Consider the following 72,089-nt stretch of genomic DNA (forward strand, 5'->3'; position numbering starts at 1 on the left):
TGGTCAACTAGGAGTCGATACGTTCTGGCTCGACTAAAATTCTGATTGTTCAATTTTTTGCTGTGTTAATTTCATACAATCTATGGTTAATTTCATCAGGAAGAAAGTACCAAGTGCTAATGGGGTTTTCAGAGCATCCCTATGTCGCAGGTAACAGCATGTCTTCAGAGAACACCCCCATTGTTTTCACTATTTCGGATTAGCCCAACCCACTAGAGACAGATCCAACATCCATGTCAAAGACATCATGGTGTGGCAGCATTTTACAAAAATAGATGGCGGGAAAAAAGTTGAATGCAAAGTTTGCAAGCAACAGTTTGTATATCACAGCTTGACTACAAACATGGCATATATAAAAACGGTAAGCTAACTTGTCTGCGTTAGGTTGCTCCGTCCGTTTTGAGTATATGAACATATCAGAATTGGCATATTTCAATGTTAATTAGTCTAATAATCGTTGATTGGTTTTTATAACTGCAGCCGCACCCGCCCGCAACAACGCCAGCAGTCTATTTGTGTTCAGTGTCGCTCTGTGCGAGGACATGCACAGAGCCAAATAATCTAAATATTCCTCAGCAGTTCTTGTGCCCATATCACTAGTTGACATAGTATAGCGCAGTTGCACATTATCCAAAATGCTTTCAGAGCCGTCAGCTGATTATGTCTGATTTCAAACCTCAATATTGGTGTCCTTGCTTGTGTGTGGGCATGTGTTGTAACTTTGCTTTGAGTGTAAATGTGGTCTGAGTGCTACATGGTATTTGGAGTCATTGTTGGTCTATGTTTTATACCTAAGCCATGAGGAGTATTTCCTCTCTGACAGCTCCGACAGGTCAAAGAGACATTTGCAGTAGAACACACCAGGATGTCCCTGTAACAGTTCTGTTCAGAGATGCAACCTCTGCAGAGCTGCAGGTGCTCTGGCTTGGGATAACCTGGTGCAGGTTTCGTGACAGCAGCTTTTATTGTGTGCACTGTAGGGACCACATTCACTGCATCAACATAAGAGAGAGAGAGGGTGTGGAGGTGAGCAAAAGTGTGAGAGTGGAGTAGTGGAAAGGGGATGAGAGAAAGGACACAAACACTGGACTAGAATAAAACAATAAAACACCCCAGATGAATGCCAGCAAAAACACTGAACCTGTTCATACTAACAACTGTGTAAACGTTTTTGTGCACTGTGGTATTCGTTATGGCTGTATCAAGGTAGTTTTGCAAGTACAAGGACCATTATATACCAAATATTGGAACAATACCCGATACTTGTGCATACAAATGCCAATCTGCTGGCTTCCTGTCAATTGTTGCAATTTATTATCAAGTCACTCAACAACAACATAGAGTCAAAGTCAATAAGTACCTATTAAACCACAAGTTGAAGATGTATGTAGGAAAGTGTTACTATTATTGTGTGTTTTTTCAGTTTTGTCAGGTGAGCATGTTTTTTGGTGAGGCAGCTCAGGATGTGGACGATTGTCCACTGCTCCGGTGCTCGGTTTGTATGTTCAATGCTGGTCTGTAATAAGGAGGCAAAAATTCCAATTCTAACGTGTCTAGTTTTCTTTGTTATCGTGTGACAAAAGTATACAACAAAATCCCTCGAAGTAATTCCAAGTGTAAATTATTTGTCAATATCTAAGTGATATTTAGTCTAGTAGGTATGTAAATATAAAATATGATGCAGTTCAGCATTGTTAATGAAAAACTCTGCTGTGAATATGTAGCATACAAAGTTCATCGCATAGATGCAAGGTTAGGAAGAAGCCACACTGACATGTCAGTTGCTTTGCCTGTCTCTTAAGTGGAGGTGACAGCATTTACACATGGTGACCTTGCAAAAGGGACCAGTGACAGACTTCCCTGTGACTGAAAGAACATTTCTGCAGGCACCCTGCAAGGCTTTTTGGTTTGCAAAGGGATCACCGAGGGAACCTACATGATGGGAGTAAGAGTAGCTTCTTTTTTTTTTGTTTCTTTTGAGTTTTTATGTGTTGTCAACAACACCACATCAACAGACTTCTTTATGCAATCCTACAACTAGCTCTGACTGGTCAAGCTTCGATGGGCATTGGTGAATTCTGACTTATGAAGGAAGTGTGTATTGATATGATAAAATATATTTAATCCTGAAACTGTAGAGTTTATTGATTTTGTACTACATAAAAGTAACATAAGGTGTGTTTAAAAAAATATGAAAGCTTGCAGATGAGGTGGTACTAACAAGTCTGAATGCTTTTATTCATCCTTGGATCAGTGATTATTCACAAGATTATACACAGTCGATACTTCAAAAATGACCTAAAATTCATAAAATTCTAAATTTATACAGGATGGGAAAAGCATGTAGAGGTCTGTCAAGGTTTTTAAAGGTTTACTTAGCAAGAGTAATGGATGAGATATGTCAATTTCACAGTTTATAAGCCCTCTGTCTCCCTGGTGGGCTGCCGTAGCCTCTGGCCATTCTCCCCTTACCTTAGGCATCATGTGGAAAAAAAAACTGATGCTTCTAGTCATTCTGCATCCCTGCATCTGTCCAAAAATAATTGGTCAGAAACCATCTCACCTAAAGGGGGGCCATGAAAGAGTAATGGCTTGCAGCAAAAAACAGGTATGCCTGACAGATCACATTTGAAACTCAAAATGTATAGACCTACACTGTGTGCACCACAAACCTCATATCTATTTTAAACAAAGTTTCCTTTGCTTTATCAACACCACTTAGGAGAAAAACATTTGGGCTCAAAATAGTCTTTTGGTCATAAAATTTCTCACTAATTACACAAATGGACTTTATCCCATCGTAGAAGAAATACAAATATAAACAAAACATTGATTAAAACTGTACTCAGAGATTAAAAGTGGAATATTTCTGTAAATTTTTTTGTCAGGGCAGATAATCGCACTCTCTCTGTTAACCTCTGATATCTCATGAACATATTGTGCATTTGATGTACAAAACTTTTGGCTATGAAGGAATTAAGGAGCAAGAAAAGAGTTTATAGAAATGGGAAAACAATATACAGTATAGAATTGTTTAAAACTGACAGTATTAATTTAAAATGTTCTTTGGTATCTTCCTCTGACGAAAGGTTTTTGGAGGACACATTGTGAAAGCCATGGTCCCAATAACTTAACTTCTCAAATGAGGCATTTCTTTCAACTCAAGTTCCTGAATTAAACCAGTAGAGTAGAGCCTTTAACATCTGCAAGTGCTACAAGCTAGTTAGCCACAAACTCAGGTTTATTTTCATTGATGGGCAATATTGTAAATAGTATTGTACTCATAGGATTTGTTTGCATTTTCAAGACTTGTAATGTCTTTCAAAAACATCTGCACAGACATGAAAAACGTAATTAGTAAAATCAAAACATCCTAAAACTAACTGACAAGGGTGAGATAAAACTGCTCCAGGCTCCACTAAAAATCATGACAAATAAATAAGAAGACCATTTCACTACTATATTGTTCTGCTATTTGTGTTAGCAGCAACAATATTTGATATTTAGTCACATACGCATAGAGATAGGGAGATGTACATAGAAGAAAGACCGTTTTCTTTCCCCTTTCCACATAAGAAGTAAAAAACGAAAAAGAAAGAACACATTTATTTATTTATTTATTTACTTGCAATCCAGTGTTAGAACGGGACATGAAATGCATTCGGTGGGTTGGGCCTGAATCTTTACTCTGCAGTCAACTGCTAATAATGCGGCATATCTACATTTGCCATTCTTTTTGGCCATGTCTAATCCAGCAGAAGAAAGGCTCCTCTGCTCAAGTACTGGGGGGAAAACAATACCATTGGGCTTTGCTCTACCTGTAAGCTCACAGATGAGAAAGAAACAGAGAAAAATTAAGGGTAAAAAAATCATTATTTTCTGAATAAGATGCCTTGGGTTTGATCAGCATGTGAATCAAAGCCCAACTCTTAGACTACTTAAACATTCACTTTTAAAATTCCAACCTGATTGTACTTTTATGGTAATTTCCTGCCATCAGTGGCTGCATTCTCTCCTATCTCCAGGTCTTCTTGTATCCCAGTAGATATCTGACTCTGCCCTTCATTAGAATTCTCTTGGTAAGAAAGCAGGAGAAATGAGCAGAAGATGTAAATTCAGTCGAAAAGAAAAGGTTTAGATCTTTTCCTTTTTTGTCCAGGGAATAGACAAAAAAAGAAAAGAATTCATGGGTACACCACATCATCGAGTCAAACCTGACACCAGGGCAGAAGACTGGAGAATTTCATTATGAATATGTTACGATGCATCACAATCACAGTCATCATCATAAGAGAAATCTTACTGTATCTGTATCTCTATTTTTATATCATGCTTCTGTTCAAAAATAGAAATAATGAACTCGGCCTAATACGGCCAAAATATATTTTAAACAATCATTTAATTTGTATTTTTTTAAAAAAAGCATATATATATCCACAAAAATCCTGCTGTTATTCACATTCAGTTCAGTAACTGTGTCTTACTCTTACACTTATAAAAAGGCCACAAGAAATGCATACCAATACTGCACATACTACACATACAATTTTTAAGTATACGTATGTATATTTTAAATGATTTATCCACGTATCATGTTCTAAATTCTAAATGTTTAAGACCACTTTTCAGTTATTGTAAAGAATTCAAGAATCTAACTTCCAAATTTCTAATATTTTCAAGTGTGAAGCAGAGAGCCGTTTTCTTAATCTATGGATATATCCAGTGGAGTTATACTGGAGCTACAGTATATATGTGACCACACTGGAGCATCCCTGAATCTTAAGGGAGATACAGTCACATTGCAACTTTGGTGAAGAGATTGTTGGAAATTAACAAAGCTTTCAAGTGAAAAGTTCTTTGAATGGCTGCCTGCCTCGATGGACACAGAGAAAAAAAAAAGTAGGCTGTAATAATGCCTCTCCGACCAGGGAAATGCAAGGGATGCAAGTCACATGGCTGCCAACCAGCACTTCTTATTATCTAGAAACCATGCACTGGCTCCCAGATGCTAATCAGTCTCCCAGAGACCTCAGCACTGTGTGGTTAGTAGAGATTTACAACTCTTCTTAGCCCTCTGCTTTTATTAAAGATGATCTTTCACACAGACAGAAAAGGATGTTCTCCAGACAATGTTAAAATGCAATGCAAAGTTTCAAGCATGAAAGGCAAAAACTGTAGGATTATTCCACTGCAATTCCAGCGAGGATGAAAAAGGAGGAAAAAATGTGGAACAAAAACATCAAAGGGCCAGAGAAGAAGGGGTAAAAAGGGAGAAAGGCTGTGAAATATTTAGTACGAGGTCCCAACAGGTGGTCAAGAGTGCAGTGCAAGGCTATGGTTTCATTACCATGAATATTGGATGATGCTTGTTCTTATGAAATCCAGACATTTGTTTTCTCCTAATTGAGGAGGCAACACTATTTCTTTTAGATGCAGAAAATTCGATCCTATGTAACTAAACACTTTTCAATTCCACAACTTTTAAGAACAATGTGTACAGTGGCTTTAAGGTGGCCAGGGCCCGGGTTTAGTGAGCATTTTAAAAGCCAAAGCATTGAAACGCATAGAAGTGAAAGTAAGAAAATCATTTTAGAAAAACACTTCACTGACCTTTATGTTGACAGAATGAGAAATCACTTCTGCGCGGACTGCAGGCGTCAAGATTCTTTTCCCCCACATCAGTTTTTACATTGCACTTCAGTAGCAATCACTGTACACGTTAGCCAGACTCAATTTCTGAAAAGCAACCAATTCAAATAGTGTCTGAAAATGATGCGTGTCTGACTTTGGGGACATAGTGGATACATTTGCAAACTTTTGGGACTAAGATCGCTCACTGCAGTGATAATACACTTGACTATGATTATGCTTCCTCTCCTCTGCTCACTACTTATTAATGACCATTCTACCCAAACACCACATCAATATGACCTATTAAAATATATATTATTATTTTTTGGATTCAGAGCCTTTATTAATCTGCAATCATGACGTTATTTGAACATTCATTGCCACATTTTTTATGGCATGCTGAGGTAAACTACCAGAGTAGAAAGCTTATGATTAGCTTCACTGTAAGTTGTTATTGTAGATGAATATTTGTGTTTCTAGTGTATTCTCTGTACTGTGACAGAGATGACAGAAAATCCTCAGCCTGTAATACGTAACAACCATTTCAACCTTTCACTTGATAAATTCATCGCAGCGGGTTAATTCATTATTATTCAAACTGTCGGCAGCATTAATTTTGTTTTCAGTTTCTTATCAACTCATCAATTAATCAACAAATGACTTGGACACCATTAGTCACCCAGAAATAAAAATTACTCTTCCGTCTATTAAATTGTATCCCTGCCTACCAGAGACCAGTCATTATTCATTTAATTATAATTTTGAAGCGTCTGTTATGCGTTTTGCAAGAATTTGGAGGCTTTTCATTAAAACGTGGACAGATTTGGGTTTGAGGGTGAGTTTTTTTTAGCGTTCTTTCTGTTCTTACAAATCTTGGTGTGATGCACAGGGTTTTTTTTTTACTAAATGATTTATTTATTAATTTTTATCCATTGAATAAACTTTGCTATACTTGATACTTTGTAATAGGTTAAAAACACTGGTCTGCAGTTGCGGTGCTTTGTGTCAGGCAAACTTTTCCACACTGTGTTGAGCTTTATTGTAAAATCAGTATGACTTGTGGTGAGACCCGCAGTGTATCTCACTATTTGAAGCTGTCTTTTTCTTGCCTCCTCTTATCCTTCCTCACATACCCCACCATGCGATGCACCTTAATATAGAACTAGATTGCCTTAACATCACTTCCTCGCTGGTCTCTCATCTACAGGCCATTTTGTTCGCAGTTTAGTCTTCCAGACAGACGGTACAGTATTTTATACTGTAAAGACAGACTCTCTGTTAACATTTAATCTGCATGAATCTAAAAGTAAATTATAGACGACAAGTAACAGCAGCACATCACTGATCTTTTAAGACAAGCCTTTTAAGTTTTGTCGGTCTTTCACAAGGGCAGATCTCCACAGATGAACCTTGTATCTCTAAGATTATTAATACAACCCTTAGGGAGAACAAACTGCAAGTCGAGCAACTACTTTATTAATCTCTCCTTAAATTAAGGAGCAGTGGTGGGCATCCTTTTCCTGTGGTTTTCCTTTTGCACGTTTTACACACAGTAGAAGCCTGAATAGGTTCATAAACCCAAATGTCCCCTGGCGATTATTAGATACACTAATGACAATGCAATTAAGGCCCTTGCCTAACTAAAAACAACTGAGTATGCAAAAAAGTCAACTGTGCAGGAGTGTTTTTATTTGCCTTAATTCGTAGACAGGTCCTTAGTCTGCCTTACAGGTAAGTTTGAATTTCATTTGGCTCTGCTCTCGCTCAGCAAACGAGATGAAGGAAAGGACTTAATTAACATATATTTACAAATTATACTATTCAAACTAATTTAGCTTCTGCAAAATGAATCTCAATTACAAAGGAAATTGAAATGGAGCATTAAAATGGATGAGTATTGTTTTATGAGAGTCTTTTGCACCACTGATCTTTTATTAAAGTTATTCCGTAGTCTTTTGCAGTATTTGAATCTATCACACGACAGTGTGATCTTCTTTAAGTGTTAGAATTTTTCCAAATTATGTATGAATTCATACTCCACATGCAGCATTCATGATAAAAAAAAAAGAAAAAAAAATCCATTGGGAAATTACGGAAAAGGGTCATTTTATGATTATGATGCTTTTTGACCATTTTCACGTGATATTGAATTAAATCATCTACACTTGTTATTTACGGAACGGTATTTCCCGTGGAAGAGAGAGACATGAAAATCATGATCTAAATAATAAGTGTTTTTTTATTATTTTTAAATCATGCACAGATAAAATTCTTGCTCCATACACATCGGCTTATTTTTTCAGCATTTATATTCACACAAATTTGATTAAATCAGTTACTATTCAACAATAAATACCTTTGCACAAGTTATTTTGTTTACACACTCTTCCTCACTAACTTAACATTAAATAGTATGATGAAAAACAAAGAGAAGATCCACTGAGTTCCATAATGACACATCGTCAGCTGCGCTCAGTGATGGTGAGGAGGACTCAAATTAAAAGCTTAATCGTGTCATAAAATATTGGTAATATTTCTGATGAATATTTTCCTGCATATTGACATTCATTTCTTCATAGCTCACACATTTATTTTGCACGCAGTGTCTACAGAGTGCGACTGTGATGTAGTTTTTATTCGCACAGTTTTCAACAATATACAACATTTCTTCGCAGTGAGCAGCCTCAGAGCGGCACAATTATGAAGCCGTCAGAGCAGATAGCAGGCTCACAGTTATTTTTGTTCTACATATTTCCCCCACATTCTGCTTATTATTATTCATTTCATCAATGAATATACATATCATGATTTGATAATGCGGCCGTAAAGAAAGATTTTCTTTCCCCGACCATAAAGCAAACCATTTGTTCACAAGTTCCATTTTTTTTTTGGTTCCTGTGACTCTGTCATACACAATTTATTATTTATTCCAGTCTTCTGTATTACAAATGGTCTCAGGATTAGGACAAATCAGAGCTCTCCAAACTATCAGGAGGGAAATGGATTCCTGAACAATATGTGTCAACGGAGAAATTGGCAAAGGAGTGACAGTGGCCCTGGAGATGGGCCAAACAATGCGTCGGTGTCGCAGGAGGAAATCACACTGTTCCACTTGAGACAAACACAATTTCATATTAATGAATAATTGAGAAAGTTTAGAACTAGGTTGGGATAAATGTGCGCGAGTGTTACATGTATCTGTGTCACGGTAATGCTTGGATTGTTTCCAGAAGTGCAGCAGTATGGAGCAGGGTGTCTTTTGTGGGATGAAGTGGATTGAGTACACAAGTTCATGAAAAGAAAGGAACAAGTCATAATTTCTTAAATGTTTTAAAAAGAATTTATTACGTGGCAATTGTAAAGTTAAAATATGACAAATTAAGTGTAAAATGTATTTAATTGTAAATAATTTTAAAACACAGGGCATGTGAATTAATTTGTATACAACCTACATTTGATTTGTGACCTTTCTTATTAGCTGATATCATCATATATGTGTTTAGGACTCATCAGCATGAACTCACGCTGATGCTTGTTAACCTGTGCTTCAGTAACAAGGCCGGGGCTCGTTTGTTACATGAGAGGAGAAGGAGGAGAAAGGAGGGGGTGGTCGACTTAGAGCACAGTGCCTTGACTGGAGAGGAGGATGCTCCTCACTGCACCCCCATCCATGCTAATGATCCGAGCTCTGCACATAATTAAAGCCCCGGTACCCCTCTCCTGTGAAACGTAAGGGGGGATTCATGTATGTCTCCCAATGTAGCTAGAGGAGGTTTGGAAAACTTCTGAACATCTATGGTCCATTATGTATAATTTCAAAACACATTTCAAGTATGAGGAAAAGAAAGTTTTCATTTTTAATGACAAAATCATGAATTATTCTATTTATTGTATACACTCGCTCTTTCAAAGGTAGCTGGTCCATGAAAGGTGAAAGTGAAACAGGAGGAAAGTCTTTTTGCTGTTAGTAGGACTTAAAGTAGCTAACCACACCTGTTGAGGGCTGTGGAAATGAGAGGAGACTAAGTAAGTGCAGCTTTTAAAGGATATGTTTTTTAATTTCACTTGTGTTTATTTCACTTCATTCTCTTTAAAGTGCTGATACCACAAGAACAAGAAGGAGAAATGTATAAACACTTCTCACTAATTTAAGCCACTTAATTTTTGGTGTCTTTCAATAAAATGTGCATTTGTCATCAATAAAATAAAAACAATATTTCTGTTTGTATTTACAAGTTTACATTTCATCCATGTCTTCTTGGCCATTTTCGAACACTTCAGTCGAGAGATTGTGTTTTCTTATTTTCTCATTTGATGTCTGATCATTTCAGCCAGGTTTCTAGTTTTAATTACAATATTGCATGTTGCATATTATTGCATATCCTGGGAGTGAATTGTGTGCTTGTGGCTTGTGAGACGCTTGCGATTATAAACCAATAATGATTATCTTTTATACATGATTCATTAGTATGTCCTAAGGAAGCAGTGCTTTTTTTTTATTCCTAACAGGCTCACACTACACCGTGCAGTAAAAGTCAAAAAAACTACAGCCCCCGTTTTCCCTATTTTTAAGGAAAGGAGTTAAGAGTATGCCTTGCACTTTGATTGTTACTCATTATGCATGACACATCTTGCCTCTTAATCAGTCTTAATGAACTACACAAATTGAAAGCAATTCACTCTTTGGTGGGACCTCGTGTGCATCCTCGACACACAGTGTAGTACTCCCATTTAGCCAACAGGGGTCCCTACAAACCATATAAACAGTGCACTGCGCTGGTCCTGCCTGCAGCATCGCACTGTCGGAACTGCAAACACAACAGCCATCACCATCTCTTACACTATTGCAGAACCAGAGGCCACACAGTGGCAAAAATGTTTCATCTTGACCTCTTCTTACCTCGACATATAGTTTTATGACACAATCTAAGGCCCCTTTTCTTTGGATTGAAATAGTAAATGATCTAATATAGAAATGAGTAAATGAGTGGACACTATCATGATCTTAAAACAAAAATATTTGTTTATAATTTACAATATATGATAGTTACTCAGAGTAGGATGTTCTCAATAGTTTACATTTTTTTGTGTTGGTACAAAAGCAAATCTTTCTTAGTCTTGGGTTCCTTCACTACAGGTTTTACTTTGACTCACTGAAACAGTCATTAGCCAACTTCACATACTGCTCTTTTGAGTGTAAATGTTTGAGCAACTGCATTATGAGTACACAAAGTGATTTTCCTATACATTGGTGATAAAACAGCCCCTTATAGTGTCATTTGATGACAGCAGAGATTAGATTACAAACCTAAGCTTGCTACAAATCTCATCTGTCAGTTATAATACCCGCTTTGCCCCGTCAGTTAACAGTCCCCAGAGCTAACGCCTCCATCAGGCTCTCCTCATTACAATTTACTGTTCCCAGCAACTGGAATGAGCTGCAAAGAAATACCGAAGTGGACATTTTTATGTCAACAGCTCCATGCTTTTACTGATGTGCTCCCTGATAATTGCTTTCTGCCTCCAAAGCCAGCAATAACCCAGCAATAACTGAAACCTGATGTTTCCTCTATGTGCTGTCTCCTTTGTTCTGTGATAGCTTTTAACTGTCTTGAGTCTGTTTTTGTGTCTGCACGGGTACATTTGGCCTGTAATTGTATTCATGATGTCTTATTGTCTGATATGCCTGCGCTGTGGCTCTGCTTGGTTGGATTATTAGTTGGCTTCCAGTCGCTGCCCCGTGATTTGTCGCTGGTGTCGTTTAGTGTTATGCAGCAGGTGTGTTGTTATCATGTAGTTATTTCACACAAGGAGGATAAAGCCCAGTTTAAAGTTGTATGTACAGTATGTGTTGCTATGATACTTTTTGTTACATGATTCTCTTCATGGGACATTTTGTCAATCAGCTGGGAAACAAAACACAGTATTATACGTAGCATGTATGTATTAATATTTTGTGTAATGTGATATTTGCATTAACATTAACATCGTTTTTATGCAACACTTTTTTACGTGTTCAAATGTACACAGGCCTACGCTTTCCATGTAGCACTGGTGTACTCAAACATGTAAATGGCACCTTCATATATTCCCACAGGCAACCAGTGCACATGGCACGCAAATACACAAATTAGATAACAAGGCTGCCACAACAAGGCCTTTGTAGGTCTTTGATAGCAAAGCACTATACTACAGAGGATTCTAATACGTTGGTCTTTTTTGCCTGTTGTTGATACACCATCTGGCCCATGCAACAAATACATCCCTTTAGGCCTGTAAATAATGACTTTCCATATTCTTGCATCTAACCTGTGCATGGCTCATTGTGCTTTAGGCAAAAATGTGACACTTCACGTCCCTCCCCTACGCTGTCTTCCTTTTTTTTACTACACCTCTACAGTTGATGTTTTTGACTATGGAGAGAGGCAAACCTTCGCTTGCAGGATAAAAGGCAGGGGTAGCGCCCCCTCAATCATTCTGCCCTCCAGGAGGCGAGAGGAACGAGGGATGAGAAGAATGGGGGGCCCTGGCAGGGTGCTGAGATGTAAGACATATTTAGAAACAGCTCTTGCTGGTGTAAAAACTGACGACTTTTTTTTTCCTTCTATCTCTTCTCTCTCCCCTTTTGTGGCCCCCTGTGACAAAATGCATGCAAATATTGGAGCAGGACCATTAAAAACACAGGTGAAAGCATATTTAAAATGTCAGGGCTCTGCTTGGAAAAGTGGAACAGCTGGAGAAGTGCATCTCCCACAGAGCGATTTTTTATTTGTATTGTGGCCAGGTCTGCCACAGGTTGAGCATTCTCTCCATTTGTCAATCATTGCATGTATAGTTGCTGGAAAAGAAAACCTCATGGACTGATATCTATCAATCTTTCTGTATTTACTACAGATAATAATAATAATAATAATAATAATTATTATTATTATTATGATTACTACAGGTACTTTTTTAAATCTTCTAAATCCTTCTATAGTTCATGTTTCCAGCACTTTGTTGAAACAACATCTGTGTAGTCATGCTGGGGTAGTGGGGTAACGTGGTGAGCTGTATACGTGTTACTGTGATCCAGCCATAGTTCTCCCCTGAGGAGGCTGCAGGGCCTGGGTCAGCCATATGGTGGCAGAAGCCCCCGGTGGAGCCAGCCCGATAAGCTGGATCAGCTTCAGCACTTCCTGACCGAGGCTCGGGCCGCACCACCAAGCAGGTAAATGAGGGGGGTGGTGGCAGCTACCCTATAGCAGCAGGAACCACACCAGCGCCATTCGGAGCCTGAGGGCAGAAAAATGGAAATGGTTCCATCCATGGCATCTGCAAAGCTAAGGGAAATTATAGTCATTGCAGCTAAAACTTACACTGAATAATCTGAGCTACCCCAGATTCTTGGCTATAAGTGGTCACTTGTTGCATGCTGTGACTGTTTTTATTTACAAAATACAATCACTTATGGTTAATATTCTGTAGTTAGCTCACAGAGACCAATTGAACAAACATTTCTGGAGAAACACCGTATCACACTTAATATTTACTGTTACATCTTTCACATAGCAAAAAAGCACACAAAAGCACATAGTTAGGGCCTCTGTACAATATGCAAAGAGAAATAAGATGTGAAAGGGATCATATTGTGTGTGTTAATGTAAAACATTCAATGTAAAACACAACATTTTCTCCCCTGACTTTTCTGTCTCTTTCCTGTAGCTATATAGATAAAGGCAGCACATTGTCAAAGCAGGAACTAATTAAAAAACATGAGGAATTGTGTTTCTCTTATAGCATCAGAATTTCAAATGCCATCAGTATGTTACGGCATCACTGGCCCAAGAAATGTATTGTCACAAAAATACCCAGCAGTTATATATGCAGACTGGTTTATGTGTCCAGTGTAACATAACTGTAAGCCCTTGGGACGTGTGCATGGAGAGAAATGTAGTCCATTCTCTGTCAGAGTGGACCATTACATTCTGTGGACTGAATTACAAAGTTTGACTTGGTGGATGTATTGTAACGCGTCACATACTCAAGAAATGTGTATGACATAGAACATTCAGAATTAGGAGCAAACGGTGCTGTTTTCCCCTTAGTTAGTTCTTAATATATATTTCAATAATTGTCCATGTTCAGCATCGGTCTCAGCAGTGGAGCTTGTATCATCTTGAGAAAATATAATTTTCCCAAGGGTTCTATAGAAACTAAACATGAATTGTTTTGCACAGTAGTCTATAGGATGAAGCATTTTTCATTGTGGTTATTTTATCTCAGAATATGATGCTGAGTAGCCATATCTCCTTCCAAATATGCTTTCCCTTCAACATTCCTGACTGCAAGGCCTTCCTCCTTTTTGCTGCTCAGCTACACTTGTGTGCATCTGAATTTTAAGCAGTGGTGTCAGCAAAGAAAAAACACCACAAATGCGTGAAGCATTTGAACAGAGACGAAGAGAGTGAAGCTCCTCAGTGCAGTGGTGAGATTAAATAGTTTGTGTTTAGCTGTAAGAGGAAATGAAGATGCAATAGTTTTTTCTGCTCCGTACACATCATTGTGATGTAAATACAGGTGATTAAACACAAATATTAAGTAAAGTCATTCTTTAACACCCCACTTCTAACCGTTCCTCCAAATAAGATGATAGAATATGAGTTTTTTCCAGGTCATCTAGTTAATGTCTCTTTAAACCATAAAACCAAAACTAACCTTTGTTTAAATGTAAGAAAATAAGCAAGGGTGAGGGTTGATTGTTGTGAACGTGCACACATTAGGTCTATTCCTGAGGTCTGCTGAAACTGCATGTCCATTGTGGAAATATGCATAGTGAACTGGAAACTACTACCAGTAGTGATGTGGCAGAATTTCTCCTGGTGCAAAGAGACCATGCAGCACGAAACACTATGCAGGTTAGAGGTCTTTGCTTGTGAAGTGTAACACGATTCAAGAGTCTTTATTGTCATTTCACATGGTATTAGTAAAAGTATTGTTGAAGCAGAAAGATGTTCCTCACCAGGTTTATTACAATTCACAATGTAATGAATAGCAGAAAAAAGGACAGCTAATACTTACAAAGTATAAATGCACAACACAGTAATGGATAAGCACACAGCGATCTTTTAAGCAGTTGAGCCGCAGTCCTCTCATGGAGAGGGGTTAAATATGTGTGTGTGTGTGTGTGTGAGAGAGAGAGAGAGAGAGTAGTGCATGAAACAAAGCGGTTTCATAATGATGGGCAATTAATAATAAACAGCTTTAGCCTTCTGTCTAGACCTGACTTTAATGCACTTGGTAAACCTGCCATTCATGATCCGTGAGCACAGGTTCACTCTTGTGAGGCTTGGGACAGTATGTCTGGAGACTCATGGACAGTAAGGTATTTCATTAATTCTGATCAAGCCTATCAGCTCCACACAAATCTCTGTGTTTCTCAGTTTCAACACCAACATTGCAGTAATAAAGATGACCGAAAACACAAAGTAGTGCCCAAAAAAATAATAATACCGCAGTTTGACAGGAAGACCAAACAAATACAGAATAATAACAACATCAGTAACAGCAGAATTAAAATAAAAATCAGAAGTTATACGCTTTAATATGCAACCTGCATTCACAAAGTGAATCTTTGGTCAAATACAGCAAATTTGGAGCTGTAACTTCTAACATAGGAACTGCTTGATTATGGAAATTTTAAGTGCCATATAGGTATGTTGTTTATTGTGCATCTCTGCCTTAATTTATCATTTTTCAAATTGAATTGAATGATAGCACTGACCCACCCTTTGGCTAAATACACCACCTCAGCAATCACCATTTGCATTCACTAATTACAATATAATGGATTGATGTAACATTATCATATATGATAGGGTACAAGTCTGACACCATAAAAGCCCATTTCTCCTCCCTGTGAACGGTAAAGATAGATGAGATGTAATTTTCTGTCAGAGTCTAAAGAGAGACTACTCAGTCCTCTGAGAGCAGCATTGTTCAAAGTTTTCACTCAGTGCCAAGTTTCTGAGCTGTGGCATGTCATTTTCATTTTGTTTGGCATGTTTGAGATGTCTGAGGGAGTTGGTGTGCACTTTAAGAGATGCTGACATGTTATTGTCTGACTGCCTTTTGGTCTTCATCTCTAATAGAGAATGGCTTGGCTTTTGTATTTATAATGCATGCTCTCTTTGAGGTTGTTACAGGTGCCACTGAGCGACTCCTTATCAGTCTCTCCTTGTTGATATTCACACCAACGTAATTGCTTTGCCTTCTTAACAATATATTCTGCGTCGTGTACGTAACAGGTTCAATAATAATGGATTCTCTCAACAGTGTGGCCTTACCCAGCCTCACCTGGTTTCTAATTAATAAGCTATGTTTATGCTAGCCATTATAACCTTGACAGCTCGTTACCTTCATCCCAGGAAAGCGTTCTTTCATGACAAATTACTAGGCTGGATGTCTGACACCGCTCTGACTTGCCTGTGGTGTCCCGTGCTGGGGACAAAAGCCCAGATGACTCTAACTGAGCTGTGTCTTGAAGATATGAGATATTCAAATGAGATGCTAACAGAGAGGGACTTTGTGATGCCGGATGTCTAATGGTAATGTTCTCATTTGAATATAAAAGAATCTTTGCCATTTTTTGCGCATCAAAAAGTGAGAATAAGAGATGTGAATGTGACTTCTTCTGGCATGACTGACAAGACAATGGGAAAGTTTTACAGTGCTGCTGCCTTTGCCAAACTGGAGTTCAGCCAGCACTCAACGGGAGAGATTATGGTTTAAATGCAGGGCACTTGTTTCACTTTTAAAGTCCCAATAAATTGATTGATAAAAGAAGTAACAGAATGTGAAAATACTCACATATTCAGTGTACTTTATCACAGTAAAATAGGGCTGGGTGATATTGCTAAAATGTTAGTTTCAAAAGTTTCAAATCAGTTGATATTGATAATGTCAAGTAATAAAAGAAATGTTCTCCCGATGGACAGAAAATGGCAAACCCTTGAAACAGAAACATTTCACACATCTAAAGCAGAATATTCATAGTAATCATGTGTTCTGTCTCAAAGTATGATGTGCACAATGCATATACTGTATATATTATATCAATATCAAAATATTTCAATTTAATTTAGAGCCCAACTGATGAAGATTTTGGCCCAATTTATGTATTGATATTAGTCTATTTTAGATTTGTTTATTCCATACATGAACAAGAACTTGCAGTATATTACAGAAATGCAAAAAACAATATCACAATTACATAGTTTGTCCACTAAACATCACTGGCAAGTTCATTTTTCAGCTTCACATATAAGGCACAATTTTAGACAACCTAAAAATCGTGTCACACACAGGAGTATTTAACTAAACTTGACTAGAATATTTAAAATATCTCAATTTGTTATGATATGGTTAAATTTCTACCACTTTGAATATTCATTTAAAACATGGTTTGACTTTTATCATGGTCACATTTTGTCATTTGATTGTAAATGTGTGGTGTTGAACATGTGTGGCTGACTTTTATTTCATGGTAACTTCCTCTCTGGGAGTCAGTTAATTTCCTGACACCTCAGTGTACTCGGATTGACAACACCGCTTTTAATACTAAAATGTTCCTGCATGTCCTAAGAAAGCAATTACAGCTTACTTAGACAAATAGACCTATCCAGGAGGGGATCACGATATCCCTGAACCCAACAGAGTGTCCTTCAGTGAAACACAGATAATAATTCATGCTCAGGGGCCCTATATACGCCAACAGGTCTTATCAGCTACTCTTAATTCACCGCCATTGCTCAGCATACTGTATTGTCGAAGGCAAATTGGGGATGTATAATTCAATAAGCAATGTACTAAAGAATTCATATATTCAAGTTAATTATGCCACCGTGTGAGGGAACTGTTGTACATTAGATTACCAAAAATGATTTTTACTTTTGACCTTGATCTCTGCGGATCAGCGTCATTACGAGGATTTTAATTATAGCTTACCATTTAAAACTATTGGTACGGAGCGGCCCTTTTTATTTCGGCTTCAAGGATTGATGTCCTTTGTTTAAATAAAATATGTCTGAAAGGTGCAAGTGTGAATGAATCTTTTGAACCGAGTGATACGATGGGAAATTTATTTATTCATGTTTATGTTAGGTCGTGCTATTCTCCTAGACACCTGCTCCACCATGGAAACGCTGTGGATGAGAGGAGAAGGAAGAAGCGTGGTTTGAAGTGTTGATAAAAGAACTAATGATAACTGAGGCTTTTAATGAGAGGCTCTGTTACTTTCAACCTTCACTGTGCCATTAAGCAAACCCTGCTGCCGGTCCTGTACCTGCTCTGAGCTCAACAACTTGTTCATTCTCCTGAGTTGAATGAGTGGCCTCATTGTGTGTCCTCCCAACTTTGACAGCTGGGAGTCGCCTAAGGCTCATCCTCAAGCTACTACTTCAGTTTTTCAGAAAATAGCTGCTGCACAATGTCTTAGTCTTTTTTTTGCAGTCGTCTTTAAATTTCCGTGTAATGTCAGTGACACTGTTTGTCCTGAAACAGCATGCCGTTTTATTGTCCTGTATGAATGTTGACATGGATAGCACACTGCAACACAAGCTAATGATGATGATTTAAGAAAGAGGAAAAGGTTCTTGTTCGGATGAGGTCTTAGTGTCAGCCTCAGACGATCACTGCAACTTCTGTAAATTGCATTAACTTTTTACTATGTGGGTTCTTTGTGTCTGCTTGCCTTGTCTCATTAGTTTTTCCAATTATTATTCCTTTTCGCTGCGTTACTACCGGGCATAAATGTACACCCCTGACACAGTAAAAATAATTAGCTATTCCCAATAATGCAGCGGCGTGTTTGGAGCCGAGTGGGGTCTAAGGATGTGTTTTTTCTGGGGATCATGACACTGTGAATTACCTGAAGAATACCCGGAGCAATCGATGAACCTAATTAACTTCACACCAAGATCAAATCTCCCCATCATTTTCAACTATATGTGAAATCAAAACGAGCATTCGCCAAGGTTATCCTTTCCTTTTTTTTTTGCTTCTCTCCGTCTGGTAAATGCTGCTTTCTCTGGAATCTATTGCATGTAAGCAGAGTTGAAGAATGTGTAGGGATGCGGTGGGAAGGACACATTTATTCCATCATGTGATCAATGTGCAGTTTGAATTCATTTGAATGCACTCAATCATGCCCCTAATGCTGATAGCTCATGGGTGTGAGCATCAGTTATGCAGGAGTGTTATATAGCTTTGGTTTGGGCCCATCCCATTAAATATTTATGGGGTAAAAAAAAAGTGAATCAAAATAGGAGTGAACAGAATTACACTCAAGTTTCTCATGTGTTGGGAGCTCTTGACTTGAATTCTTCTGGGTGCTGAGATGTCATTTGTCCAGGTTTTCTTTGTTTTTTGCCTTGTAGAGGGTGTTGGAGAAATCACATGTCATGAAACTTTTTTTCCTTCACTTTTTTGCTTATTTACTTAGATGAACTCATCAAACCCCAACTTTCTTGCCATGAAAGTCTCTTGTCTGCATGGACATATAGTACAAAAGCAAGTGATGCAAAAAGGTGAAATAGGGGAATATTACTCCAGCTCAATTGAGTCTGCCTTTTCTGCTCACTCTTCATCAGTCTTGCCTGCCTTGCCTTTGTCTGCCAGTGTGTGTGGCTTTTTAGATGTGATGTGAGCAGAGTATTCTCTCAGACCCAGGCAGTTACTTTGTGAGCAGCCGCCGCCTGTACACTGATGGTATTTCACTGCATCCCCCAAGTTATATTAAATTTGCAACTGGCCCTCTTTAAGTCTTTTTCATGAGATGTGTGTTTTAAAGAGTGTGTCAATTCTTAAAGATGCCCTTGGCTTTTATCAGTCGTTTTTAAGATGGCTTTCAATAAAGAGCGAGGCTAGAACTCAATGTAGCACTGGCCCATTTTGCTTGCATAAACTGCATATAAAATCTTAAAGTCAGATCTTAAAGGCTGATAGGATCTGACTTAAAACCATCTCAACAAAGCCAGAGCTTCAATATTAATACATTTAACCTAACATTGTTTTAATGAGTCAACGTTTTTTTTTTGCCAGTTTAAAGCACTTTTCTTATTTTTAAGCCATAACTGTGCATTCCTTTTCACGTGTAGCTTAAGCTGCTAGGCTCAACTGCAGTTCGATTTTTAAAGCCATGACATTGTGAGTAATCAACATAGCATAGAATTTGAAGCCCTTGTTAGGATGGTCAGCTCGTCATCAAGCTCTGCAGAAGCCTAATAACGAGCTTTTCATCTGAATCAGGTGTGTTGGAGCAGGGCAACATCTAAAACATGCAGGGCAGTGTTCCCTGAGGACCAGGGTGGACAATGACTGAGTTAGGAGTGATACAACTCCCACAAGGTCGAGCTAAACACTACCCCAACAGAGAATCATCACTTGCATGTGATAGCAGGGACAATAGCAGTTACATATCAGGAAAAAAACCCGAAATGTTGGATGTCCTCCATTGTGGCCCTTTGTTCACTGTGTCAGGTTCTTTTTCTGTGTTTAATTTATTGGCGAGCTACATTCTGTCCGGCTGGAATGACATTATGCTACTTACATAGCCGATGCAGCTGCCTAAATAGCTCGATAAATTGCATATCTTTGTCATCACACCTCACGGTGGAAACACAAGTCAAATCTGGGTGTACTGTTCCAAACCACACTGTGGTGAGCTGAACTGCACTGTACTTCTTGGGCGAAAAAGAGGCTTTATTTCATGTTGGAGTAGATCTTCAAATAAAAACCCAAGCAACCGTGTTTGTTTTTTAACAGTCTCTGAGTTCCAGCTGTTCCATTGACCTCCATCCCTTGTAGGGTGCCAGGCTAAAGCAAGGGCACAATTACTTCTTATTAAAGCGCTGACTCCTGATACACCTCCACCAGGAGGGGCGAGCTATCACTTTTAGGCATGCTAAACCTCTCATAGCAGGAGACTGTGGAGGCCAGCAAATGTAAGTTTATGTCTACGGCTGTTATGATAGTTGAGTCAGTGGTAGCATCCTGCTGAGTTTCCCGCACAGTTCATTGATCAGAGATCCTTCGTGCTCACTTGTGAGACTCTGGCTTTTTGCAATATTTACCCACTACATGGGCTTTTTGAGTTGTCATTCATACACTCAAGGCCATACACACATGCACATGCACAAACACACTCACACACATGCATAAGCAGAATTACAGCAGAGGCTTAATTATGTATATATATATATATATATATACATATACATATACATATATGTGTGTGTTGGCAACAAATCAGGTCTTCTGACAGTCCTACATTAAGAAATGATTAAGTGTTTAGTCGGTAGCTTGAATTAATCATTCCGTGGTGTGCATTTTCAGCAAGGTTTTTTATTAATATTATTTGAGTAGTTATGATTAAAGTTTAAGACAGTGCTCTTGTGTGTCTGTTTCATGTGCGGCCATAGTTAGAAGAATGTGGCCACACTCGATATGCAACTCTCAAGGTCAAGGTGCTGTGCCACTCTCAGCTGACATAGGGCGATAGGCATGGTAGACCCTGGACAGTTCGCCAGTCCATCACAGGGCCACATATAAAGACAAGCAACCATTCAATGTTACGCTCTCACCTACGGTCAATTTAGAGTGTCCAATTTACCTAATCCCCATATTGCATGTTTTTGGACTGTGGGAGGAAACCAGAGAACCCGGAGAAAACCCCACACACTCACACGGGGAGAAGAAAAAACTAATTATACAAATTTTGTTCTTTTATTCCAGTGAATTTTTAATCACTTTAGTAACTTGTGAAGCTCATTAACACAATGACAGAAGTCAAAAAACATTGAGACTGTTAACTGTTTTCTCCTCAAATCTAAAACAGGTCTGCACTTCACATTTGTTTCTAAATTTCGATTATCTAGCTGCATTACAAATTGTTTTTGGTATAGTCAATATTTGTATTATTAATTAATCAAAGATTGTATAGGAGTAAATTATTATCATTATTATTATTATTACTATTTCCCATCAGCTTGACAGTGTTGGCTGTAAATGCTGTTTATTCACACAGCACAAAAGAATATCGATCCCTTTCATTTCATCATAGACGGTTTGAATTTTCCATATAAGGTCGACCCGCACTTGACATGTCACATTGATTTGCACACAGACTATACTGACCAGAGGAGAGAAAGGCCAAGACCATCAATACAAAATCAGGTCCCTGTTGACTTCACCAACCACTAATTATGTCTTAACTTTCATGTATTTTTTTTATTCTGGTAATTAGTGATTTCACAATTGATATTTTAGCTTTTTTCCAAACCATGGTATGTTTTCGCCCCATTGTCTGTATCTTCAAAGGATGATACAGACAGATTTGGATTACAGAATAACAGAGCAGAGAGAGTAAATTGTATTTTTTAATCGAAATAACACAAGTGGATGTAGGTTTTATAGTGTGTTTCTCTGAGAACGAGAGGTATAGAGGCTTAAATTACTGATTTTAGGATGAATGATGTACTGTCCTATGTTTGGCTTGGTTTATTTGCACCATTATAAATAAAACATCAGAGACAAATAATAAATTAAAACAGAACACATGTGTGGTTGATGTAGAAACTCATTATGGGCTTATTTCCAGACCTCACCTTTAAGGTGTGATTTGGTTTGTGATTAATAGCAAACAAAACAGTCTTTAATTTTTTTGCTCTAGTATCAAAAAGATCTTGGGCTAATAGCTGCTGGAAAACCAGTGAGTTGCAGCACTCAATCAGTGTCACCGTAGCTAAAGGTGAACACATGAACACTTTCATAGTGGATGGACTATGCAAATATTAATTTGGCAAAGAAAAAAAGAAATCATCCTTAACGTCATATGAATTACCGTTATCTGTTAGCACTAGCTCATTTTCAGATGTGGAATCTATACCAGTATATGGTGGCTGATTTAAGGTTCGGAGATCTGATTGCCTCAGGCGAGTTATTCTAAGAGCCCCCTGATGTCAGTGGGACTGCCTGGCAGAATAAAAGGCAAGGCAATAAACTGGGGGAAAAAGTAGCACACACGCATTGAAATGGGGGCCTCCCCGAGGCGATGGCCCAACTGGCCCGTGGTTAAATCCTCCACTGAAAGTGTAATAATCACACCAGAGCCCCACAGAGGCAAGGGAAGAGAAGGAGAAAGAGTGGGGGAAGACAAAACAAAACAAAAACCACCCCTCTCTGTCCTGTTCTCTTTGTGTCTCCTATCTAAGGGGAAAAAGACAGAAAAATCTCAGCACTGAGAAAGGGAATTATAGGGGCTATGATGACTGAAGTGTAACAAGATCAGAAACAGATCACAAGGATTTATCGTAGCTGTGGCGTTTTTTTTCCTCTGATGTGTTTGCAGATATAAGCATTACACTTGTACCATAATCCCGTCCATAGGCTGTCATCAGATTACCCTGACTGCAGATAAATGCTCAATAATACTTAGTGAGAGTAAGTAATGGGCTTTACACTTGTACGATTAGTTACCGCATTTGTATACAAGTAGAATATATTAGTGATCAACTGTGTTTTCTTGTTTTGGGCTGTAGTGAATTTATTTTTCTGCCTCTCAAAAAAGCAGCTAAACAGGGGCAAAAAGCATTTGTTTATAGCCATAAATACACACACACACAAACACACACACTTTTTCCGTGCTCTCCTGAACGGCTCTCAATTCTTTCCCCTTTTAGAGTGCCCAGCAGGAGCTCCCAATATAAATCACGTTTAGTACCTCTGACATGTTAGAAGAAGTGAAATAGCTGCCAGTGCTCTAATTGCCCTACCCCTTGTGTCTTTTGTGCTCCTATCTTGCATTTTTAGGACATTTGCCCAACTTGAGTACTGTTGCGTGTGAACTGTGTTTTTCGATATGCACGTGTTTCAAGGATTGTGCAAATTAGGTGCCTTTTAAACAAAGCACACTGTCGCGTATTGTTTGAAAACATCAATTAAAAGAGCATTTTCCGTCCAAAAGCAGCGCGTGTGTTACCTCTTTTGTTCTTGCTGGTGAATTGTGGGAGGTAGAGTGGGCGTGCTAATTATGACAGGAAAGGTCAAACTAATTAGTGCTCTCTTTGAACTTGCCAAGGAAAGTCCCTGATATGTCCACACAGACTTGACAGAGTTCAAATTAATTAACAGTTGCCCTAATTGCAAACAAAAAAAAAAAATCTATTTTGAAAGCATGGAAACCCAGAAGGTGGCTTATTTTAGGCAGATTCAAATTTTGTATTCTTATTAGTGTTGTTTTTGGGAAGGAGCTCTATTTACTCTGCGGAAATTATACTAAACAAGAGGCTTTTATTTGCAAAGGATTTGGTAACAAGGCATTCACATGTTTAAATAGGCCTCTTCATCAAGAGAAAAGAGAACACTTTGTGCACCATTAAACCTGCACAATGCTGTAATCGTCTTTGTTTAGATATGTTAAATAAAGCATATCATTATGCTCTACTGGGTGCTAAGTGGTATTTTAAAGGTCCATAAATTCAATTAGACAGTATTTAATGCTGCCCCTAGATCACGTTAGTGCAGTGAGACACGTGATCGGGGGAGGGTGGAGTCAACATTTTTAAGAGTTATTACTTAGGATTTACATTTATATTGTCATTTTAATAGTGGAGCCCTCTCCAACCGGTAGGGGCCTCAGATGCTTCCAGGGCCTCAGTTCATTCCCCTCTCCCTCAGGACTGCATCCCATTTGTCATTATACATAGCTAGAAAAAAAAAGAAGCTCTCCACAGTCTCCGTCCGTCATTAGAGCAGTCCTGTTAGCCTGGTGCTAATGCACAGTTTAGCAGCCACCACGGAAAATGCTAAAGAGGTCTTGACAACTCCTGGGGGTTGGCTAAGTGTGGGCCAAGGGTTTCTGTGTGCAAGTGCACACTTGCATTAGTGTTTGAGGGGGGGTTAGAATGGGGTCCCAGTGGTTGTTTGCCTGTTTTCCATCAAGAGCCCTCATCTCCTTTATCCCCTTTGTGGCAGAGGCCCTCCTCGGGCAGTTCCCTCTGAGGGGGATCTAAAAAGAGCAGCTGCTGGGGAATGAGTGCCATTTCCTCCTGCTGTCACCAGCACACTGGCAACCCTTAGTCCTCCTGTCCCCCTCCACTCGCAAACCGCCTATTAATATGCATATGAACTTGTTTCTCTTAGTTCTGAACTCCAATGACAAAGTGGGAAAGCATATGTCTGAAATATTCATGATCGCACGCAGTAATTAAGCGGTGGAGAAGGGAACTCTACCAGGGAGAGTCACTAACCCTCTGCTGGAGTTAAAAATGGCCCTTTTTTTTTCTCCAGCACTAAAAAGCATGTTGTTCTCTGCTTTCTCAGTAATTATTCGAAGCCAACACAGAGCCATTTACAATGTAAGAGTTAATGAGGCTTTAAAAGAAGTACAGTTTTGTTTAGTGAGTTAACTCCAGTTAAGTGCCAGAGAGAACACACAAAGTGACACCAAGGCTGTTTTTCTCATTTTTCACTGCATTACGTCCATCATTAACTACTTTACTATTTTTACCATGTAAACTCCCGCACTTTGGAAATTAAAATGTTCTCATTACTGAGGCAGTGTTAAAAATCTCCTACCTCAGTTTTTGTAAGCACCGCCCTGAGTAACGTATGAACTTTTGGTTTGCGTAAGCCCTTTTTGGGGAGGATTTCATTTAAAGACTTTCACTAACACTTCCATAATTTTAATCTCTCACAGTTGTTCTCCACAGCACAATCACATTGTATTCAGCTCTATGTTTGTGTATGTCAGAATTATTTATGGTTGTTGTAGCATTCATTCTACACTTCACATGGAATTAGGGATGTTTGTGTCTGTTACTGATATCCCACACAATATCAGTCCAATGTTTTTGTAAAATTACACTCATTTGGTCAACATATCCGTGTTGTATCTCTCTTTGCAGCCTCTGCTTAACGAACCAGTGACATGATTCTACTTTTTTCTTTTACCAATAACTGATCCTGTCCAGGATGTACCGCCGCCGTATGCCCTATGTCAGCTGGGATTGGCACCAGCGCCCCCGGCAACCCTCATGTGGAGGATAAAGTGGTAGAAGATGAATGAATGAATATCTGATCCAGTGATTTTTTTACCGGTATTGGACTGATATGGGTACTGAATATTGAAACGGCTCATTCCTCAACAGTATTTGAAATATATTCTACAAAAGTACAAAACACATTACATTTTCAAGTGAAAATAAAATGTTCCTCCATCACACAGAGATCACTGCAGTCCATTTTGCATCGTAGTTTTTTTTTTTTTGCAACATTTTCTTTTAAATAATGGAAATGCACTCACTTGATGGTGTGAAATGACACCGACTTTGAACTCAGAGAATAAAGCATGGTATAGAGCATTCAGAGATTTAGCCAGTAGAATCAGAGGACACAGAGATAGACGCTTCTGTACAGCCACGGGGGGGTGGGGGGCATTGTGGTGGTGGTAAAGTTGTAGGAGGTGAGAGGGAGGAAGAGGGAGAGAGGGCTGTGGGATGGTTGCTGAGGCTTGACAGCCAGGTAGATTGTATCTGACATAAAGCCCAGAGATGAAAGAGGAGCAGACAGCTGGCCCACTGCACACTCCATGCAGTTGCACTCACCTCGCCATGCCGCCTCCCGCAGCCCCCCCCCCCTTTTCACTCCCATTCTCTTCCTGTTTATGCTGTCTTCTCACGGGCGTGTCCACCTCTTTCCACTAGGGGATGATCTATGCTCTGTGGGCCCTGTCTGGCCCCTGCTGGGCCATCTAAAGAGCAGTGGTCCAGAGTCTGGTGCCTCCCTCTTCTGCATCCTGCTCATCCCTTCTCCGCAGCTCCCCTCTCCACTGTGCTTGTCATCTCACAGCCCACTCAGTGCCACACTGGCTTGTTTTGTCAATAACCATTTATTTGTTGCTGGAATGGCAGCAGCCATTACATCTGACCTCTCTGTTTCATCAATTATGGATAGATTATTGGATGTGAACATCTGCAAGAGCTTGCTGTTGGACTCACCTCCTGGCAGGGATTAGATAAAGTATTAAACTGTTGTTTATTGTCAGGCCAAAACTCTACTGGGAAGCTAGAGAATCTCTACAACCCCACAGCAAAAAATAACTCCCATCAACAAGGCACCTTAAATAGTTAAGCAGTGCTGCCGTGGCCCCCTCATGGTAAGATATGGCCCATTTATTATTTACACTTATTACTGGTTGTTATAACACTCATGGTAAAAGCTCATGGCAGATGGGGCTTAGTCATTGTTTGTCACATTTGTAAATGTGTAAACAAGAGGCCAAATACACACACACACACACACGCAGAAATGCTTGTGTGTAAAGCATGTTGTACTGGGACAAGTCTCTCTGTTCTGCTTAGAGAAATTAGCACTTGTGGTCAGGGGTGACACACATACAGTCTCAGAGGTCATATATACATTTTAAAACACTTATATACTTAATAATAAACACTAGATTTCTGGTGTTCAGATGGTAATAAAACAAAAATAAAAGGCTGATGTTCCTTCACAAAATTTTCATGCCTGATGTTACATTAACACATCTCACGCTGTCACATCATAATACACCGTAGTCAAAACATGGGATTCCTTGTGCAACCCAGGCTGCGTGATCTCTCCTCCCAAAAACAAAAATAATTATCAGACATTTTTATTTATACAGGTGACCTGAAGTTCGACTAGCAAGCATTTCTTGCCTGCTTAACATCTTCCTCATACTGTAGTGTGGGGAACATACTGAGTGTGGGGAATATACAGTGTGAGCTGCCTTTTTAGTTCCCGTCAAAGCCTTTCACAGTTCACCTTCAAGGCATCTGCTCAACTGTCAACACGAGTTGTCAAACCGACACTTAGCATTCACATTGTTTCTGTGAAAATGAAGATATGTTTTGCCACCGCGCATCCAAAACCAGCACATGGCCTCAGCATTTTCATTAATGTCTTTAGGTGGTTTAGACAGTGATGTAACCTCTGTCAAACAGGAAGTGGTTTTTTTTTCAGGCTTTGAAGAAAGAGCGTGAAAACCTCCTGTGTGCCAGAGAGTAGCGGGGCACTGTGCATCAAAATATCAGTGCAGGTTGAAAGGCACAAAATAAGGTCAGTGTCACCGCATTGCATTATTAATGCCCCACTGTTTATCTCCTTGCCCATTGAATCTGTGCACAAGAAAATGCTGCCTTCTATGAAATATTGATGCAATTTCCTAGCTTTACATGTAGAAAAAGTAATTGAAGACCCAGTTGTAACACACTGGCACCAGGTTGCTGAATGGCATGTAACCTGGTAGCGTAAACTGTCAAACAGCAAAACACTGGTACGACAAGCCATCACACTGTCAGCTGCAGGTCATGTGGGCATGTAGCCATGTTTAGATTTATTTAAACACAAAAACCATAGCATTTGGAAAAAACAATCAAAGAATATTGTTTTATTTTAAAGATTTGTGACCGTGTGAATCACTTTTTTGAGGACGTGCTGCAAGATATTGATTCAGTAGACATACTTTTCTTATTTCTTAATATTAATTAATCCACCAACAGCACTCATCATCAAATATGAGATTTACTTGTAGTGCATGTTTATTTATCTGGATTGCATTTGTTCAAACCAGTTAGTAGACCGTGTATCTAAAATAATATGTTTTTCTACCACCATAAGGTATGATAGATATTTTGAAAAACTCATTTTGGATTAAAGTGTTTTAACTTAGATGCTTATTTCGGCCTATTGGGTGTTGTCAAGTCCAGGATAAACACTGCAAATGTATTATTTACACTTTAAATCCTTATCGAGCACTGGCAGATATTCCATCATACTTTAGCTGAAAATAAGGAAGTTGATGAAAAGCTCTTAAAGGAAGTAAACTTATGAAATGTCAGTTTAACCTTAACCTTTATAAGAACCCGTTGTCATGGAATTTTACTTATAATCATTTTATTTTTGCATTCCACACACGTCTCTGTTAATAGAGCATATGCAATCACATATACAGGTATAAGTGGAAAACACTGCACCACTACAAAGCCCTACACGCTTTCTCCCTTTTGTCTTTTGTGTCTTTCATGTTAAAATCGCTTACTAATTAAGCCAAATGCCACTGCATCCAGGGTGCATGCTTCCACATGCACAAACACACACACACAAAGGGAGAGAGAGAGAGTGAGCTCTCTAATGATCAACACATGCCAGTGTCTTTATTATCCCAGCCAGCCTGTGTCTCTATAGCCGGCTCATGTGCTGTTTAAGTGATTGTAAATCATCCCACAGTAATGGCGGGGATTAGCATACTATCAAAAAGCTTTCTTCATGCATGATGCGGTAGCATCTCTGGGCTCCAAGTGTTTTATGGTGAGTGAGACGGCATCACCCATTGTCATTAACAATCTCGTGGTGGCCAGGCAGGCAGCTGTACTCGGCGTGCTGCTGTTAGTGTTATCAGATGTGTGAGGAAGATGCAGTCTTGGACTACAGCCCATAATGGGCGCTGCCTGTCAGGAGCCATTAGGCACATGCTTTCTGATTAATGCTCTAAGTGATGGTGTGAGTACTACTCAGAGACCAGCGCGCGGAAAGATGGGAAAGAAAAGGTTATCGCCTGGCTGAGAAATGCCTGAACAGAGGTTGTCGTGGCAGTGATGATGAGCGTGAATGTGGCGCACCTTTTCCTTTAACCAAGGGTTGGCATTATTCTGCACAGAGTGGTTTTAGGCTCTGATTTCTCCTTCCTGTGTTTTGAGGTGATCCTGTTTATGGAGAGGATCTCAGGGTGTCCCTCCCCCGACTGGCACCGCCTGTTATTGTCACCCATGAATTATTGATTAACCTTGGTAATAGAAAAGATATAACTGTGGCATGCTTTGACCTGCCTCTTCTGTGGCGAATAAGTGTTAATACCAAACAGATATGCATATGCATACAGATGATTACATAGGATTTCTTTAAAATGTGGCAGATATTTGAATAGGGAATACATTCACCACTGTTGTATTGCAATGGATAAAGCAACACATTTTAACTAGCGGTAGATCAATTGGGCTGATATTTGCCATTTTTCAGTTATCAGTATTGGCCATTATTATTTAATTAATTAGGCAGTTATTACACATAACACACTCAGAAATGTCACTTCAACTTTTTTCTTTCAGTTTTATTCAAAAATGCTTAATTTCTTGATGGCATATTTCATGGATATAATATTTTGTTTATTGTAATAAATAATTCAATTAATAATTAATTAAATAAAAAAATATTTTATTATTATTATTATATTATTGTAAGTGCACTGCAGACACAAAATGTAGATAGTAGGGAGAGACCACAAGTGATGTTGAATAAATGTTTAAGCTATTTTGTTCCTTTTTATTATTAAAAAGTACATCATATTTCAGCCATTTGATTGCCAAGATGGGCATTGGCACGAGTCGTAGAAAAAGCATATTATACTCTAATTTAACTGAATCTTAGTTATTTAAGATGTCAGATGTCAATGTTTTAGATAACTTTTACATTTTATAAAACAGAAAAAAAGAATCCCAGAGAGTAAAGTTCTTTGTAACATGTGAAGCCTTAGTATGTACATGATCATACTCTTTAAAATGACATTTGGGCTGCCATCGCTGTGTAACCGTTTATTCTCAGGAGCAACAAGACCCATGTGTTCTTATGACATGTTCAAATGAATCCATCTGCTCAGGTCATGTTCCTGTGATGATCTCACCTTCTGCAGCGGATCAATAAACGAAACGCTATGTTTAAACTGAATCAAATTTTCCAGTTGTAGGGTTAGGCTTTCATCCGCAACAAGCTTCTACAGTCATCACTCTTTACCGTATATATACAATTAAACGCCCCAGTAACCCGCACGTTTTCATTAGATTGGACCTGCAGGGATGTAACTGCACGTTTACCCCCACCACAACTCGGAGGAGATGACCAGCCGCTGTAATTGCATGGCGATGTGTTTACATTTATTCATGAAATGGAGGGCCGCCTTTTCATCCCCGTTTCCACCTGTCACCCATTCCATTTGCCACTCACACCCCATCAAACTTGGAGCTACAATCACTAATCAGTCCCTCCCCTCTTGAAGAATCACTGCCTACTTGTTCCCTACCTATATTTGATTCCCCCGCCAGCCTGAGTGAATGATTAAGTTTTCATGCATTTGGTTTCACCAAATGTATGTGCACTCAGCCACGTCCTTTATTGATTACTTCTAGTGCAAACAGTAGGCAGGGTGTGATATACATAATTGGACAGTTGTCAGCTGGGAGGTCAGGCAGTGATAACCAGCGTCTTATTCCCCCTCTCTGATGGATATATGACACACCTTGAGAGCAATCATTCGTTCTTTATGTAGCTATGTGTCGGATAACTGCCTCTTATAGTGTAAAAGCAACATGCACACTTGAGCTAACCAAGGTAACAATGTACCAAGGGCCTGTTGTTGATTTTGTTTACCGGGTGCTTAGATGATCAGATACACCAGTTTTCGACTGATGTTGAAGAGATGATACAGTAACAGCTGTAGTGTAGTGTTTCTTTGAACTACCATACATTCAGATAAAAAAACAAAAAGACTCCAGAGAGCACACAGAGCCGCCGCCTTATACTAAATATACACAGCGTGTGCAGGGATAATTATTTTCCTGAATGCTTAAATCCACAATAAACGGACAGCGTAGGAATGTTGGAACAAAAGTCACCGTTGTAAGCCAAAATACTCTTCTCAGCTTCTGAAATTACATTTTCAGAGGAACTGTAGAAATAATAGCGCTGTAATCATTGCAAGAGTCAACACTGTTCTGTTAAGAAAAACAAAAAAGACATCCTTTTAGTTTGTATTTTAGTAATGAAAAGCAAACAGCGGCTGCTGAAATTGCCTGACCCGTGACACAGAGGTGATGAAATGTCCCAACAGAATCTCAGCGTAGCCCTGTCTCCCTCGTGATAATAGATTCAGCTGCACAAATGGTGGAAGCACAGATGTGTAATAACTCTATCAAACTCACGTCCCTGTGTTTTCACAAGGTTAGATACACACAGAGACACCCGCTGGAATTTCACATTTCACCCTTCATCCATTGCAAAGAATAATTCTGTGTGGTCAAGGTTACAAGCACTGTTTGTGTTTGTTGGATAATCATACAGCACTCGCAAGGTAAGCCCCGCTCCTCTCTGCTGGAGCCTCCACATTACAAAAACATCCACTTACATGGATTCATACATGGAGACATTGACACTGGTTGGGAGTTTGGCAGGAGCAGGGAGGCAAGTGGAGTGGGACCCAAACAGAATCCATATTTAATAATGTGTTCCCACTTGGTCATGTTCTCTTTCAAGTCAGCATAAAAGAAGCTACAGAGACTTTGCTCTCTTTGACCAAAGCATTGTGGCATCAGAGATGAGCTGCTACCCTTTATACGGAAATGTAAATCTGCAGAGAAAGCTCCATATTGCACACACACATACAGAAACAACACAGAGAGACATACAGAAACAACACAAACCAACAAACAAAAGCATGACCCACTGAAAGAACTGGTGGTCACACAGATACTGTACGTCCAAACATTTCACTGGGTACCTGCAGTGTGCTGCCATGGAAGTGTAGTGGAAGTGACATGTTCAGTGATCCAGTGATCATCTGCTGCTAGAGGTCACCAAACACATTAGTGTCCCTCTTTACCGCTCACGTATAGCTGCCTTTGCTTTGATGGTGTGTAGGAAAAGACGACTGTAGTTTATTTCAAATTTATTTGTAGATGTATACCTCTTGCCGTAGGTATATACTCACCAGGTGATCACCAGAGTTCTGGGACTGAGAGGAATTCAACTGGACAGGAAACACATGACAAGAATCCAGGCAGTGAACAGTTTGGTTGCAGTTTTGATGACGTACACAAACACAGAACTGGTTAATCTACAGTCCTTACAGCTCAAGACTAACATTTGTTACCAAAACACTTTTTTTAATGTTCTTTGCATAAGATTAATTGTCTGGGGCGAAAATGACAATCTGGTGTATAAGTGCCTGGAAAGGGTTGCAGTAGCAAGGTACACAGCAACTGATGCAACAGATTCAAGTGCTACATCCCACCCCCTCCTGTCCACTGTCTTGTCAAAGCGCTGGCCTCAAAACATACATAACACACACTTCATGACGCCGAGTGGAGAAGAGAGTGCTGCTAGGACACTTTAGTTGATATTGTCTACGTCTTAATCACCTTACAAATCAATCCGGTCAGTCCACATTAAATAATTGGTTGTATATGGTATATCAGGTTAAGAAGAGGATTTGATGGCAAATACAGTCTTTTAGAAACCAATTAGGACTATAGCTTTAATTCAAATTGACACTCGTTATAAAATATTCAAACAAGAAAGGGAAAAAAAAAGAGACTTGCTTTCACTTTTCCATTCACATAGTCTGTTTTCTTTACGTGCACCTCTAAGCCGTTATGACCTGCCCTGTGTCATCGTAGCTGCATGTAATTATCCAGCCATCAAAGCAAAGCAGCCGTGCCAATCAGCCTACCAAGGGTTAAGGGGACACACGTGTCTGCAGCAGTACCCTGCCTACACACGTCTCTGGCCCCAGTGCATCTCAGCAGTCTTTGCTAATGACTTGTAGCCAACAAATTCCTAACACTCTCAGGTGGCTTCCTCCAACCAGGCTCTGTGCGATGATGAAAAGCCTGAGATAAAATAAACTGACAGTTGCAACTCATTGCGAGGAGCAGGCAGCACCCTAGCAGCAGCTGAGACCCCGGGAGCCCAGCACTCCCCACTCCTTTTTTCTTCCTTTCCTTCATCACCCCCTCCATTTTCCTCTGCCCTCCTCCTGTGTGTCTCAATGTGTGTGTCAGTGTGGGTGTACATGGGTGGTTCACTGCAAGTGTGTACGATTGTTTGTGTAGTGGTGGTGGACCTGTGCGAGTGTTTTTGTATGTGAAAATTCATGGGCAGATGACAGTGTTCTGCAGAGGGTGCAGCGACGGGGAGGGGATGCCCCTGCCACTGCTCCCTAATTAAAGCCCATTCCCGCCTCTTTTATTTCAGTCCATTAAGCAAAAAAGTGTGGCCACCCCTCTCTCGCTTCCACACATGACACATTCCAATCAATACACTCCCACTGGCTGCCTCACCGGGTGCCTCAAATGAATAGATTGCAGCACAACATTATCTTTAATTGAATTTTGCAGAGGATGCCAAGCAGTGTGCTGTTGCAGGATTTTTTATGTTAAATCAAAAGGTTAAAAAAACATCTAATCAAAGCATCAGTATTACTCCTTCAATCCACTTGACAAATAGAATGGAGAACAGAGATGAGACCATAATGGCCATGAAAGTCTGTATGGAGTTAATATAAGATTGATTCATTCTTGTTTTTGTTCTGTTTCATATCATTTTTCCCTTATCTAAGCTTTGGACACAGTTCAACCACCTAGCCGTGCACTTAGCTCAGCACCACAAAGGTTCACATTAGCACATCAGGCCCCAAGAGAGCGGCTTCTCCTGGCTGGTGGCTGTGGGGGTTCAGCGAGGGATGGGGGAGGCTGGCAGATGGTTCAGTGGTATGTCTGATGAACTGACTGACTGATGGATGGATGGCGCTGACTCTGTCATTCATCTGTTGTACGGTCACCATCGCTACAGTCTTTATATATTGGCAACAAGAAGGAACATGGAGAAGAATAATAGTGGTACATATTGTGATAATTCTTCACTGGCGGTCCAAATGCGAAGCTATTCAATCTGAAACCACACTTAACCAGATTAAGTAGGATGCCCAAAATTCTCAAGTGCCGAGCTATCTGAAAATTAATGCTGTAGCCAATGAATCATACGTGATGCAATCTTTGAAAGTTTTGAGGTTGTTTGCCGAACAACAGTGATAGCAACGTGGTTTCTAATCTTGAGCAAATACAGACACAAAAAACATTTCTTTATTTGAAACTATATGAAGTCGCATCATGTTTTTCATAGCAAAAATTATATATATCATATATATATATATATATGTCATTACATTAAGGCTTGATTTTATGTCCCACGAACGGCTCCTTTTAAAATCCTAATTCAAAGTATGTTATAATAATTTTCAAAAGGAGAAAATATCCAGAATAATTTTAATTTAAAGTCACAGTCTCATTTCTCTAATTGATTTTTTCACCTCTGTCAGTGTCAAAGTTTTTGTGCAAACATCACAATGTGTGTGTCTTCGGTGACCACTGCAGCTGTTCCCATGCCAATTAGCACAGTGGCTCAAAGCAGGTGCCAAGGCAAATATTTAGCTAATTATCAATTTTTAATAGCATTTCTGCACTGGCTCTTTTCCTAAGGTCCAGCAGATGCTATTAAATTTCAGCCCATAGATACAGTCATGACATGTAATAACTACTTGAATATAAAAGAGATTAATAATTTAAAGTGAGCACACAAATTAGGACCATCATTAAAAAAACTAGGCTTGAAACCATTTTGCATAAAAACCAGCCCGGTTCAAGGTAATGCCAAGGCTCTCCTGATAAAGAATTACAGCATTAATTCAGCAAAGTGAACTTATTGCTCCTACTCCTTCACAGAGAGATCCCTGGAGCATTCGGAGTATAGGAATGAAATGATAGCATTCACGGGCACAGAGGCGCTTATTTCCATTCCCGCCATCAAACCAAGTGAGTTTTGAGTGTGTGTGTGTGTGTGTGTGTCATGGTGAGAGGGGGAAGGATTGGTGCCTTTTCTCCTTGTACAATTGCTGAGGTCCCTGTGAATAGTGTGCCTTTATACTGAAGGTTCCCTCCCAAGAGGGGCTGAGGTGGCCTGTCTCTACCAGCGCGCTATTGTGTGTAAACACAGACAGAAGCAGACTCACAAACACCCACACGGTGACCTCTCTGGGTCATCGATGGAATTACATAGACATATACCACCTTTGATGTGGAGATCTTGACTGGCATCTTAATTGACTCTCTTGGCTGTGTCAAATGAATACGATCAACAGGAGTTATTTGGTCTTTACACTAAAGATCCACCTCTGCGTACAAATTGATCTTGGCTGTCTGGGTGTTATTGTGCTTTGATGTGACGCGACACATGTATGTACAACATAATATGGTTATTTTTACACCTGTATTGTCTTGAAAAGAAAATGCGCTGAGAGCTTGTTGTGAGAGTTTCAACATTAAAGTGTGTTTACAGAATTCCTGTTCAATTCCCACTGAGCAAACACTTCAGTTTGTGCAGAGAGCTGTGGCACCTTGAACGGCAAACTCCTTTAATAGAGCATGTTGCTGGAGGCACAGTTGCTTGCTTGTGTGATATTACCATTTACCTGCTGTTTTGGATTTTATTTGAATTGGAATGAAACGATTAAGAGAGTGTGCAGTATGCACTGGCAGACATATCTTAACCCCAGTTTTTTTTTTCCCTTTCCACACATTCACATTTTATCTTTTACTTCTGGCTGCCTTTTGAGATTCAAACAGCTTTAGGAGAAAAGGTGAGAGTCTACAGTATTTCCCTAAGGATATCCAGGCAGAGGGCAGAAAACATCAACCAACCGGCTGATGCCTTACACATTAGATCTTTGTTGATATGACAAGGTCTTGTCAAACATTTTGAATTGGAGGTGAATTGTATGACACAAATCATTGTCTACAAGAGAATTGTTCATCTTGAATCACTTGTCACCTGTCAGTGTCTAAAGACGCATTAAGAAAGAGATCCTATTGTCATATTGTCAGTGTAAATTCATATTTTCCAAACATAATCATCATTAAATGCATTATTCGTATCATTAGAGTCATTTCTAGCCTTTTGTGTAACAATGTTAGTTTTAGTCAGTCGATCAGTTAGTCCACTTTACCAAAATATCAACAAATGGTTCTGTGGATATTCTTGTTTCCTCGAGGATGAACCCCGATAGATTTAATGAGCCTGGCTTTTTCTCCAACACCATCTTCAGACAGGGCTCTACAGTGTGAACAAAAATCTTTGGGGTGAGATTAATTTGTTTCTTTGATTGCACTGGTGCACCTAACATTTCCAGTTTTCCATACATGTGTGGTGAGAAAATCAGCATTGACTGATTGACTACAGTAGACCATGCTACACCACAGAATAGTATAGTAGTATTCATTATATAATATCATAGTATAGTTAGTAATTATTGAATAGTGTCTTGCCTTTTGTTTAGTGTGTGTTTGTGTGTATTGTGTGTTTGTATGCCACACTATATTACCACAACAAAACAGCCAGGATGTTCTCTGTTGATCTAGCCAGTGAAGTAATGTCACCATTTAATTTGTGTGTGTTAAAGTTGTTTGCATGATGTACAATATTATGTGTCAAAATGTGAGTGCACCTAAGTTTAGTGCTGGTCCACCTAAATGACAAGGTTAGGCACATCAGGGACAACCAATGCAAAACGTCAGGTCAAAAAAAATGTACATTGTTTAAAACACTGTGGTTTTTAATATAAAGACAATGCTTGGGATTTTTGAAGTGGGTTTGTATGAGGTACTTGACACTGTCATTTTATGAGGTACTATAATGAACTGTTATGTACAACTGAGGAGAATTGCTTATGAACTAGAGCTCACAGTTTAAGCCCTTGTTAGATCCGAAACAAAAATCCCTTTACATTTAAAAATCATGCTCTGATTTACAGTTCAGCATAGTGATAATGTGACCTCTTACAATAGCTGTTCAAAACCACCAAGGTTTTACCAAAACATCCATCATTCAATCCATCCATCCAACTCATCCTCTGAGGGTTGCAGGGGCCTGAAGCCAAATCCAGGTGCTAGGCAAGGGTCACATGATATTCCAATACAGTATCCATCAAATATGTCAATATTAACCTTTTTTTTGGGTCACAATTAGGCACTAACTCCACTTGATTAGTGTTATGGAAAGGCTGTGGCCTTCCTCTTTGGTGTTTTATGGCATCTGTAATGATCCATAATTACTAATGACTCACTCCTCCTTCTCTTTTCTTTGCCCCCCTTTTCTCTTTCATAATCAGGTGTTCTAGACAGCATTCAGTCATTTCAGACCCATTATTTCCCCAGCTTTAACCTACAACCACAGATGAGATTGTAGATGTCTCTGAGGGTGACAGTCATGAGCTTTGTATGCACACTATCCACTGGTGACTCCGCTGCCACAAAAACAAACGTGATCTAACATAATCCGACCAGCACATCATAAGTAAGAAAACATTTCATTTGTATGTGTTGCTATGTGATGTGAGCTGTGGTCTCTGGGGTGACAGACACGTGCTGTGTTTGCCCGCTGTCACTACACCCACCACCTTCTGATGACCCCTCTGATGTAAGTAAACATAGTGCTTCATTCATTAAAAATAACATTGCCCCTAAACGTGATACAGCTAGTGATTACGTTGCCACCACAGTGTAATTGGGAAAGCAGTTAAAATGTAAATGAACATCATTTCTGGGAGGCAGGGTTTGTTATAACAGATGAGGAAAGCTTGGAGGGACTACACATCAAAAGGAGATATTGAAAATCTTTAATAAAAATTGTACAACATCATCTTTGAGAAAACAAGATAATCGTAATGCATCCACTTTTTTGGGAGTTATGCTTTTTTTTATTAAAAACTTTTAGGACAGCCACATGCATGCACACTTTTTAACATCATTCCTGTTACGCATAACTTTGCTCATTGAGACGCATAAGTTTAACCCTTCTGTTACCAGAATCGTCACTGACAGGATTTGGCCCCGGTTGGAACAAGGGCCTTTATGCATGGAGTTTGCATGTTCTCCCCGTGTGTGCGTGGGTTCTCTCCGGGTTCTCCGGCTTCCCCCCAACATGCAATGTGTCTCTAGCTGTGTGTCTCTACCCCGCCTATCGCCCGATGTAGCTGAGACCCCCCGCGACCCTCTGGTTGAGGATAAAGCGGTAGAAGATGACTGACTGACTGACTTCTCATTACCATAACTCCTCGACCATTTGCAATATCTAGAAAATTTAAAAACAATGGACTGGTGAACTATCCAGGGTGTGACCCTGTCTTTTGCCCTTTGTCAGCTGAGATTGGCACAGCCCCACCATAAAGCGATAGAAGATGGATTGATGGATACCGGAAAGCAGAGAAATAGAGCTTTGCGCCCATATACTTGTCATTACGGTAGCCCTCAGGACTTCTGCGGAACGACTGTCCAACCGCAGACATTCACCAGTGTGTCACTCGTTTGTGATGTCATCTTCTCAGTACCAAAAGTGAAAGTTAGTGGGAAAAGGGGCAGAAGCACTCACTCAATGAAATTTTTTGACAATTCTACAGCCATAGAGTCAAAATAAATCCAGGCAGCCTTGGCAGTTTTTTTTTTTTGAATAATATACAGTACTGTGCAAAGGTCTTATGCCACCAATAGATAATGACCACACAGTATACTCTTATTGGTACACATCCAGATAATACAGGAAACATGTATACAATTTGTATTAGTTCTATAGGTTAAAGTGTCAAATATTTAGTGTGACCTACCCTTATAATTGAACAATAGCATGATTCTGGCTCTCTCAGAACTAGAGTGGAACCCTAATTAATGTTATTGATAAAAACCTTTGCTTATCCTACTGTACAAAAGTCATACTTGAGCATTACATATACATGATGTATACAGTAATATTGCTAATATATAAGACTAATTTTCAGTGACATCATTCCAATCCAAATGCCAACAATCACAGAATTTCACAGACATAAAAACAGCAAAGTTGGTGGTTCCCTGAGACTTTTGCAAACTACTGTAGGTACTTTTTTTTTACTTTGGAATACAACTTTAAGGCCCCACTAGTACCACTTTAGAACTGTAGGAAAATCCTTAAGTGGTAGATATACCTTTAACATAAGGGCATTAAAAAAACCTCTCCAAGATGAAAATCTGTATTGTATTTAAGTAATAACCTGAACTGTGTATGAGACCTTAATGAAAAAGTGGAAAAAAAAAAAGAAGGAAAATCACACAAGGTCGTCTTTCGCAAGAACAGAAACTCAAACCCTTTGGGGCAGAAAAGACAGAACTTTTTGTTTTAGCAAACTGCCCATCAAATAAGCATAATCACCATCAGAATTCATACGGTGTTCTGAGACTCCTGGAGGCAAGCGGCCCCACTCAAATTAGCAGCTCTGATAAATCACCATTAATTAGCTAATAAAAGCCAGCAGGTGGTTCAGAGCCCAAAGACATTCCCCGGTTGTCTGAATTATGTATATTACAGGAGTGCACTGATAAAGTAAATGAGTAGGGGGAACAACAGATCGGAGTTCTGGAGGGCCCTCGTGTAGGGATAATGCTCCAATCAAACCTCCTGCAATTCCACAATCCCACCCACAGGAATACAGGTGGCTCTGACCCCCACTCAAATCACATAACATACAAGGCCCTGGTGTGAGGCATATTTATACACGGATTATGGATTCAGACTACAAAGTTTGCCGCAGCCCACCCTTGAACGAAGAGCTTGTAAAGATGTTACGCTGTGATTACAGAAACATAAGGCAATTATTTGGAGACGAGCAAGGAACGGGGATTGATTGAGGCGTGATGACCTCTCTGCATCAGAGTGGCAAGGGCAGCGTGTTATCATCTTCATCATCATGCATATTTAAAATCAAACTCTTTTAGGACCCAAATATATGGAAATGGTTAATTAATGTGCTCTCACTCCTTAAACATCAAGCAAGCAACGTGGTCATTAGCATAATGTGTCAACACGCTTGACATAACGAGCACAATAATGTAGATAAGTCCTGAACAAATATGTTTTACACATTTACACTTCATAAACACCCGGCATTATGCGTGAATTTTAAACAATAGCTCATGCACAATAGCTCAACACCATAATATAAAAAATAAGAAATAAAAAGATGGACTATTTTGGTTGTGGCTGATTTGACAAATAATAATGATTGTGGAAGAAAATCAAAATCCTACATAGGATTCTCACAGGCACACAATGTGTGTGTTATGGTTGGTGATGAAAGTGTCTGTGTCTTAGTGGAATGTTTTTCCAAACATCAACTGTCAGTAGTTGAGAAGTATGTCAGGAATGTGTGTCCTTTATGTAAGATACAAATAAAACCAAAACATTGCTCCACAGCACTACAAGAGAATCACTCAGACCACTTACCTTTGGAGTGAATGTAGCATAAGTACCCTCTTCATATAATCCCTGTGAAGCATCATTAGCCTGAATTGGGGTTAATAGAGGTTAAATTAACGTCAAATAGCTGTTAACTTGCGAGATCTTTGTCGATCATTGATTTTTTTCCCCTGAATCACTTATTATCTTTGTATTGTAGCCCGTCTACCTCTGCTGAATGCTGCCACAACCAAGTTTCTCTGTCTGCAAACACAAACAGAAATCTAGTTTGCTACTCTCCTCCTTGGGTAAATGAGCTCTTTTCTCTGGGTTAGATGTCCTGAGGCAGCCACTTGGCAGAGGGAGAAAGAAATGGCAAAAAGGCATCCACACAAGTGGGACATGGGAGCAGATGGGACACTGATTGCAGTGTTGTTTACAGCTGTTGAGGTCCTTTCCACTCTGCTATATAGAGGTCAGAAACTATGTCTGTCTGTCACGTCCCACAGCACTGCCGCTGAGATCTCTCCGGCAAACGCTCCCTGTATCAGTATTCGCAAATTTTAAAAAAGAACGTCGATATTTTGGGGTCTTTGCAACAGGTTAATTTCTTGGGGAAATGTCTTATTCTTCCAGGCAATATCAGGTTTATTATTTTCCTCAAAATGCTCCCAGGGAAGAACGCAGTCTGCTAATGCTTTCTGTGCTCGAAGAAATTGAGAAGGGGGGAAAAAAGGACAGCAAAGGAAAAGAGAGTAAGTGGAAAGAAAGCCATCCAACACAAAGGTCTTTGATGATCATTAACATTTCTTTATGTTCGCATTGAATCATTTTATATGGTTTTACCAGAGACGTTTCCCATTCAGGATCGCTCCATCAGGGTTCTGACTATAGTCTGTATCTCAAGCAATAATAGCCCAGAGCGGCAGAAGAAATATATTCAGAGTAATCAACCTTTTGCAAAGGCACCTCAGAAGCACACATTTCAACAGCCCAGCATAAGCTAATATAGTGGGTGGCGTCGACTTCCTCTGCTGAAACATGACTTCCAGCAGAGTATTTGCATGACAAGATCATGTAACTTTTGTCACGGGCAATAAAAATGTTATATACCTCTCATTTCCATTACATAAATGACATACTGCCTGAAATATGCTCTTGATGGTGAGGTAGAAATAGGTTGAGCTTTTCCAAGAGTTAGCTTGGTAAGTTGTCATTTGCAACACATTATTTTGTCATATTTCAGAAAAAGAATGTAGTGTAGATTCTGTGGAATAAAGTCTTTCTTCTTGCAGTCCGTAGTGTTAGGGGCATGACTGAAAATCTACCAATGGCTTATTTCCAGCATGATTGGCAGCCGTACATCAAATGAAAAGATGGATATAGACTTGAGTTCAGTTTTAACCCTTTAACACCTTAGCCTCAAAATGTCCATCTGGACATTTTTTTTCTTATTTTAACCATAAAAAGTGTGTTTGCCCATTTTTCCACAATACCTTCCAATATCTGGCAGTTATCTACAAATTACTGCATGTTAAAATAGTGTATTAACAATTGAAAAATTAAGAAAAACCGAAAGTTGTATTTAGTAAAAACATTGTAGTTGTACACCAGATTTTGTGTGTCAAATTTGAAATTTGAACAGTATATAATAAATTTGAAATAATGTCTCTGGTGACAAAGACACTGATTTGCGGTCTTTCTGCAACAGTGCGAGTGAAATTACCGTAATAACCACATGTTGACCTTGACTTGCAAACTTTTTCCGATAGTACAAATCGTGGTGTAATTGCGGTAATGCAAAGTGCGCTTGCGCAAATGTGTCGTCTTCGATGTGCTCGGTGTTAAGGGGACAACTAGGAAAATACTGTATATTCAATAACTACAAGAGGGTTGTAAAATAAGCCTCGCGCTTGATTTATAACATCAGTATTTATAACATTTAAATGCTCTCAATCTCTCTGAATATGATATCAACTCTGTAAATGATGTTTCCATAGTTGACATAATTTGGAGGAAAATAGATGACAAAGCATGGCACATGGTATCGTCCAATATGAGCCTGGTGGTTGCAGGTGACATCTGTGAACTTCTGGTTACAAAATGTCAAAGTGGTGCCGGCCAAATCGCAGTTCTGGAGGCTTCAAAATAGGAGTTCAGATTTTAATGGGTGGTGTCACAATCGGTTGTCACTTGTTGGGAGCTTACAGTGTGGACCCAGGACAAGGCTGCCTTCAAGTGCTGTTGGAAATACTACAACTATTTACGCCAAGTAGTCACATAGTGAGACAGGGAAAAGTCTGTAAAATACTGGACTGCTTGTGGATTACTGGATGCTGTTACTGTCCTGTAAGGAAGCCCGGTGTCTTTATGACATGTATTCTTTCCTCTCAGTTCTTTTTCCCCAAACAAAAATGCAATTTGCAAACCCATGACACAAGGTTTGTTGATACAAAACTCTATGGTGTTTATGGAGAAGCATCTTTCACTTTAATACATTTGGTGACCTCATTGTTTTATTGCAATAATGGATTTACAAGATGTTTGGGTAAATGTGATGAAGTAGCTGGATTTGTCAGACATTTAACTGATTAGATAAGCACTGAATTATTTAATCTACAACATTCTAAAACTGATTACCAGGAAATGTGAATCAAACACACAATATGTTCATAGAAAAAGATATTTCCATACCATTGTTTCTTTGCTTTTTGGTATCTTTATAGAATTCACACCCTCCATTTATTTCTGTAGATGAGTCACGGTCACTCTGCATATTGTTCTATTTCCACACACGTGTGATTGCAAATTTTAAATGGATGAGTAATCACAGAGATGCGGTGAAGAAATGCTGGAATTCCCCTTGAAGACAAATAAAAGGGATTCATTTCATCACCAAAAGTTGGCTAATTTATGACTGTCTCGTGTAGTTAAATATGATGGCATTCTAGTAGTTAATGTATTTTTAATAATGCAAATATTTTAATTAGCCCAGCCCCCTCGTTATGCTTGTAATCTCCAGTGTATAGTGGTTAGTGTAGATGTTTGCTGGGCTCTGCCTGTGCACACTCACACACACCACTTCTCTTACTCATCCTCTATCATTCTAATCCAATAAGATTTATCGTAATTGACTCATTTTATTTCTGTAAATGTACAGATGAAGTTCACAGGGGCATCAATATATACCAGAATTAAATTATTTTCCTATTCAGAAAAAATGTTGGTAAGGAGTATATCGTTAATAATGTTATCATATGCTCTGTATGTGAATGGATTATGTAATGCTTTCAACATAATCTAAATATACAGTCTCTCTCTCTTTCTCTGTGAGTGTGTGAGTGTGTGTGTGTGTGTCCTTATTGGTGCTTTGAGATGCAGAGCCATTGAGGCCATAATTTAGTCCATTATGTCCTCTGGTTTGCAGTCGTAGCCTGAGGCCGCTGGCACTGAACGTTGTGTCATTTGCTACCAACTGGGTTTTTGATGAGAATGTGTGACCTAGACGCCTCATCCCTCACCACTGTCTCATTCCCTTTATTTACATCTGTCTTTAGCATTCTAATTACTCTCTTTATTGCTTTAGCCTGGAGGAATCTGTTATACAGGAGGAGGGGGAAAAAAGGGACTAAGGACACTGGAGTTTTAACCAATAATAAAGCAGCATAACTCCCATTACCCATAGGAAAAGATTGGGCCTGTGTGGGTCTCATGTTATGGGGCTGTAGGCAAGAGTTGACTGAGCAGAGTTTATATGCACAGGTCTATTTGCTTTTCTGATGTTTAAATTCAAAAAATCTATTTCATTCCAAATGTATTCTTTTTTCATTGATAATAAACAATTTACTTTCCATGTGGTTGAAGCATATTGTAAGCAAATGTTTCTTTATTTTTGCCTATATTTATTGAATTTTTAGCTAAAACTGTGTGTTTTGTCTTTACATGTCTTAATCACTCATAAAGCCAGCAGGATGAACGTGCATCGTTTTATGCCATTGTAAAGAGAAACAACAAAAAAACAAAAAACTTTTTGTTTAAATGTCCCTTCCCACATAATTTTATGAAAGAGCATCAAGAGCAGGCACAGCAGTCTTTAATGAGCTCTCAACTTTAAAGACTTGAAGGATATTAACAAGCTGCTTGACAAATGGTGCTTAGAAGCACATTAAAGACGCGGCTAATGGCGCGCATAATGACGGCTAATTTTCGATCAGATATAAATTAGAGCCCCCAACAGTTATTTGCCTTAAGGACTTTATGTAAATGATTCTGTTCTGTATAAACTGAAAACGGAGAGAGTGAGTGAGTGAGAGAGAGAGAGGGAGTGAGAGACCTGCACTCCTTGTGGGTATGATTAATAGATCTGCAGCAGAGCACGGCTGTCAAAGCCCAATGAACACACATCCAGTAGACAGCTCTACCACCACCACCTTCTCATTAGGGTCCAGTCTCTGCGAGGTCTACAACCGACTCATTCAGAACACCAAGCACAGCCTCTGAAAACAAGCACGCGTGACACTCGACATTTGCACAAAACAAAAAAAGGAAGGGGTGAAAGGGGAATGCAAGAAAGAGACCTCGCTGCTTATAAAGGTGTCTATACACTACGTCCAATGTTGTTAAATATTTGATAGCTGGAGGCTCTTTGAGGCCAGCAATTTACACATCAGGTCAGAGTTCATGACTGAGAAGACATGGTGTGGCTGAATAAAAAATGAGGAACACATTTACTGTAAGTTAATATACAGTAAGGAGCTGACAACATAAGATCTATCGTCATGCTAAACCTTCCTGGAGTATATACATGTTTATGTGTTTTTTATTTAATCCGTATGTTGTGTGCAGTAGTCTTTATGTTTTCTGGCATTTTATTGAAGTTAATACAACTTTATGCAAAAGTGTCTTTGTGACACCTTAAACCGATCACAGTCTACTGGTGATGTCTCCACAACACTGTTTGTTGGTGCTTATGGAGCATGGAGCTTAAGCATTTTTTTTTTGCTTTCACAGATTATGGAATAGATTAAACTTTTTAAATAGATTGTTCTTAGTCAATCAATATTTCTTATCCATCAGCACATGGGTATTAAACCTCATTTTCTAAGTATAATGAGAGTGAGCATCACATGATAAATTCTCATACATTTTATTATATTTTATGGAACCTTTGGTTTGTGCCTGTAAATTCTTGTGAAGTGGGTTTCTCTCTACCGTTACTGCATAACAAAAAGCAGCTAGTTAACTGATTTAAGATAAGCAATGCAAAGATGGAGGTCATTTTTAAGTCTTGTGTGAAGCTGTAACTCCACTTATTGTTGTTAGTTGTTAACACAACATAAATATTGTTATGTCACCAAAAAAAGTTCTATTCCCTGCATGCTTTGCTCCCAACTTTAGCCTTCAATTAATGGTCCTCTATTTTTGGAATGGAAAGTGAGATTAAGCCTCATTTATATAAAACAAACCGGGTTCAAGCCCATATTTGTATGATTTGGACTCAATGTTGAATTATTTACCATTATCTATAGTAATAATCCTCTCTGGCTTCCAAATAAGTCAATTTACCGTGCACCCTAACCATGCACTCCATGCTGGAGAGAGTTGTATTGCTGCAGATTAGGGCAGGGTGCAGAAATTATTATTATTCCCCTGCAGCAAAAGCATTTAAATATTCATTTAGATTTATGTTAAAAAATACACAAATTCATGAAACTGCATTAAATGTGTTGGCAATGAAGACACGAGAAATTAAACAGCTTTGTGTTTCCATTAATAACAAAGAAAAACCAAAAACAGAAATTTCATTTTGCATCCAAATCATTATTTTGGGGGCAGCCACATGTCAGGGGAGTGACTGTGGCCTCCCAGCATCCTCCCCTCTAATCACGCCCCTGAGCTATTTTACTTACGAAGGCTGTGAACGTTTCCAGTGGCATTAAATTAAGACACACACCATACACCCCCCAAAAAATATATATTTCTCTTATTTATAATGAAAATTTGAAAATATGGTGAATCCACACTTTTCTACAAGTAAAATTAGAGCGTTATTGCACTGGGTTAGGCTACAGTTAGGCTATTTGCATAATAAGGAAACATTTGCCCTTTAATTTACTGAGTTTATTATAATCTATATGTGAATTAACTTAAAATAAAGGTGATGTGTTGCGTCGCCATGATGAATTTTTAATGAAGAGGCCCGTCTAGACACCATTCAGTGTTTGTAAACATGTCGTTCTGCTGGTAGATTTTCAAAATAAAGGTTATGCTCAGGCCGTACAGTTCACTTTAACGCGTGACTTGATAAAATTGTAATGACATCTTCAACAATGCATAATTAGTTTGTGCCGTTCCACTGTAGAAAAGGCCTGTATCCAACCGCGTCACCATACCTTAAAAAAGTTTTTATCATCTCATCAGAACACGACATTTACCAGCTTTTATTTGTATCCCGCATTTGCCATTTATGTATTGTGCCGTTCTACGACCGATATTCTGTGAATTCAGAATAAAAAGCAACGATTTCAAACGTTTTTTTCATTAGTCACAACGAAGATACAGCATTTGGATGAAAAATGTTCAACTGGGATCAACTCTTCTGTTTTTGTCAGTGTTTGGCACGTGCATGTGCGCGCGTGGGATTACAGATTAGAGAGAGATGGATGGAGCTCATTGGCTGCAGTGTTTCTCTCTCTCTCTCTCTCTCTCTCTCTCCTCACACACACACACACACAGAGTCCCTCCCCTTTGCATGTCGCTCTAGATCAGAAACAGTATCGCACCAACATCCTCCTATAACATCCAGTGCTGCTCCATCGATTAATTTCTGGAAAACACTTAACAAACTAATGACTATTGATGGCTGATTAATATTGCATCAACAACAACTGATTGGCGACAGTATCAAATGGTGATTGCCGCTTCCCATCGAGGCAGCAGCAGCCATGTGACTGGTGTTGCCCAATGATTCTGGATTCATAAAAGCCAGCAGATCATAAGTAAAGGAGGTTTGTGTGTGAGAGTGGAGAGAGAAGGAGAGAGAGCGCGTTCCCAGTTTATGGCTCACAGTTCGTCTAATTCGAGAGCAGTCGCGTCTTTGAAGGCAGACACTTGGCGTAAATGTACAGTTAAAATATTCTGCTCTCGGGTCCCCAGGCGGAGCTCCGACAGTCCCTGGCTTCATTAAATTTTCATCAGTATCCCTGTGAAAGGGGGGAAAATGTTCAGGGGGGGAAAGAGAAAAATAAAACAGAGGGCGTAATTATAACAAAAGGAAACAGCGCTGCCCTTTTCCTTTGGTGGAAAAGCTCCCACTGTGTCTTTTCAGTGCATGTGTAGGGCCCATGCATGTGAGAATGTGTGACTGTGGCTTTAAGGTGAACTGTTTTGGCTCACATGTTTATTATTATTATTATTGTTATTGTAATAATAATAATAATAAAGGCTCCATATATTTAAAAGAAAGCATCTTCGATTTTCTTCATTGTGCTGAACCCTTGTTTTTCACCCCCTCCTTTGCTCTATGTGTGATTCTTTTTTCATGGCTGGGGCAACATTGATTCGCTATCAAAGAATACTGATCGATTTTTTTTCCCCCCAATATGTGAAGTGAGCGCATGCATCAGCAGTGTAGTAGCAGCCTGGTCGTCTGCATGTGCATGTGCATGTCTGCCTGCGCTTCACTGCATAAAGTTAATTTCAATTCCCGATGAGACACTCACGCGCCACCTCTCCTCCCTGACCAGCGGTAATTAACCGGGATGGCTAATGACTACTTAACTCGCTCTTCATAATTATCTGCTTTTCATAATTCGATGTGTAATTTAATAATTCGCTCTTATTAACGTATTAAGTGAATGGCTCATTTAGTGGGAGAATTAGCAGCTCTCACCAGGAGCATCTTTTAATTGATGGACCATCATGGCTGTCTCATTAATAATAAGGCTCGTTTTGATACTCTTTTAAATATGTCACGAGGGCCATCCTCGTGACATGGATGGAACATGTTTTGGTTTATGGTTTTAATGGAATTTTGAATATTTACAATTTAATTTAATTTAAGTATTTGTAAGTCAAATATAACTATATATTTTTTTCGTTTTTATTTTTATTTTTTTTTTAAAACAATAATTTCTTCATCTGATACTTTTTAGCCTGAAGGCGTATAATAATATTTTATAGGGCAGTTATAAAAATGGAAAATCGCTTGACACTGACTGAGAGTCGACACTCTAATTGGCTAATTAATACATTTAATTTTTTTTAAGTCAATTGTTAGTCTTGCAAAATCGCATTATTTGTATTCCTGTTGGCATATCTTTTGTAAACACACACACACACACACACACATACTGCAGGTGCTGTAAATAATCAATATAAACGTTAGGGACAGGTTTCAGAAATGTTAATGTTAGGCTGGTGCAGCCTCTCAGTACTGTCTCTGTCCATGGTGCTGAAACTGAAACTCCAGCGGCCACTCAGTCAGACCTGCAGCCTCCTAACTGCAACTCTGCTGTGGACATGACATTGAGAATGCTCTTTGTATTTTATAAAAAAAAAACCCCACATCTTTCTCCTTCTATCTAATTTCGAAACCAAAGCTTTTGCATCAAAGCACGTGTACCCGCATGCACGCACGGTATATGTTTGAGTGTGTATTTAAATAGAGACGCGGGCACTGTTGGCAGGCGAGCTGTTTTTCTGGCGGCCTGACATCTGGCAAGTCTGCGCTCCAGGGAGCCATCCAGCTCTCCACAGACCCTCTGATTAGGCTCTAATAGAATATTAGCATTTGCTCCCAGGTAAAGGCAACAGTGAGCTGCATAAGCTTGCAGCAAAGTCTGCGTAGAAGCCACGTGTGTCTTTTAACATTGAAGGGTTTTAAGAACAGGGGTTCCTGTAAGGCCTGCTCCGTGGCGAGGCCTGGAGGAGCATGCATGGTGTGAGCTGAATTTAAAGCCAAAAATAATTATTAACAAAGCCTTTTCTAATTGTTGTCTACCACTGTCTGGCCCAGACAGTGGTAGACAACAATGACTGGTTGGAGGAGGTTTTTTGTTTTGTTTTTTTTCTGTTTAGTGCTGTTTTGCTCATGAGTACTCTGGACTCACGCCTGTTTGTAACATCAAACCTGACACCTATATGTATCGGTTATGTCGCGTTAGCCTGTAAAGAAAATGTTCCTTGACTCAACACTGCCTCGTGAATCCACAGAATAATCCTTTACAAGCTGTGCAGCACACAGCTAACCCGTTGCCCTCCTCCTCATCAATAAATAAATAGATGAATAAATAAAACAATATTAGTCTGGGTGAGCCACATTGCACAGTGCAGTCGTGTAAAAAAACGCCTGATTAAAATGTTAAAGTTTGTTCTTTTAATGAAACACATATTGCAGTTCAATAATTAAATAAATGGAAAAAAATCACATGAATGTCATAAATTAATAGAATAATTTAACCAGGAAACCTAAAGCAACATACATTACAGAAATAAGTTACCTCAGCTAAAACAACAATACAGCAAAAACCTGTACGGATATATTTATGTGCATCGACTGGTTCCAATGAACTATTTACATTGTACACGTATAACTTCCATGAAGCTGTTTCTTTTCAAGAAAACAGAAATAATAGCATTACTTAAACAAGGTGACTTTTTTTTAACAAGCAACGACGTCATAATGATGCGCGTATAGCCTATTTATACAAATAAATAGCAGAGAACATACATAAAATAATTTTAAAAAGAGAATACTATCTCATATATATCTCGATTGTACCGTCTCGAACGTTAGAAATCGTAAAATTAAAAATTTTGTGACTGTATCATTTCGCAGTCAGTTTCCCTTTTAAACCAGAACAACACACGTTCACTTGCTGTCAGAATTTGATTTTCTCAAGCAAAACGAGGAAGCCGGGGAATCCCAATAAATATATAATGAAGTAAACATGACCTCACTCAATAAATAGTTCATAAGATACAGGCCCACGCTGAATTGTAAACTTATTGCAGCCGGCGAGAAATCGCATGTTTTAATTGGGAAAGTCTCTGAAATCCTTACTTGGATATTTCCCCACATTGAGGCCTTATTATAAACAACCCCTTACCTCAATAACCCGAAACCCCAGCTATCATGAAAATATATCCCTGACTTAGATCACACATGGTAACAAAATATGTGGAATTAATTACACATTTAGACACAAAATTAAGTGTTTGACAAGTTAATAATTCATTTACAGAGGGTTATTTGGCAGTAATCTAATATTAGCTTTTAAGACCGAGTAGAGTGTTGTTGTCTTAAATCCCCTCGTGGACCCTGAATAGATGTCAGACTGCATCGTCATGAAACTCTGAGGGAGAAAAACAAAACGAAGCTTATCCTATAAGCCAACGGAATATATAAACACCAATAGTCACCAACCAAGTGCTTTTAAGATAAACTATAGTCAAACGCCGTTTTTATTCGTGTCTAACGGAAACCATAGTCCTCATTTTAAATTAATGATCATAAATAAAAAACAATGAAAGGATATGGAGTCCTGTAAGTCATTAAAAAGGTGAATAAGTGTGGAAACAGTGTTCTTACTTGCTCTGTCTTTACTTGACTCCATATCTCCCTCTCACTCAGCGAGTAAAAGATGTGACTGTGGTGGGGCGGTTTTTTTTTGTTTCTTTTTTTTTTGAAGTTGTTGTTTTTTTCAGTCTGTACAGTTTTTTTGTTTTTTAGGAATTTTTCGAAGTTCATAGCACAAAGTCGTCGATGATTGAAAAAAGGTGTGATAGGAAATATGATACAAATCGTCTCTAAACAGTTCCAAGTCTTTTGGTGGGTGGTTCGGTGGTTTAAAGCGATTTTTCTAGACGCATGCTGAGTATTTCATTCGTTTCTGTTTCTGCCGCTGGTTGCAAAACCAGACCCGCACCACGTTCTTTTTCAGGTCCAGCTTTTCTGCGATTGCTGCGATTTTCTCCGATGAGGGACGCGGCTGAATGGCAAAGTAGGCCTCCAGTGATCGCTTCTCCGGCGCAGCTATCGACGTGCGCTTCCTCTTTTTCTCAGCGCCGTTGAACAACTCGGGTTTATTAAGTTTCTCCCTGTGTGATTTCTCGGCTTCTTCTAGCCACGCTTGCAGGATGGGCTTCAACGCGATCATGTTGTTGTGTGAGAGTGTGAGGGACTCGAATCGGCAAATGGTGCTTTGGCTGAGGGAGCCCACCCCAGGAATCTTAAGGCTGGCCAAAGCTGCCCCTACATCCGCCTGCGTAACCCCGAGTTTGATCCGTCTCTGCTTAAACCTCTCCGCGAACGCTTCCAAGTCCCTTGGATCGGCGTCCACATCATTCATGCCCATGTGCGGCGGTAGCCCGTGGGCATGAGCCATGTTGATGGCTGCCTGGTGCATGTGGTTCATGCCCGCCATGTGGGCAGGGTGTGCAGCCGTGGAAACCACCGAGCCATCCGGCCCAGCCATGGCGCCTAGTGCCAGTCCCGGGGTGATGTGGTCCAGCAGGTCTCCTTCCAGCGCCTGGTGAGGCTGGTGGTGGTGGTGATGGTGGTGGTGATGGTGGTGGCCAGACAAGGCGGACGGATGAGAGATAGGCACCGAGGAGGAGGAGGAAGACGAGGTGCAGGGGAGAGTGTTCATGGTGTGGTAGGTTGCGTCCGGCTTGAAGGGACTGTGGTGTGGAGGGTGGTGGTGGCTCTTGGTCTGCGAGACTATATCCACCGCCGCTAGAGCTTCAGCTCGGGCCAACAAACTCTCATCCAAGCCTCCGAATATATTGCTCTGCAATTGCAAATAGAATGCACACATAACTGTCAGCAGGGAATTCGCCCTCCACTCCTCGGTTTAAAACATTTCCAGAATGTGAAAAAAAGAAATCCTAAAAAAAAAAAGGAGGGAGCACACAAAACAAGACACATGCAACATCCCAGGTCATAAAAATTAATACGCAAAGGCAAAGCCGACTGAATACATAAGTTGAGCTGAGGAAAAAAAAAATATGGAGGTGTTGGGTGATTTGCTGTGCAGACATGAAAAAAACATCAAGCAGAAAAAAAAAGGAAAAAAGTGGGCTGTCAAAATGTGCCTTTAAGCAGTGATTATGCAGAATACGTACCGGTGGGGTTGGGAGACAGGCTCGCCGCATCGCCTCCGAGCTGCTGCTGATGATGGTGTTGCTGTGTCGGGAGGACGAGCAGGAGGAAGGTGCATTGGAAGTCAGCGTGGAGGATGAGGAGGAATGCAACGAGTACTTGGGTTCGGGCAAGCTGGTGTGAGCCATGGCGAAAGGCTGCTTGCTGTTGAGAGACATCATCATCATATTTGCTGGCGTCCGAGCTTCAGCAAGTTCCTTTTAATAAGTTAAGACTCCGCCTCCTCGCTCGGGAGTTGAAGCCCAATTGCTTCGCAGGAATCTCGAGTCACTGTCGAATAAAGTGCAGGCTGAAGATGGAGGTCCAACACTGAAGTTCTCACATCTATTTATGATTAGTGGCGGAGGTGGTGTGGATGAGGTACCGCGGCTTTTTTCACCGACGAGCCATGCAAGTGCGCGCAGCCCCGACACCCTTTTTTTTTTCCTTTGTGGACTTGATCTGCTTCTTTCCTTCAACTATCTCCACCTTGAATCATATGAAATCATGTACTTTTGTTGTTGTTGTGTGCCTTGGATTATTTGGCACAGCTCCTCGTGGATGACGCCAAAAAAAAGGAAGAAGGAAAAAGAGATATTCAAAAGTTTTTTTCTCTCTCTTTTTCTCTTAGGATTTCCTGAAAAAAAACACTTGAAGTTTAAAAACTGTTGTCGCTGAAAAAAATGTTTTTTTTTGGTTAAAAGTTTCCTTGTTGAAATGACCGCAAGTGAGAAGTGATGGCGGTGACGGTCTCTGTTGTTGGTTACCTCTCCTCCACTACGATGAATGCTGCGGGGACTCGAACTGCCTCTGCTCTGAGGCGAAGGGCAGACTGAGTCTCTCTCCGCCTCTCTCTCTCTCTCTCTCTCTCTCTCTCTCTCTCTCTCTCTCTCCCTCCCTCATACACACACCCTCTCTCTCTGTGGTTCTTTCGCTCCCCCCCTCTCTCTCACACACACTCACGTACACACTCTTTTGCAGCTGTACCTGAAAAACCCTTTTCATGATTTATTATTCTTCATTACCCTCAGCAGCAGCAGCAGCACCACCACCACCACCGCTGGGGATTCTGCGCATGGGCAGTCTGCGACAGGACATTTATTTCAAATGACTCTTACCACCAACACCACAAAGTTCACAGACCTCCCGAATTCCGGTGTTGTTATTATATTTTTTTTTTTTCTGTTTTAGCACCAAATTTTTTTCTTTTAATTGTTGAATATTACAAGCAAAAAAAAAATCAGCACGTGCTAAACAGACACCATGGACAGCTCCACATCCACCACTTATATGAAAATAAATCTAATTATATGCCTGTCATATTGCTGTCACTTGAGATAAACAAAATAAATTCAAAATTATACAAATAAATGAAATCAAGAAAATCTCAATTTTAAGACATGTTTCTACTTTGCTGCTATTTTTTGCCAGAAATGAATGTGAAATCCTCGCGAGTGGGTTTTTTCGTATTGTTATGCAATGGATTTTGCTCTCCAAAAACCCCCCAAACACTATAGTAAAAGGACTTATAATGAATGGCGATAAAAGAAGATTTTATTTTAAATAATTAGCCCCATTTAATTGCAAATCTATATACTTGTCATATCAGGCTATTATCTTATCTCTCTATCCCCCCACCCTCTAATTAAGCCACTTCACTGGTAATGTAATTAAAACGCTGTAATTAACAAGGCGTGTGTAATTTGTTTTAATATGGTCATGTATATGGAGGAAGAGATAATTGTTATGATGTAACGAAGCTCGCGGAGTTTAAAAAAAAAGCATCTCGGATTTTGTTTGCCTTTTTCTTGTGTGGCTCTAATTTTCACAACACCTCCCTCTCTCTCTCTCTCTCTCTCTCTCTCTCTCTCTCTCTCTCCCTCCCTCTCACACACACGCGCGCGCGCGTGTAAATGTAGCACATCTTTGCTGCAGGTGTGAAATAATAACGATTATTGTATTTGACAGAGAGTAGAATTATCTTTCAATCTCCTTAAATGTGTTAATCATGTCAAGCAGTCTACATTAATTCCATCCTGTTCCACTGGTGGTTATTAAATGTGGCGCTTTCCTAATTATGGGATAGATGTCCTCGTGCAGCCCCGGCGTGTGTGGTCACAGCGTGTGCATCGCTCCAATCAAGTGTGGGAGCGTTCTTTTGTAAATGGAGGTTAAACGCTACAGATCAGCGTTAACGTGGCGCGTCGTCGTGAAAGTCAACTCCCGTGTTTTTTTGTTGTTGTTTTTTATGTTGTTTTGACGCATGTAGACGTGCAGTATAAGTCCCCACGGCCGCGACAAACAACAACAACTATTGGCATTGCTGCAAAAAAAAAAACACTTTTACAACGCAAGAAAATCATCAAGCTGCAGCAAAGAGATGTGTTCCTCCTCCCCAGCGGGACAACAGGCGCTGCTGATGCTGCTGCTGCTGATGCTGCTGCTGCTGCAGGAGCCATGCACCTCCTCACATCAGGAGACAGAGAGATCAGGCTCAGGAGACATCAAGGACTAATCAGTGTCTGCTCATATATACCGACAGACTGATTTATAATGAAACTTTAAAGAAATCATTTATATTTCACCACCTCTAAATCGCAGTATGAAATTTTCATCCACAATGAAACACACACACACACACACACACACAAAAGTATATCTTAAGTCAAATAAATCAGACCGCGCTGCTTCAAGGCAATTGACTTTGAAGTGCGTTTTCAACATTTTTTTTACCTTTTACTTCCTGTGGCAACAGCTGAGTTTCACAGTTTCACAAAATCACTGTCATGGCACAGGAACACAATTTAAGGTGCAATGCCAGATATTTCAGTATTAGGGGAATCAGAAAATCTTTAATAGTTTGGAAATAATATACATGCTAGTGTAGTGTTTTTGGGGCAATATTTATTATATACACAGGCTGTAATAGCACAGTTGTATATGCAACATTATAATTTTTACCTTGAATAATTTATGAGGTGAAATAAATAAATAAATCTCACTCATAGCAGGGCTTTATTGAGGAAAGCAAATGCTCTGATTTTAACAACATCTCAGAATTATTATTATTATTTTTTTACTATATGCCAAGTAAAAAAAACAACAAAAAAAACTATTAAAGCCCCATCCCCCGCCCCCCGAGAATGGGTTTGTTTGGTTGTGTCACCTTTTAAAAATTGTACCTCATAGTCGGCTAAATGCTCTCCCCCCTCTTGATTTTATTTCGTGTCATCATTCTGATGCAGTAATTGGAGAGAATGTTGCCATCATAAAAGGACTTGTCTCTGCTGGAAGGTGCAGTTATGCCTTGCTTTCAACAAACACAAAAACCTCAGTAGACTTGTGCACGGAAAAATATTTCCTCACTTCAATGAGTTTTAATGCACAAATAAATCTGCGCTTCCTCTGAATAAAAGTAAAGTCAAAGTACAACAGAGCAGCACATGCAGCAAGGCTTGATACAACTCAGGTGACTTGTTTGCTTTTTTTTTCCCTTCCTCCTTCCTCCTCTCCACACTATCTTACTTACATCTGAATCAAGGAGTGCTGCAGAGGTGTCTGTGTGCTTTACACAAAGACATACTCTTCTCAGCCTCCCTCAGGAGCTCTTCACGTTAACAATCCCAATTACACCGAGACCACCAGAGACAGCTGTTTTTATTACAGAACCGCTCCTTTGTGCCGCCAACAAGGTATCTCCGCTCCGAGACTGAACACAGAGAGGAAAGCTACAGTGAGAGACAGAGGAGAGAGGGAGAGAAGTGGGGAGTGAAGTGGATGAAGTCTCTTGGCTGCTGGTGATGCCTTTATTCACAGCTTCCCCCTCCCTTTTCTGATCTCGTGGAGCTCCTTACATGTCGGAGCAGAAGGTCAATGCTTGTTGGGAGACGGCCTCCAAAGAGATCTGGATCTTACTCAAGGCAACAGCAAATCACACACAAAGAGGGGGAGGGGGTGGGGGTGTTTTAGCTGCCGCCCGCCGCCACCAGTGGTGCTTTATTTATTCATCTGTTTTACCTGGGAAATGTGGCAGAAAACGCTGGCTTTAATGTGTTGTTTAAATGCATACAACTTAAGGTACAAGCCTTCCGGGTTTACTAAATGTCACACACTGAACTGTAGCTCTCAGAGGGAATAAGGGGCTCAGCATTTGATGTAATTAAAGAGGTTTCAAAGACTGCGTTTGAGAGCATCAACACGGACACAGCTTGTTTGTTGTCTGCCGCGTTAACAAATCCACAAATTTAAGTGCACAGCGTGAATGAGATATTATGACATGTTCCAGTAAGGTTTCTTTGCTGATAGAGGATGAAACATTACTGAATCATTTCTTATTAACGCAATTTAAAGTCTCTGTGTCTCACATTGTCAGTTTCGTCATTGGAATGGATTACACAATACTCATTCAGTCATTATTTGTGGCACGTAAGTGCTTCATTAAAGCAGTTAGCACAAGATAGGGGGAACTTATTATTATATTGCACTATATTCTGTTTTGTAATTAAATTCCATTCTACATTCCATGAAAATCCATTCTACTGTATATGAAGAAGATTCTTTGCTTTATGCATTGTGTCCACCTGAGGTCAGAACACAGCACTGGCATATTATTACTTTACAAACAGAATTCATTTGCACTACACATGAAGTCCAAAATTCCCTCTTCACTTGGCTCCGCTTACGTCATCAACGGCACATTGTGGACATTTTAAGAGTTGTTGCCACAGATGTTGAATACCAGTGTTACATGAACTGATCACTAGATTTGTCTGGCTAGTGACCTTTGTCAGCTGTGTGCACTAAAGGCCCATGAAAGCAAAACAGTTGAGTGAAAGAAGCTTCATTTTCGGATTTAAGTAACTCTTATCCGCTGGGTCATCTCCACAGTCATCACCTTTCACATTATTATAAGAATATTGGGTCTTTTGACATAAAAAAAAATATTGATTATTGCCATTTCTTTAAACTATATAAGATACAGATTATTTACCTTATAAAACCGAGCGTGTCACTGATTTTTTTGCATGAGTGCACTTTGCATTACTGTAGGTAGGCAACGTTTTGTGCTATTGGAAAAATTCCAACGGTTTCTAAAAGTTGAGAAGTTGTGTGGTTATTACGGTAATTTCACTCGCGTTGTTTCATGAAGACCGAGAATCAGCGTCTTTGTCGCCAGAGAGGAGAGAATGGGAAGCACACCTAGACTTTTGCACATTGAGAGACAGAGAAACCCTAACCCATGCAAAGTCCGTTGTTTGTGTACAACTGCAGTGTTTTCTAAATAAACCTTTTTGTTTTTCTTCATTTTAAATTGTTAACACATTATTTTATCATGCAGTAAATTGTACATAACTGCCAGAAGTTATTCTGTAAAAATGGGCAAAAGCACTTAGTTACAGGACATTCTCTGGTCCTATTGTGGTTAAAATAAGTCCAGGTGGACAGTTTGAGGGTTAGGTGTTAAAGGGTTAATTATAGGCAGATAATATCTGCAGCTAATGTAAAATCCAGAGCACTGAATAAAAAACAAACAAACACTCATTTACACAATTTCGGTTTCTGTAGAATCTTTAGAGTAGAGTTGATAATCTCGGTGCTGTTGATCGATAGTGTGTTTATAATTCTCCGAATCATTATGTTCGTTATCATGGTTACTGCTGACAGTAGTATAGTAAGCAAAGACAAAGCCGGCTACAACCTGGACAAGTGGTGAAGTCGAGAGTCAGGTGTGCCATGAGGTCAGGAAAACAAATAACACTGCCACCAATTTCCTTACCACACACCAGGTACCAACGTTTGGGGTGGGGGTGGTGGTGGTGGGGAGTTTGGGGGAATTAGATTCTGGCCCAGTTGTGCCTATAGGCTGCGGGGCAGCAGATGATAAGGTCAACCCTCATAATGATGTCACATACCTTTAGGTAACTCAGATCAATATCAAGAGAGGCGGCTCATAACTGACAGCCAGTCAAATAAAGCCTGTCTCGCAAAAGGAGAAGAAGAAAAAAAAAACATTCGCTTTGAGATTGTCTCCTCCCGTTAAAATGAGATCTGCTCTTTCTCTCTGTCTCCCTCTCTCTCTCTCTCTTTCCCTCGTGATGCCTTTCGCAAAAAGATCATATCGGTGGAAGCCTTTTGTGATCCTTCAGATGACCGACAGTTTGGGCAAGTGTGACCGATAATCCTTGCAGGAAGTAAACAACGGGAGAAAGTTGAAATGTAACCCACGTGGTAAAGCACACGTTGCTGTTAACCGCATCCATTTGATGCAACATAGTTCTGCTGGATAACGTTTGACATGACAGAAGTTCCTTTGAGTAAACCTGACCTTGAATATATATGAGAGGCAACACTTCAGAGCATGTGACTATAAAGAATGCATATGTCATGTGCTATGCAAGTGATTAATGTAGCAGGATGATTGCAGAATTCTGTCCAACCTGGATGAACATCCCCGCTGCCTCTCTCATTAGTTTGACTGTCCCACATGGTAATAAATTGCTTGTCATTGGGTTGTCTAATGGTTGATGCTAATTGACCTCCTTTCCCTTTTTCTTCTGCACAAATGAAAAGATTTCCTCCGTCCTGTGATGGAGCATGTCACAATCTGATCCGACAAATTAAAAAGCTCTCTGCTGTCACACTGTCATCATTCGAAGCCTTTGCCTCATCAGCTATAATGATCATTTTTCTTCACTGGAGCCACTGCACATGTACTGCCAAACACAATACTTAAAGGGGCTCACTGCTGTAGATGTGAAGTGTGCGTGCGTGTGTGTGTGTGTGTGAGAGAGAGCGACACACATATGTGCTGTCTGTCATCTGTAAAATCTTCTGCACAGTTACTCTCCTTCAACCTTAAGATACGGGTGTTTTTTCTGTTGTATTTTACTTTGGGTTTAGTACATATTTGGAATCGATTTTCATGTTAACTTTCCAAGTCAATCAAATGGCTGCAAACACATTTGTGTTGAAAATAACATCAAATGTATTTATTTAAAGGATTAAGTAGATAGACCAGTGTAACCTCCTTCTTAACAACATCTTTTCTGAGCATGTTTTTCTTTTTGGTCTTTTTGTAACATGTGAGGATCAGTCTGTAAATCTATTGGCCTGAACGAGACGGCAACACGAGCGCTCGGCCACCACAAGTTATTGGCTGCAGAGCGAGATGATGACACTCATTACTTGCAGTCAGCATGTACCTCATCTGTGGCCAAAACAGAAATTGAGCGTGACACTCTACCTGCTGACTTTGTATGTCTAACTTATAATTTATGCGGTGTACCCATAGTATTGACAAAAATGCAGCGCGGTGATCAAAGCAAGTCATTCAGGAGGTTGGACAGGGCCACGAAGACAGGGCCTGTAACACTAATGATCTTCAATTGCTCACCTATTTCTCTGGGAGCTTTGCGCAGCTCCCTAGCAAGTCCCCCGTCCTCCCCCTGGAGGTAATTGTGCCTGGCTGGTTAGGTGACAGGTGTCAAGTGGCCCCTCCTCACCTGATTCATCATGCTAAGCAGAGAGGAAAAGTCGACCTCTCCTTCTCTCTCCTTCTCTCTCGATCTGTCTCTTTCTTGTACCCTCATATGAGTAGTTTGTCATTACTTCAGAGTGCCCCAACACACACACACACACGCCGTATATGACGGTGTTTAGAATGCACTATGCAATCAGTTCTTACACCACTGTAATATGGTTTCAGCTGTTCATGTTGACTCATGTGGTTATTGAGCTCACGTGGAGTGTTATGTTGATGTATAGAGAGAACAGCTGCTGCTATTATGTTACATATCAATTACACTTTATAGTCAAAAGTATGGAATTGGATTTGTGTAACTTTTGTAATCTTGCAAACATTGGATGCTTACAAACTTAGGGAACCAGTTTTCCCCAGGAGTTCCAGACAGACAGCGACTCCAGGCCTGTGACTGCTTCCAGTCGATTGAGCTGTCGCTCCAAAACTTCATAGCCAATCAGCAGGCAGCTTCCGAAGGCCCGCCCATGGTCAGAATTGCAAACAAAAAAAAAGGCACAAGAATAATAGTAAGAAGAATTTAGGGAGGGCGCAAACACAAAAGAGACCGATCATTGCAAACAAAAAGTGTATTTTTAAACAAATAAAATACAATATTTTTTAATGATTTAATCGATACTTTATTTGCAATTTGTGTATATTGATTTTGTGGTTTATTTTTGTTTGCTCAACTCAAAAAAAGTGTTGCTCGCTTCTTGTTTGTATCTATTGACACAAATCTAATTCCATAAAAAAGAGCCAATTTACAAGCAGGAATAGTAATAAATCCAGGTTGCTTGTTTTGTCCATGGAATCGTCTAAAAACTAAAAAAATCATATTAGCTGAAGATTTGGAACTTAAATGACTTAAATAGAGTAAAATTGTTAGATTTGATTAAATAACTGCTCAAGTAGCTGGCCACTTTTTTCCAATGAACTCAAAGTTTCTTAAAACATCTACAAATTACCATTTCATTTAAAAGGAAATAAACAAGAAACATTCACATTTGTGATGTAGAAACTGTCAGTTCTTAAAATCACAATCATTACAAAGTGGACGAGGAAGCACAGCAGCTTTGAGGCTCTGGTCGTCTTTCTGGGCAGAATAACTGGCAAGAGTTTCGTGCACAACTGAGTGAACACACAGAGTGATTCATTCACATAGGTAGTGACAGGCAGGTTAGCACACTGGCCATGCTGCGGTCCAACATGTGCTTTTTCTGGCATAAACACTGACCTTGTCAGGGCCAGTAGTATTCATCGAGACAAAAACCTGGTGCCAATGAGGTAGAGTCTCAGTTCTGAGGAACTGAACGGGATTTGAATAGTGGTTAGGTTAATGATAGGGTCAGGCATTATTAACTGGTTATGGTTAGCGATAAGGCTTTGTTCAGGCTGTCCCAAATGAATGGAAGCCAACGCTGTGTCTTAAGAAGAATAGCTGTGCAAACGACACACACACACACACACACACACACACACAGAGAGACCACACCCTCACCGTGCCCGCCTGTCTAAGCAGAATTCCACAGGGACCTGCCATACACACGCTCTCACACACACCCCAGTCATTAATTCCTGCTTTGCATCTCCACACCATGTAATATTTATGGGTCACCGCAGCTTTGTATTCACAAATGGAAACGCCAAGAGAAAAAAGGCAGAAGACGCGATACCTCAATCAATCCCGTGAATAAGGTTCAGATTGTCACATCATGGCTTTCTTCTTCCCCTCCACTACGCCAGTGCTTAGGCAGCATTCTTTCCTTTGACCTCTAAACAAGTGTTTTGTATGATGGATTGTCAGATACAACCTTTGAGATGGAGTCACATTAAACTCCCTTAGAGTTAACAAAGCTCAAGACGGAGGTGTTTTGACTGAAATTTTCACAGCAGCGGAATTTTGGGGAACAACAAAACTGCATTAGTCAGTAAAAATGAGTGCAGGCTTAAGACAATTTTTGCCAGATATGACACTACAGAGCATAAACGACACTCGCAGCACACAAACACGTGCCTCTACTCTGGATCTCCACACTAATCAGGGGAAGCCTTTGGTGCAGTTCTCCCCATCTACATCTGACGGATCATAATTATGGATCTTTTTTCCACTTCCCAAGATGCTTCCCGAAAACGTGTGGGAACCAAACCCTCCCTGCCTTTCATATGAACACTGGTGTCAAGACAGAGCCCTGAGGAACCCCCAGTAGAGCATGGCTCACCAGACCCCTGTAGAGATTTGAGGACCACTTTGGAACTCTAATCCACTCAAAATGTGCTGATAATTTTCCTTGCCAGGACACTCTCTGCCTGGTGTCACAAGAGTGGCCTCCCGGGAGCAGATCAGCCAATGATAACAAAGTAGCCAGATGTCTGGTGCTGGCAGTGTCCCAGAAGCCAGACAGCAGCACGCAGCAGCATCCGCTGTGGGCCACAGATCAAAGATACCTGAGAATTACTTATGGGCACAAAATATGTGTTGCTTACTCTACAGTTCCCATTAATAACAATCTGGGAGAATTTGTATTTCTAATTAACTCTTTTCTTTCGGCTCACAAAGTGCTGTAGGTTGTGTTCGGCTGCAGCAGCAATTTTTTTCTCTGTTGCAACTCTTGAGTCGACAACAGGAAGTCGGATGCAGGAGCCAGTGTCTGAAGGAGCCAGATCAGCTTTAACTGCAGTTCTGAGGCTCAGAACACCCCGTGAATTGCCTCAATAAACAAACAAACAGTGCGAGAGTCAGCGTATTTACATCTAATCATGCTGCATGGCACCTCTTTAGACTGGCCCTTGATGCATAACGCGAGAACTATAAGTGTTGACGTGGAATTGATTCAGCTGAGGTGTGTGACATTTTAATTATAAATGACTTTCTTTTTTTTTCCACAAGTTCTTTCCCAACAATACTGGAGGTGAGGTGATGTGAGTAAAGACCAGGCCACTTACACCAGAATAACCTGTATATTTATGCGTCATAATCAGCAAGCAATGATTTACACTTTGTACACGCTTTGCAGCCTTGGCTTGTTTTGCACCGTGGCTGTTTGTGTTAGTCACAATGACATTTAGACACATTGCAGTTCCACGTTGTTTTCTCCTGCAGGCCCTGAACTTCTCTTAGAGGCCTCCATTTATTCCGTCACACTGTATGTGTTATGTTTAATATACAAATATTCAGAGTAGACCCTTGACTTTGAACTGAGAAGAATAGTTGAGCTTCCTCTGCCTGGAGAAGTCGTTTGTTGCTGCTTCTTTTTTTCTTTTTTTCTTCATCTTTATGAGGTGGAAGAGGAGTATTTCAACTCACACACATTTGTGCTTTATTTTGTTTGGCTCACTGTGTTCTCGTGCACTGTTCAATGGATGGATGATGTGCGTCCCATGCAATATTAATAATTAAGCAGAGAAAGTGTTGCTGCATGTCCTTATTTGATAGAGATTCCCCCATTACACCCCTTCCCCCAATTATGTATATTACCTTTGGTGGTGCACGGTTCATGCAAATTCTCATTTGCATGGCTCTCTTGAATGTGCTATCTGCTGGCTGGAATCCCTTAAAGCTTATAGTCAGCACTGCCCTTCATCAGATGTTGGTTGTGACCTTTTCTCTTTTTATGTTATTCTACTATGACTCACTGTTTGAAGTGCGCACATGAACAACTGACAAAAAAGAGAATTCTTTATCAAGTCATGTCGTGTTTCCATTGTTTTTGGCTCAGATACAGATAATGTTAAATATCTCTTCTTTTTCTCACTTTCCTGAGGTAATCAGCGTTTTTTAAAGTCACATTTTTCCTATTTCAGGATGCTAAATAATGCCCAAAATGATCTTACCGCCGCTTCATTGATGCTGCTGATGCTTTATTGTCAGGGCTGAAATATGCTGTAATTAAGGTTTCTGTTGTTAAATGTGCCACTTCTCTTCACATTTAACTTTTTTTTCCAAGATGGAATTGCTTAACAGAAAGACTTCTTTAATGAGTGTATTTAAAGTTAAGGTTACTCCAGGTCATTTTCTTTCTTATATCGTTTACTTGGAAATGTAACTTTTAAAAAAGGCCTAAAACTGCTTCAATGAGATCCTGTCTCCCAGCTCCGGCAGCTCATCACTCCTAAAACAGCCGCTCTCGTCCATCCCGGCCCCGACCGTTATTAATGTGCGCTGAATTATTTAGCAGGGTAAAATTACCATGCTCTTTTGAAAAGATTTTTGCCTACACAATTAAAGAGCATTATAGTGATTTTTAGTTGAACAAGAATTATGACTGTTTTCTCTCCACTCTGCTGCACTTTCTGGCTCCGTTATTAGGAGCTGTGGGTAAGCGCGGTTGTTAAGACCCGCTACACTCTGCTTATGTCTGACTGCCAGGAGAGGTTGTGCTCCAGCTTTGACCTGGACCATGATGAGCAGCTAATGGATAATGGATGAAGTATACGTTCAACTTCCGCAGAAAAGGCCGCCATAAAGCTCCGTTAAAGGAGCTGTATTGTCGGGCTGTTTGAAAAGTACACGTGTGAAAGACGCCTGGCTTTAAATATCTATTTATGTGTCACGTGGCTGCTGGCGTGAAAAAGGTGTATTGTAATTTCTTTTCAATCTTTTAGAGTTTAAAATCAAAGTGATTTTCCTGTAAGACGAGCAGATCTTCTGGAAGTTTAACAGTGCCATATTATATTGGTGTTGTACAATAACAGCATGAGCAGGAGCGTTTGCCGGGCCTTCACTCTTATTCCTTGCGGACAACTGTCCACATCTCAACCACAGACCAACAATTGGCAGTAATTGGCACGTTGCCTCGGCTGTCCTAGGAGAGATCTGAGAGCGCACACGGCCACGGACAGGCTGCCCTTTCCACCAATTACAGAGTTGTCTCCTCGTGGGGCGGGGGCTGGGGGAGGTCTACCTCACTGCTACCTTGTCTCTTGATCAAAATGATTTGTGGAGATCCTTTTTTCTCTCACTCCTCTCTTCGTCTTGTCTGCCTTTCTCCCGCCACTGAGGCACTTCTGTGTGTGAAGTGCTAGTGAGAGTCTTCAGTCAAGGACCCCAACCAGCGACTGACAGCCTTACAGTAGCAGTCAGTGGGACGTTGACATTAGAGGTGCTCTGACAGTCAGGCTGTGCTAGACAGGCCTTCCAGTGAAAACACTACACACAGGTCTTTGCTGCTGGTTTTCCTAATACATCACTTGCTGGCTCTCTTCTCTTTATGAACTTTATTTTGTCCACGGGTGGATGTGACACTGAATCGGGCTTGGCAGAAGCTGAAGTTTCTACCAAACAGCTGAACTTGACTCTTTTCTTTTTCACTTGTGCTCTTGTTGCTGGTGTATTGGCCTTTTGTTGTTGTAGTCTCCAGGCATAAGCAGCGTGTATGATGGCTTAGACGCAATGATAGCAAGCGTCTCATGTGGGTAGAGATGTGCAGGCCACACAAGGCACCAGGGGACCCCAGTGCAAAGGATCAGAGGCCTGCGAACATTACCCAGTTAATGCCACAGGGAAGGCTGTGGAACCAACACCCAATCCCCTTATTTTCTCCCCTGTCGTTCTCTCTTGTCCTCAAAGCCTATGTCTCTCTGCATTGCACTTCAGTAAATTTGAGGAGGCGAGGAGATGCTTCCTACACTCAGAAATATGTGTCAGGCTACTGGGTTATGTTGTGTTGCAATGTAACTGTGGAAGGCAACAAAAGCAAGTGCGCACAGAGAAGAAGAGAAAAGAAACACCCCTAACTTATTCTCTTTAATCCAGCGTGAGATATTGAGAACTAGGTTAACTCATACCTCCCGTTATCCAACACTTTGCCTTCTTCAGCATGTCATAAATCACTATTTACACATGTGGGCCTGGAAGTGTATTTCTTTGTTAATTCAACAATTAGCACAGGTAAATCCTCAACCCTCGCCACAGGTTGACAGGCTCACACTAAAGCAGCTTTATTTCTCTGCGAGAACCTTCATGAGGGGGGGGCCTACCTAATATGCTGTCTGGCCCCGAGGCCTGTGGGAGTATGGTTGGATTATTATGTTAATGCGTGTGCCTCCTGCCCTCTGCTCAGTCCCAGCTGGCCTCCCTGTCGTTAGGAAGTGCTTTGCTCTGACAGAGGAGTAATATGCTCCGTGATTGAGGGGCCAAAAGATCGAGCTCTATAAGAGAGGGGCCAATGCCGATAAGCATATGATACAAGTGCCATTGTATGCGAATGCCTCGGAGACATGGAGGATGACTTAGCAATTCCTATGGATTTCAGTGGACGTATGAATATGTATAAGAGCTGTGTGGTCTTTTTTTGTGTGCGTGTGGCTGGATTTAATTGCCCATAGCATTATATCTTCTGCCATGCATTTTATTGTATTTTTATTACATGCACTCTTTCATTACGTGCCACTGCCAAATCCACCTATAGATATGATGGGTCCGACTGAACAGACGATGCTTTTAATCATTCTGTAAAAATCAATATGAGACGATTTTGTTTAATGCAGCTCATCACGTCAACAAAGCAATTAGATGGTTTTTAATTTTGAGTGCTGTCAGTGAAAATTTAGAACCAACACACAGAGTAAGAGATCAGAAATGGAGTGGCTTCAGTGGCTCTTTGTGTTTCATTCAGAGGTGGCAATGCAGAGCTACGACAAGATGTCGTCTTAGATTTTGGATGTGACATGGCGTCTGTGATGTGTTCACCTGAATTTAAAGGCTGTTGCAGAACTGAAATTGGGGCATTTAGATAAATACTATAATCCTTGGGATTTGAAACCAAATATTGATTTATAAATACATGGAGTTGACATGTAATTATAAGAAAATCCAGTTAACCACGTTACGCCTGATTATTTGTTGTTATAGTAGAATTTTACCATTTTCTGTACACTGTATGTGGGCAGTTTCATTGTTTCTTACACATGTGAAGATTCTTTACTAAACACTAAAAAGCCAAATAAATATACCAGATACTCAATCATTTTAAATGAAACGTAGAAACTGTATTTTAAGAAGAAACTTTTCATGAACTCGGAAGATGAACCTGTGTCCAGCTTCATATTGAGATATATGGAGATATACATCTCTTATCAGGGAATAGCCTAAACATATTAAGATATTACGATTTGGTTAAGTGTAACACCAACAGAAAATTGATGACACTGCTCTGCCAGATGACGTTACCCTGCACGTTTCATTTAATCAACCTGACATGAAAGTAAAAAGTGAGGTGAGTGAAAGGGAGAAAAAACAACAACAATTCTTGTGATTTGTCGAGTAGGGGGAAACGCAAGTTGCGCTTGGGATGCTGCACATAATTGTGTAAATATGTCAGCCAAACAGTAGAAAACCTCTCCTTTTTAAACACTTGTCTTTCATCTCGTCTCCTCACTGGCACTGGGATAGCTACATATCGTCTGTGTGTGGGCCCGTTTACAAAGTGTGTGGAGTGTTTGAGTTTTGTACGGGGTTTGTTTTGTTTGCTTTTTAATCAAGTTCAATTTTGTCTCCATCAGTACGAGCTCCTTCCACAGCCCTCTTCCTCGAGTCTGCCAGGAGTACGATGCGTCTCCTCTTGCCGAGTTGCCTTCACCGTTGTTATTGTTCGGTCCCGGTTATTGGGCCCCAGCTGTAACGAGAGAAAGGGTATCTGTGGTGGGGGATTGGTGTGTGAAAACTTTTCTCGTGACTAAATGTCAGAGAAAGAGACAGCGTAACACACGCAGATGAATGTGCTGTTACCGAGCAGAAAGCAAGGAAAGCCAAAGAAGTAAACAAGTATCTACAGATACCCATATTAGTCCGATACAGTCATTTTAGACCGTTTATGAACTATGAAGTATCGGAGCGATCCCGATACTGACCGATCTGATTTATTTTGATAGTTGAAGACACTTTTTGTTGCGCCGCACTGCGAGATATAACTAATTCAGACAAAGATCACTTTTTTTGTCTTACCTGACATTGATGATTGATGCTTTTAATGATTATTTATTATTTATGTACTATCAGTTATCTAATTAATGAAATGTGGAAATACAAGTCATGGACAAAAGCCCATCACAGTGTCTCACTATGTCTTAATATCAAGGAACTTTGTAAACTCCTCACATAAAAGACTACAAGGATGTAATGTAATGCCTGCAACAGCACGCATATATATTGAGAAGAAATGGGTTAATTCAAATGAATCCTAACTGTTTTATTTTTATACAATTATACAGTATACAGTTAAAATATTATTTTTAATAGTTTTGACCAAACAAATACACTAAACTGCAGAGCTGAACTTAAAAACTTGTGTTTATATAATGTTGGATCAGTGGTATGCCTTTTCCCTCTTGATACTTGACTCAATGCACAGAGGCACAATTATTTTGCTGTCACGTTTTACTTATTTCCATTTAGAGCCTTTTGGGATCCTCCAGTTGTCATGTTAAGTGTCGTTTTTATGAGCTGGCGACTTTTCACTCAAGTTTGGCACAAGTGGAACAAGGGCACTTTGATTGTTACCCTCTCCTTTGTTGTTTTGTTAAAGGCCCTGAGGTTTTAGCAGTCATAGTCTTTATAAACTCAAAGCTGTGTTAAATGCAGCCCCAGCCCAGCTAATGAAGGGGAGCCTTCAAAACCGCCATGAGATGATGCTGTCAAATGGGTGACATAAAAACGTTGCCTGTAATCCCCCTGTGCAGGCCCTGGGAGTAAATATGCCAGCTCTACCATTTTCACAGCATTTACTCACAGTTCAAACAATCGCTCTCCCTCCTCTCCCCATCCCTTAAAACACAGTGACAGCTCTGCGATATTCTCTGCCACAATCCTTGGCTGCCTGCGCCCAATGAAACAACCAGGAACAGCTCTGATAATGCTCTTCATCTGCATTGTGGGTACACCTCTCCCTTTCTCTTTGTTTCCGTGCACTGAAACCTGTGCCACTCACACATTCTGCACTGAGTGTGTTCTAAATGTGGGTGTGATTTTTGCAAATAAATCCTGTTTTTGTTTTCTTGAGCCGTGATTTAGTGATGTTTGTTTGCATGATAATTAGTTTGTTTATACAGAGGATTAGACACGTAATGCTGCTTAAAATAAGCTTTTTTTTTTACCAGGTCAGGTGCTGAGTGTGTTGTGCAGACCATTATACAAAATGTTGTGTTGTTATCCTTGCGTTGTCACAGCTGAGGTCTTCTGAGTTCTCCTCAGAAAGTAAAGGACACGGTGATACATGTGTGCCATTCATCACCTTCATCCCACTGAGAAACAAGCAGTAATGTGCTTACTCAGGTGAAACTGTCCTCTTTCAGAATGTGCCAGTCTGTGCTCACATGACACAGGATGTCAGCAAGTATAATAAGCATAGAGACCATGTAAAGCCCCTATTGGTAAAAGAGATCTATCAAAGGCTTTCACAAAGTATGCCACTGACAAATATGTGTCTCAAGGTTTGCAGCATCGTTACATTTTTCAATTTATATTATTTTGTCTACTACTTCTGTAGCTGTTTGAACGACACATTTCTCATATTTAAATCAGAATAATATTATATATTTCAGTACAAACATTGAACAGGCACTCATTCAACCTGGGAGTTTTGAATGGGTGTACAGAAATGAATGAATTGAGTGTGAGAGTATAGCCGCTTTACCACTACGTGCACAGGGAGAGGCATGAGCAAGGACAAAACCAAACAATGCAGAACTGTAGATCAATTATAAAGACTTAAAAAAAATCTGAAAATGTGTGTTAATGTCCAATATTTAGCAAGGAAATGTCTAAAATCTCAATATTTAACAGAGGAGTCTGGTGTATTTAGCGACTGCACTGCCGAAAGCTGGCGATCTACCGATTCCGGTATTAATCCGAGTCATTTTAGACCATTTATGAACTTTGAAGCTGTTGACAACACATTTGTCCTGAGTCATTTCAAAGAAATAATTCTCCAACGGTGTAACAAATATTCTCCCTAAACCACATCACAACCCCTGCCACTGTATTTCAGTTCAGTGAGTGTGCTCCGGTCATGGAGGAAGCACTGAACGATTCTGTGAACGAATCTTTTTAATGGACTGATTCTAATGATTCACTGAAAACAACTGCTTCGCGTGTAAAACAAAGTCCCGGCAGTTTAATGCAGCCGTGCAGTGATGACTGCGTCTACGTTGAGGAGACACTATATTGTAAAACCAGCCAAACCGTGTAGAGTCGAGCCATGCCGTGCCATGCCGTGGCGAGGCGGGACCATGTAGTGGAACAGTGCCATAAATGGTTATTTGTCTGTGTGTTGGACACTCTGGTGACCTGTCCATAGAGTGTCCCCCGCCTTTCACCCTATGCCATGTGTGCTAAACCTCAACATGTGTTGTGGTCATAAAAAAGTTATACAGTGGACCTTTAACTGTGTATATGGTTACTGGGACATGTCCTCAGCTACTAATTAAAACCTTTTACATGCTGATAAGAAATACAAGGTGAGGCAAACCTGCCTGCAGGGTGATCTGTATTAAATGGGGTGGATTTATTACTGTACTGTCATAGTCTAGCAGGTTTGAAAACCGCATCGTATATGTTCAAACTACAATCCGAAACAGAAAATTGTTTCAGACAAATACTTCAAATAATGATCTAAGAATATCAAAGACTGGAATTCACTGATACAATCAAAGGCTCTGCAATTAATTTACAATGAGTGGTGTGTTTTTCAGTCTTTACATCCAAGCATATGGTCACTATTTTACTGTCCTTGCAGATGTGACCCACACATGTTCGTCATCCTTCCCTTCCCTTCCCACGTGTGGCTGCTCATCATGCAGTAATCCATACTTTGGCTTCTCATTTGCAGGCTCGGTGTTTTGTGTGGTCCCTCTTTTGCTTCCCATGGATCTCCCTGCAGGGAGCCGAGAAGACAGACTTGCCTGATTGATGTACTGGGGGCATCTCGTCAGATATTGTTTTCCTCACCAGTGTTCAGTGGCTTCATTCAGCACCCTTCTGTGTCCCTTCTATGTGGAAACAGATGTACTGTATGTATGTAATGTATGAATAGAAACTGAAGCTCAGTTAACTTTCTGGTTTTGTCTGATGTGAAGACTTCTAGAGGTAATAATGTGCTGTGAATTTGTTGGGTAGAGCAGTTTTATCTGCTGCAAAACTTTGCCCTGTGCAACTTTTCTTCGGATGACTTTCCCCGCTTCCATATCAAAATAGTCATGACTCCATTCAGGCAGAGTACTCACCTTAACACCATGAATAGTTTTCTTCTAGTTTGAGCGTGTACCTGAAAACTTTCCCACAGAACTTTTCCTGAATGTCAGTGGTCACTCCCTTGTCTACTCTTGCATCCTTTGATAATCCTGCCCAAAACTCTTTAAATTCACAAGAGAATTCTTATGAATTCTAGGAAGAAGAAAAAAAAAAACCTGGCAGATGTGTTACTGCCCGACTGGTGTGTGGTCAGAGGTAGAGGGGAAAACCGAGCTAGGCATGCGGACGCTTGGCGCTTGCACCCTCCCTCATAGCATCACAAACTAGGCCGACACTTCCCCAGTAATGAGCAGGGGCCCAGACTATGGGGTCAATTATTCATGCCCAGTCAGCTGGGAGAGATGGAGTGAAAGAGGAGGGGTGCTGAAGCCTCATTGAATCCAACAATTCTA

General features: G+C 40.0%; 1 protein-coding gene across 1 annotated transcript; it reads right to left on the reverse strand.

Annotated features, from left to right (window-relative positions):
• Positions 1-50,152: 50,152 nt before the first annotated feature.
• pou4f2 (POU class 4 homeobox 2) lies at positions 50,153-53,551 on the reverse strand. The gene is made up of 2 exons (XM_044027474.1): positions 52,918-53,551; positions 50,153-52,583 (listed from the first exon to the last, which is right to left on the reverse strand). Exons 1-2 carry the CDS (start codon positions 53,119-53,121, stop codon positions 51,654-51,656), a joined length of 1,134 nt encoding a protein of 377 aa, XP_043883409.1. The 5' UTR covers positions 53,122-53,551; the 3' UTR covers positions 50,153-51,653.
• Positions 53,552-72,089: the final 18,538 nt, after the last annotated feature.

The sequence above is a fragment of the Solea senegalensis genome, linkage group LG6, assembly GCF_019176455.1.
Source record: "Solea senegalensis isolate Sse05_10M linkage group LG6, IFAPA_SoseM_1, whole genome shotgun sequence".
NCBI classification, from domain to species: Eukaryota; Metazoa; Chordata; class Actinopteri; order Pleuronectiformes; family Soleidae; genus Solea; species Solea senegalensis.

Coding starts and splice junctions, on each gene's coding strand:
- pou4f2 (XM_044027474.1), bottom strand. CDS start 53,121: ATGATGATGATGTCTCTCAACAGCAAGCAGCCTTTCGCCATGGCTCAC. Junction 52,584..52,917: donor CCTGTCTCCCAACCCCACCG/GTACGTATTCTG, acceptor TTGCAATTGCAG/AGCAATATATTCGGAGGCTT.